The sequence below is a fragment of the Pterocles gutturalis genome, unplaced genomic scaffold (assembly GCF_000699245.1).
Source record: "Pterocles gutturalis isolate BGI_N339 unplaced genomic scaffold, ASM69924v1 scaffold43689, whole genome shotgun sequence".
Lineage (NCBI taxonomy): Eukaryota > Metazoa > Chordata > Aves > Pterocliformes > Pteroclidae > Pterocles > Pterocles gutturalis.
The window spans coordinates 4,052-65,596 of NW_010132248.1; the positions used below are offsets into that span (position 1 = coordinate 4,052).

The following is a 61,545-nucleotide window of genomic DNA, read 5'->3' on the forward strand; positions in this document are numbered from 1 at the left end:
TGTGTATTATTTAGCTGATCTACTTACAAGGCCTTTTTTCCCCCCCCTTTCTTTTCCTACCATTCCCCCCCCCCCAAAAAAAAGAAGAAGAAATCTTGCTTGAATGTTTTCTGAGGGTCTGTCATACCTGTTAAAAGCTCCTGACGGTGTGGTATCTTTTGCTGGTGAAAGGCTCAGGCTCAGGCTCTGGTTTGTGTCCTGGAGAGCAGTTTCATGCCAGTGAAAGTGGTCTGATGCACAGCAAGTCCGACAGCTTCCATGGGTTAGTGCCGTGTGATGGGTGAGCAGATGCTGGGATGCCTGGGATCCTCCAAAGGGAGGGTGGTACCCTGCTCACCAGGCTGTGCAAAGCTAAACAACTGACCAGGAGTGTTTGTTGCAAATATTTAATTCTGCGCGACTTGTGTTATGAAGTGTTTTCCAAGCTGTGTTTTAAATTTACAGCTAGTTTTTGTTTTGGAATATGCTGTTGGGTAGATGATCAAGTAGCAGGAGGAAAACTTCTGCATAAAACGTGTCTGTGTGCTAAGAAGGCTGTGATACGTACTTTATCGTGTAACGCTGGATGACTGAAATTCTTTAAATATGCAAATAAATGATGGATCTGCTACAAATGTTAGACAAAATTTTTTTGATTAGTATATTTTGGTGGTTTGATGCGGTTTGGTTGTTAGTCTGATACGCTGCTAGGCTTATACAGTAACGTGGGTGTTCACAAGCAGTTGAAAATCATAACTAAACTCTAAACTACCATTTGTACCACTTTAAAAATGTGAGTATTGGTTTAAAAGCATGAAGATATTGGGAAAATTATTATTATTTTTAATGCACAAATATTTAAATCTTTGCTATATATCAAGTATAGCAGAATAAAATGGCAGTATTTTCTTTCTGCTGCCACATAGAAAATCTTACATTTTTGTATCCAACAGTTCAAGATGTATAGGAGAAATGTGTATCCTGATAAGGGAGGAAAAAAATGTCCCTAGTGGAGTTACTTGTGGTTTTTAATTCTCTTTATTGTTCTGCTTTTACCTGCTTGCATTTCTTTAATATTCTTCTAGTGTTGATTTGCAGGCTTTGATACTGAAGTGACTGTAGAGGACCCATCGTCTGAAATAGTGCCATGTCCCATCCATTTGGCTTTTAATGGAAAAAACCAAAACAAAACACAAACAACTCTCATGGAGGTAAAATATGCAGCATAAGAGCGAGTTATGAAGATGCAGAAGAAAATGATAGTCTCAGCAATTATCTGGTGAGGAGGAGTCTCAGCAGAAGGAGAGGTAGGAGTAATACCTCTCCTGCTTTTATTAGTTCTTGTGAGGAAGGAGGAGTAACAAACTCTATTCCTGTTCCTGCTTTCTTGCAAATAGGCTCTTTTCCCAGCAGGTAACTGACTGAAACAGCGATAACAGGTGATTACTCCGCAGTGCAACGTAAACCTTGTTAAATGTTGTTTGATACGAAGGAGAAGAAATGCTAATTTCAAGCACAGAAAATATTTTTCTGTGTTTTTTTCAAGAATGCAGACTGCTGACTGCTGGTCTGACAAGGGAAAGGTAAAGGTTACCGGTCGTCATGTTGTTACGCTTTCATGGCGTTAACCTTGTTTGAGGGAGTTCTAGCAACTCTTCAGCCTAATTCAACAGCAGTTGTGTTCTTTTACAAAAATCAAATTGACTGTCATTTAGGCAACTGAAAGGCAGATATTTAAACCTGATAATGAAGTTGTAGTCTTCCTTATGTTAACAACATAATCATTTCCAGCGTAGCATGAAATGAGCAATCTTATGAAGTAAGCGAAGCATTTTGCCTGACAAATTTGAACTTGCAGCTCTGCAACAGAATGTGCTAAGAGTGAGGGAGGAACTAAAAGGTTGATCTTAGTACGAGGTGCTTGTTTATGAGCAACAATATTGCAATGGCTGTTGGCGTACATAGGAAGTAGGATTCACTCCTGCTTAATGGTATTTACTCTTCTACGGAAATTATTTTTGCAAAATATTTTGTCCACGTTACAAATGCAAATTTTCTGTGCTTTCCATGGTTAATGCTTCTTCACTTTTTGGGGTCAAAAAAAGAAAAGAAAAAGGTGAAAAAACTTGTGGAATTAACTAAAATTTTTTTTTATAGAAATAAAAGTGATGCAAGATAGTTTTGTGTACTCTCTGCAACTGGTAGTTTTATTTTGGCTTTTTTTGTTGTGTTAGTATTTTTTAAGATCTCATACTATAGTTTTCCCAAGACATTTTGTAAAAATTTAAATAGTTTTTCTTTATTTAGGTATTTTTCAGGTGTTTATGTGTGTTGAAGTTGGGAGGAAGCATGACATTTTTGATCAAAATATCTTTTTTTTTTTTAGCTCGTGTAAGGAGTTTTCTTAGCGTGGCAATTGAATGAGATTTTGCCAGTGACTAGCAGGTTACGTCCATGTATGCATCTGCAATTTTGATGGAGATCTGACTTGCTCTAATTGGATCTGTATGCCTGTACAGTGGTGAAATAACTGTGGAACAACTGCTGTCAAATATAAAGTTTCTGGCCTGAGCTCAAGGAAGGAGGCGGAGGAGGTTAAAAATTGCTTTATGTACCAGTACTTGGTGTGTTTTGTCTTGTGATGCTTAAAACTGAATATGTATGGTTCTTTGCTAAATCTGGTGTGTGGTGTTTTCATTTTCCTTCCTCTATAAATGTAATAAAACTTCAGAAGGTGAGACATAATTTATTAGAAAGCTTGCACTCCCGACAATCAGCTCAGTATCAGTCAGAGCCTCGTGACTCCCATTACATGGATTAGTCTGGCTTAAGTGCCGTCTTAGATCCTTTGTTTGGCGTCTTCTGTGTACTTGTTCTAGATTTTCGGAAGCCTCTATATGTAACAGCAAACAGGGATATGCATGAATTTAGGCTGATGAAGTCTAATAGCTCTTGTAGGTGTAATTTCATTCTCTTTTTAAGATTATTGAAATAAATTTGTTTTCTGTGCGTTTGCTTCTATGTGCTTGACTTCCACATTTCAAGCAGTTCACTTTGGAGGTATGAATGGGTTAAGAGTTGGAAAAAAGATCTAAAGTAAATTAAAAGGGAAAAAAAAAAGCCTCAAGTGTATGTGACAAGTTGAACGTGATTTATAGTTCCTACTTATCTCTCCCAGCCGTGTCCTTTGATGCCTTTGTAGTCTCCCATTGGCTGTCCCCTTTTCTGTTAGCCTTGACTTTCCAACTTTTTCTTGTTACTGGAGAAAACAGCGTTTCTAGTGTCTCACAGTCTTCTCGGGACCCTATAAATCAGCTAGGTCAAATTAAATTTGTCTCCTGTACCAGACTCCAGACAGTATGGACTTGTAGTTTATTTGCAATTGGCCTGAAAATATTTTGGCAGACCTTTTGGGATTTTTCTTTTGAATAAGATTTGTGTAGGTTTCCTAGGTCGGATAAAGAGGGGCTTTTCCCTCATCAGTGTCTTTATGTAAGGTGTTGTTTTTTTTTTTTTTTGTGGCTAGTACATTTGTGTGGGTTTCCATATGTGTGTATATAAAAGCATCATCCACTGAAAAATCAAGCTGTGTTTTTTTAACATTCATAGAAAATAAAACATTCATGATATAACGCTTTTTTTTCCAGTGAACGCTTGTATTGATGAGTAGTTTGCTTGTGTACTTAACAAAAACTTGTGCTCTAATGCCTGTACATATATAAGTTACGCTTGGTTAAGCAAGTTGAATGTGTGTTTGACTTAAAGTAAATACAATTGCTGATGTATGTTTTGTACAGATAATGTTTCAAAAGAATACTTACTTTTATGTATCAAGATGAACCACTGGAAAAACAAGACAGTGGCAAAGTACTGGTTTAGTGGAGTAACTTTCAAAACACTTGAAAGTAACCAGGATGCACTTGTTCTCAAATCCTTTTGTAACCATTTTCTACCCTATGATAATTTTTTTTGTCTGAATGCTTTTTTCTCTTTCCTCCTTGAAATAATTTTAGGGAATCTATACTAACCTAATTCTATCAAAGAAACCTGCTTTTCTAAGAGTTTGGAAGTGTTACACTACATTATAATGATCAGACTGGTCATATACATTTAATTCTGAGGAAATGGTGTTGCTGTCAGTGCTTGCACGAGTACTATGGAACTTGGGGCTGCTTCGGTCCTGTACCAGACTTCTTTGGCCATAATAAAGCATCTTTAGATCTATCATTTAGAGGTTTTAGTGCCACATCAGGCTACTCTGTAGCGCCTCTGCTTGTTTACAGCCTCTTCTGGGCTGGTAGAGCCTTAATCAGTCAGAACTGTGAGTCTAACTGCATGATAGCAATTCTCAAAGGAGAAGCTGCTTAACTCCTCTGTTTACTTTCAGTATCGAGCTTTCCAGGATTATAGAAGTTTTTGTGCTTCAGGTAAGCAGAAGTGATATTAAAAGCAAGTTGTCTTTTTTTTTTTTTTCCCCCCTTTAGGTCATTGATGGGGTTTGGCGAGTGTAGCACAGGAGACCTGGGTGCTGTTTGTGTGCCCAAAGTGCAGAAGTACCAGTATGTTGCAAGGGGCAGCATTACCTGCTGGCTCTGTATGTCTAGTTTAACCCCTTGCTAAACAATGTTCATAGACAGTTTTATTGAAGGTAGCATTTTTGCTCTGCACAGCAAGCTCTTACAGCAGTGGGTGCTTTAAAGGAATAGCTCTGTTGCGTTACAGCTGGATCTTGCAAACCACCCACCCCTCGCCCCTCTCCTCAGCATATCTGAATCAGGACATATTGAGAAGAAATAAACTCGTTTTTTTGGCTTAGGAGTTGTGCTCACAAATTCATCAGATAAATGCATTGCTAATTTCTGGCTTTGTTTTGGCACTGACTTTAACGCCTGTTGACTCCACTGAGGCCAAAATTTCCCTACTTGTTTCTCAGAGTTTGTCATGTGTTGTGTCTGACTGAGTGGGAATGGCTTTGGAAGAGGATTAGTTAGTTGACTCTTTCATAGCAGTAAAAAAATCCCAGCCCTTTCCAACCATTTAAGATCATCTTCAAGGAAGAATTAATTTTTGGTTGCTGCTATGGAATTTGGAACCACAAAGGATGAAGTTGATGAAGTCTAATTTACTGTGTTTTCGTGTCTGCTGCTTCATTAATTGTCATTTGATTGTACTCCAAGCCTTGAGTTTTGTGGTCTAAGTGCAAAGCTTAGGTGCTTGCTTTATTTATGGGGTTTCTTTGCAGGGGAGGTGACAGTTTGAGTGCTGGTGTGATAATGAGACGTCCGACCAAGAAAGAACAGGGGGCCCTTCCTTATGAAATCATAAATACCAATATCCTGAGTTTGATGAAGGTTGTCGAAAGTACTTTAAATCTCTGTGATGAGCCAGTGAAGTTAACACACTGTTACTTTTCTTTTGCCTTTCTTTTTTTCTCTGGGAGCTGACTATCATTCAGTCAAATACTGAGTAAATATTTTGCTATGAGGGTGGTTTTTCTGTGGCTACTGAGACCACCTTCAAGGCCAGGAACATTCAGTATATTTACACTACTTTAAGTACTCAAATTCCTTGTACTCTGAGCAGTTAAAGAAGCTCAAAAGCATATTGTTCTGTACACTGTATAAACCTCTGTGTTGTACACTGGTAAGCATTATGACTTTATGAATCCAGAAAAGGAGATGCCATTTTTTCTTGGCTACTGTCATCCAGCTGTGAGATAGCTTTCCTCCTGTAATTAAGACATCAATTATTCTTAATCTTTCCTTAAACTGATGTCAATCAGTTATGGGTGGTGTTTGTTTGGGTTTTTTGTTGTAGTTGTTGTTTTTTCTACTTACAGGATAGGAAGAGACCTTCAGCAAGCTTATTTGTTTTATAAAAGCTAGTGGTGGTTTGAGGCATGAGCTCCTGCTGACACTACCTAGCCATTGGTGGCCATCTTGCGGGTAAGTGGTTGAAGCTAAATGGCATGACGTAGATTGGGAAAAGTTTGCACAGACTGGTCTGCTGATGGAGCAGTGGGGGTGGCCATGGGTGCTTGTGTGCTCCAGGTACGCAGCAGCAGAGTCCTGCAGGGGAAAGGGGCCAGGGTTGGGTAGGTGGGGGTGTTGGGAGGGAGGAGGCATCTGTAGCTGTTGATGAACAGTGAGGAGGGCTGGAAAGGTGAGGTGCAGAGTGAGGGACAGCCTTTTCAGGTGCAACAGCCGCTGAGGCCTCTGTGATGCTGAATGGGATGCCTGAGGAGTGCCTGTGAGGAGAGGAGGAAGAAAGGTCCGAGCATTGATCTGATTTCCGGACGTATCTGTTTACAGGGCTGCAAATCAGCAGTTGAATCTGTGAGAGATGAGAGGTTTCTAGCATTGTTCCCTCTTTGGTGTGTAAGCTGGTTGTCCTGAACGTGCTGGGCGCTTTGAGTCCTACTGTGAAGACCTTTTCATTTGCTGCATGCAGAGTTAAAGCCTTACAGGGTTTGTTTCTTCTTGTTGTTACGGAGCCAGAGATCTAACTTGAAGGCATTGAAGGGCACAGTTTGGTATTACTTCAGTCTGAAGTCTAAATCTGGCCCTTCATCTTTTATATTGTCAGTGTGTGGAGGATACAGTAAGAAACAGTGATGCTGCTTTTAGCATTTGTGACTCTCGTGTGTGTGGTGGGGTCATGGGACTGGCTGCAGAGTGTATGAGAATGGCATGGCTGTGCCATCAGAAACATAACATCTGTTACCATACTTTATAAGTTCTCACACTTGGTGAACTGCTTTATTTTTAATTTTAAGATCTCCACTAAAGATATCCATAACTATGCACAAACATAGTTTCATTAAATAATGGAAATTAGCTATGGGAAAAGATGCTTCTGGGTCATCTAGATTATTGCTTCTGAAATGTTCACTTGGGCCTCCCTTCAGAATGTAGCATGAAATAGTACTGCCATCAGTCAGCTTTAGGAAATGCACACAAGCCTATCTATTTATGACAGGATGTACAAGTCGAATGAGGTGGGTTGACAGTTAAAATCTGACTGGCCAACATGTGGCTGTGGCTACCAGCCAAACATGTAATATTCCCTTTCCTCAAGAACTGGATTTACTTTTTTTTTTTTCTCCAGATCCTCATAAATAGCCTGGTTTTGCTGGTCTGTGGCTCACAGCCCCATTCTGCAGCTCCTGGTAGTAGGTAGCACCAAAATACATTTTTTACTTCTGCCTGTACCCCATTCCAGGCTTCATGGATTCAGGAAGTGTTCTCCTAATTCCGAGTACTTCAATCCCAGTTTAGCTCTTCTACTGCATGCTTCTGTGGTCTCTTTCTGCTGCTCTCTGCACTGCGATGTGACCTGCCCTGGGGAATACACACTCTTCTGAGAGAGGAGCGTGCTCTTCAGCACCAGGCTGAAGTAATACATCTCCCTAACATTTTGTCCTGAAAACGAGGGAGACGTACCTGAGCTGGTGTGCAGTGACTGTCCTTGTATGCAGCTACACCTTGTAGCATCTCTCGGTATATGCAGAGTATCTTAGTCTCTGTGATGGAGCGAGGAGAGGTAGGGTTGGAATAGGCTGCTTGGCTGTCGTCAGCACGTAGAGATATGCACGTGTAGGGTGAAGCAGCTGATGCACAAGGACTTGGGGCTCCAGAGCAGCATGTCTGTGTGGCTATGTGCAGTCCTCGGTGCGGACAGGCTGAACAAACCACTTTGTGCAGTCCTCCTCCTCTTTATACTTGGGTCCCATTTGTTGTTGCATTGCCCTCGGGCAGGTTTGAGAAATGCTGAGCTGGCAGTGTAGCTACTAGGACTCTTGTCCAATCTTTGTTTAAATGTCAAGAGCTGCAGCCTCCAATCCTTCCCCTGGGGACATGGACCGTCAGTTATGACTGTCAGGACATTTCCTTAATGCTAAGCCTAACCTTTTTTTTTTTTCCGTGAATTTATCTCATTACATCTGATCTCTTACAGGGCCATGCTGGTATATGAAGAATATAAACAACTTTGTGTGTGCCTTAGGTTGGATATTTAAGTTAAATCCTGCATGTATGTTGTTGATCTCGGTAGCTTTTCCCCTGTAAGAGCAGTTGTTTCAGCCCCCAACTTTTTTTGCAGGTATATGTTGATCATATTGTGTAACAAGTAATTTCAAGCACCGAGTAAGAAGTTTTGAGTATTTTGCAGAATGGCTGGTGCTACACACACCCTAAACTGCTGCGTTGGGTCACCATCTGAGTGCCTAGGGGCCCAGGACTTCAGAGCGTTTAATAAAATGGCTTAAAGTTACTTGTTAGTTGCCTTATGAAACCTATCCTTCTAGACATCCTGCTGCATTGTTTGTCTGAAAATTGGGTAAGGCACTGTGGGAAGTTGTTTTCCCAGCAAATTTTAATTGGTTGCTGGGAATTACTGAGTCACGGGTTATTATTAAGAATAGACTTGTTGCTGCGTAAAGGTGCAATGAAATATTTTTGTGACAGTGGAAGGAAGTGAAAGTACTAGAGACTTGCAGGCTTTGCTGGATGCTTTCCACGTCTCTAACCCGTCATAGGGTGAGATGGAGTATCTTTAGATTTTTACAATGAAATAGTGAATTTGTACTGAATTACTTCTTTGGCTAAGCCAGTGTGGAAGAGGTAAAAATCAAGAACGTGACGAATACTCACTGTAGAAGCTTGTGAAGGAAAAGCAGCATTGGATACCAGTTTATTGCAAGCAAAAATACAGCCCTGTTTGATATGAATACTTAGTAAGGATTTTAGAAGACTTTTCTTAAAGCTTAGTGACTTTTTCTTTTCTACTTCAAGTGCCCATGGGATAAGTATTGCCTAGAAGTATCTCTTTGGTTAAATACAATGGATACTGTTTTGGTATTTGGATACTTGTTCTTTTAATGATTTTTCCAGAACTGTAAGGGGAAGAGTACCATTACCTTCCTGCTTCATACTATAATTTATTTATAATCGTGAGAGCTATTGGCTCTATTTCCTATGCTGTCTTGGTAGTACTGGAATCTTCATCTACCTTTTGTAAGAGGTCTGTGTGTTGTTACTGGTAGTCCGCGGGGAGCTGGCTACATGAGTTAGATATCTGAAACAGTCTGTAACAAATTAGAAATAATAAAATTATTTTCTAATACCTTTCACACATAAGCAGTTGTTACATCTCTGGGATTATTGTGAAGGAGACTTGAAGTGTCACAAGGCCAGCTTTCTAATTCAGTCTTGAAAGTCATTTGTGATGTGGGAATTGCTCAGTAGATGATGCAAGTTATCAGACAACGCATGTTATCAGAAGCAAGCTGAGGAAATGTGAATTAGGTGAAATGCTTACAGGAATGTTTGCAGCAGCTTAGAAAAATGAGAGGACAGTTACTAACTAGTTTCAAACATGACAGGTGAATTTGGTGAGATTTAAGTGGTCTCTCCTAGGTCCAGTATTAATATTTGCCATTAATGTTGTGGGTGAAGGAATGAGGACTCTGCTCATTAAATACCCAGACGAAACTGGGTGGAGCTGTGTTGTCTGTTTGAGCAGGTATTGAATTTATAGTTATCCTGACAGATTGGAGGAGTAGTCTGGAAGGAGGGTTTGTCTGGGACTGGGCAGGGGGCTGAGGGGCAGCTCTGCACTGGGTGGGGGGGGTTTGGCTGCGTGCCAGTGGGATGGCAGCAATGGGCCCAGCAGCAATAACTGCTCATGGCCAGGGCATGAGGCAACATAGTCATGCTGTTGCAAAAGCAAACACGCTAGACTTTGGATGTAGAATTATTATCTGTGTCTCACATGACAGGAAAGAATGTTTTTCTGTAACAGTATTTTCTGTGCAGGGAAAGGTTCAGCTGGAAGACTTTGCCCAGATTTGGGCATCACAGCCTCCTCATAGTGGCTTCATGCACCAGCCTTAGAAAGGGTGGTGGAGAGCAGCAACTAGAAGGATCAGAAATGTAGAAAACGTGGCCCTTGAGCAGAGGGTGAAAGGATTGGGATTTAGTCTGGAGAAAAGACTAGGACATAGTAACAAAAGAGCTAAACATAGTGTTGAAGCATTAAGTTAACTGTGTAAAGAAGAAAAGGATAATCTCTTCAGGCTCCAGTGCAGAGAGAGACCTGGTAAAGGGCTTGAGCCACATACAGGGAGATGTGCGCTGTAAGCGTGGGGACAAGCTTTCTGGCAGTAAGGGTCGTGCAGAGTGGAAGGGCCTCACCTGGAGGTGCTGCGGAGCCTTTGTTGTTATGCACAGTCTGAGCTCTTGGTCGTGTCTCGGTTCCAGGACCCTGGCAGATCTTTTTTCTGCAACTGTTTTTTTTTTTTTTTTTAATGGCAGTGCAGTGTGTGGGATGGTTAAGGAGAGAAGCACGAAGCACTGCTTTCAACCAGCGCAGTTCTTGTTTTGGAGGCCTGGCTGTTGGGAAGTACTATGGTAAATTACAGGGGGAATGATAGGATAACAGTAATGATAACTGCCAAAATAGGTCTTTGTTCCAAATGGCTTTCTGTTGTTAAAAGTTGTATTTTAAGAAATAAATCTTCCTGATGTTTTTTCCCCTGGTGACGCTTAGTTCCACAGGCAGTGTTTGTGAAAAGCTACTGTGCATTTCTAAGTTTTGTTTTCTGTGCCTACATTTTCCTTTAGTTCCCATAACTTTTTTTTTGTTTTTCTTTTCTGTTTCTTTGTGCCACAGTTTCTGTCGCTGCCCTGTTGCTTTTTCAAATGTCCTCAGGGAGTAGAAATGCAGAGTCTGTTGACACAGTGTGTGGCAGAGGAGCATCTCCTGTGTGCTTGTTGCCCCCTGCTCCTGAACTTGCTGCCCAAGGGGGTGTTGGGGGGTTGGCACCCTTCCTGGATGAGGAGCACTCTTCTGTTTGTTTACCCACTAGTGAAGAGGTCCCTCCTCGTTAATCTGAGGTGAATTAGTTTAATGTTTGTGCATCAGTAGGTTAGGACTGGGTTTCAAAGTAAAAAAAAAGGGGGGGGAGGGAAGGTATTTTGTGGGGTCAGCTATATATCTCATGCTATTTTGTATATTTGTATATGGTTGTGAAATTAAAAGTAGATTTGGGACTGAAGATTATGACTTTATCGTGTAAGGGTTAGAGAAAGAAAAGATTTTCAGTTGAATCTTTTGGTATTTCAGAGTTCATCCTGGCATTTAACTGAGCAAACAAATGTGTTTTTAATGAAGAGTTCAAAAATATATTAGTTTTGTGGTTCAGCTGGGAGGCAAAAGCTGTGGTTTTGTTCACACTTAAAAGTTGTAGTGTTGCATTTTAATGATGCCATTTGAGCTGCCATGACCAGGGCTTTGCTTGTGTTTGTATGGAAAACTTACATTGAAGGGGTTCAATTGAGACACTAAAGAATTAGCCCATAGTGAAGCATCTCGTAAGAAAAACTTGTTCAAAGCCGTGTTTGAAAAATTGATCCAGGCATTTATTTTTTACTTTGTCTGTTCCCTTGCCCTCCCTCCTCCAGTGCATTTTGTGGGTGAGGCTCTTGGTGTTTCATAGCCAGAGGGTAGAGGCAGCCTTAATACTGGGGTTTTGTGGCAGAGCAGCAGTGGACTTTTAAAGTGAGTCCCTCCAGTCACCCCCATTCACTGTGTGTCGGCTCAGCACACTGTGTTTCTGCTGTGCACGCGCTTGGTCTCTCTGGATGGAGCCTGGAGGCTCCCATTGATGCTTGCGGCGAGTGTGCTTCGTCTCGTCATGGGCCCTGTGGATCAGTTCAGGCCACGTGTGTGGCAGCGGTGGTGGAGTGTATCTGCTTACCTCAAGTTGAAGACCTGACCCATGTAGCATGATTCATGTTTCTGCAACCTTGGCTCTGGTACTGCTTTGACCTACAGATCATGGTTGCTCAAAATTAATTGCTTAATGTGGGGTATAGCCAGAGACTGTCAAGGAGATGGGAAGAGGAAACTGGGATGATTGAGGAAAAAACAAACAAACAAAGCCAAAACACACAAAGACAAAAACCCCAAAGACAAAACCTTAAATCAGAGAAAATCAATGTAGCCAAAACTTCAAGATTTTGTAAGGTCAGTGTACAGGAGCTGTAGTGTATCGTGTATTACCCCTGCCTCCGAATGTAAGGAAATTTTTCCTTTGATGCCACAGCCTAAGTTGAGCAACAATAGTTCTTAAGTAACAGGATCTGTGCCACTCCTCAGTGGATGGGTGGTGGTGTCCTTTTCTTGTACTGCAGATGGGTGGAGAAGCAGAAATGTTATAGTGTGGTGCTGACACTTTGGCCAGAAACTGCCTTATTTCTGTTAGAAAGACATTGCCATCACTCCCCCTTCCTGTTCTTTTTCTTCTGTCAGGATACGCAGTTATCAGTTCTTTGGTTTTTACTTGAATTTCTGTTCTCTAGTACTTTGTTCCCTAGCTCATAGCAATCCTGTTTTTGTTAGCTTTTTACTCTAAGGCGTGGGGTGGACTGCCTGCCAGGCAGACTCTGGTCTAACTGCTGACATCTCTGAGGAGTGCTGCAACTAATCTGTTGGGTGGAACGACTCTAATGCTTTTCCCATGTCCATTACAATAGGACACAAAACATACATGTGCATGATCCTGCAGGAGGAGGATGCGGGCAGTTGGTGGAGGGAAAAATTCCTTCTGCTCCCATACTTAATATTGCTCAAGGCTCAGGACTAGATTAAAAAGGGCGAGTAAGCAGAATCCCTGCCAGGGAAGCTGAGCTATCCGGGATTGTCAAGGAGAGGTCTGAAGCAATGTCGGGAGGAATTAAGTCAGGAGCCACATGGAGCTTTCCCTCTATGCTTTTTTTTTTTTTTTTATTTGCCCTCCTGTGAATTTATAAGCATGCTCAGTTCACAGAAGACCCTCTAGGAGGAAGAAAGGATCAGCATATTTGGAGAAATCAGCCCCTTAAGTCAGCTGAATAAGCATGAAGCTACCTGAATGTTGGGGTGTTTTTGTGTTCCCAAAACAGCAACAGAGAATACACTAATTAAAGTTTCATTTTGTTGGTATTGGTAGAGTTGGTTCCTATTCATGTTAAGAGGATGGCAAAGTCAACTTTGAGATTATTCTTATGAATTTACTTTTAATTGTAGTACTTATATTGCAGTATGTGTACGTACAGCTGATGCATTTAATTTTCCCATACATTAAGTGAGAATTATGAAATTTAAGGCTTTATATTATGGATGTCTTGTTTTCTTGGGAAAATTGCAATAAAAATATAATATAACCTTCACTTGCCAAAAATATTGTAGCTCGAACATGAAATGCCTGATGTCACTCCTACTACCTAAATAGCACTCCTTTCATTTTTTTAGGAGCTTGTGATGTCATCAGCTGAAGCGAAAACATCTACCTCATGACCTGGCATGTAAGTGAAGGAGGAGCTGATATTAAAAAAAAAAAAAAAAAGTGTGTGTTGGTGTTTAGAGTGTGTAAATTGAACCTATATACCTTCAACATTCAGATATCACCTTTTAAATGAAAGCTTTGTGGATTTTATAGGAATATAAGGTCTTTTAAAGGAGAGGAAGTCATAAAAGAAGCTGTTAACAATGAGGTTCCAGCCTGCAGAACTTCTTGTAGTAGTTTCAGTTAAAATTTGTCTTGATGTACCTTGTAATGCTTGGAAGGCTTGTAGGCATAGACAGAAATTTTTTACCATACCATAGTATTTACATGTGCTGCTTCTACTCCTTCTATTTTGTGCCTCTTCTCTGGATACAAGTTTTGATAGTTGTGATGAATACATACTGTACCTGGTGATACCCTTCCTAAAATTAAAACCTCTGGGTGTGCACAAGGTTTAGGTTCTTCTACGTGCTCAGATACTTCACAGTAAACTTCCTGCAGTTTTGTGACACGTGTATTTTTTTCCCTTAAGTAAGCAAAAATATTTCAGTCCTCTGCAGAGGCGTTTTCAGAGATTTTTTTTGTCCGCTCACTCTCTGCTTTTCTTTTATGTGGCTTAAAGGATTAAAGTGCAGTCATTTCTTTGAGGGGTTGATGTTAGCAGTGAGCTGGGTATTCCTAATTAGTGCCAACACCTGTACCTCATTATGAAGCCTTGTTGAAGCTGTCTAGTGAACCGAGGTAGCCAGTCTCTGTTGCATGTCTCTAATGTGATTATAAAGCCCTCTCCTGATGCAAGTTTTATTACTTATTCAACTTTTGGACTGATGTGGAAAGTGAAGCTAAGCTGAGCCATTTGGCTGACTACCAAAGATCATAAGGAGTGGCAAAGAGAAGGGATGTAGTCATCTCAATTTCAAGACTTCTAGTTCAAAGCTTGCTTCTGCTTTGACTGTTTAAATATTAAAAAAAAAAAAACCAAAAAAACTCGGGGAGTGTTTTTTCTAGTTTTCAGTGTCAGATACTCTGAATTTAGAGACCAGATCAACGGACTCCAGCTGGGCTCTGAACATCTGAGTGCAGTTGCTATTGTGCATAACCCATTGATTTTCTGCAAATAGAGGTTTTGCCTTGACTACTCTTGCACTGTCCCTTTGTCTTCAAGGGGTCAGGGCTTAGCAATTCTTTTCTACACAAAACCAGCATTGGTCTCTCCTCCCACCTGATTCTATACTGTTAGCAGGGCTACAGTGCAGTGTATTTTGTCATTGCAGTTGGAAAATTAAACCTCAGACAGATTTGACTAGTGAAATCAATTGCTCAGGTTAGATGGATTGCTATTGTGTTTGGGCTTTACAGACAAATGTTTAAACATGATTACTTTTTTCTAAGTAGTTTAAGTAAGTTTTTAAGAGTTTAGTGTGCAGGATTCAAGCATGCAACAACACAATGCTGGCTGCAGGTTTTGGGTTATTTCCCTGTGAGTGAGGAGAGAGAATAACTTCAGATGTGTATCTTGGAAAGGTTTGAGATAATAAACCTGTACAAATTCACATGAGAACACTGCTAGTTATCCAGATTTGGAAAAATGGAAGGAAATGGAAGTGTAGTGTATTCTGAAACTTCAGACATGGAATTGAAAGTTGTTATTAAAGGATTGAATCTCTGCAGAGTAGAAGCCTTGGAGGAACAAAAAGAGGAATAATTAAATAGGCATAAACTTCCATGTGGTTTTCTGTATTAAATATCTGTCTACTTACTAACATGTCACTTACAAGAATGTCTTACTAGTCAGCTTCAGGAAAGCTAGAATTCAAGTTATTCTTGCTCTGTAAAAGGGCTGACCATCAAGCTATTATGTATTCTGATTTTGGATACTTTAACAGGTTTTGGGTCTTGAGAAATTCTCACAGCCTGTTTGGTTTTGTGGTGGTGTTTTGGTGGTTTTGGTTGGGTTTTACTTTGCTTGGTTGGGTTTTTTTTAAAATTTCCTTAGCTTGAAGTTGATCTACCCATTTTTAAGTCCTCGCAACACATTCTCTTTAGTGTTCTCTTAGCTTTATGCAAGCTTGACTGCATTACCTAGAAACTGGAATAAAGCATTTGTTTGTTGGTAGATATTCATGTTAGATTTAGACATGACTTAGAGCAGTTGGGAATATATATAAATAGGTGTGTCTCTGATACTTTACAGCAGATATTAATAATACCAAAAGACAGAGTAACAGGTTTCAAAGCAGTTGTTTTTGTAAAACAGTTCATTGTAAGAGCTATATGAAACTCAAGGAGGTTTCACCAGTGAATTTAACAATACTTAATGGTGATTTTAGAACTAAAGTGTTTAACATATAGAAAGCATACCTGTGCCTCTGGAGGCAGTAAGGTAAGGCAGAGACTGCTCTTTCCTTTGCACAGATTTGTGAGGGGTAGCAGTAGTTTTTATATATATGTGTTTGTGCATGTGCGTATGCACACATGTGTTTCAGATTGTTCCAGGATGCTTTTTGTTTCTCCTTTCATTCTTTTGGATTCTTCAAAGAAAATCCTGAATAGATAGTGCCCTAAGGTACATATAGGCTGTATTTGCACTGCATTTTTTTTTTTAAATTTCTCTTTAAAAGGAAAAAAAAAAAAAAGCAACAAATCTTAACACCCTGGGAATGATTTAATTTTTTACTTAATAATTTTGACCAAAATAGCTCTCTGCAGTGAACAGCAATTAACAAACTTTTCAGGGCAACAGTATGTTAACTGTCAGAATCGCTGGTTGTTGTGCTTATCATAATCAGAATCTTGTTTATAAACATAGTCATTTAAGTATTTATCGTGGCCCTATAGACCACCTATCTGATCTGTAGTCACAGAGGTCAGGTTGGGAACTGATATATTAAAAAAATAAAATCCATCGCACAGAGGTGAATTGTTACGAGTAAGTCTGGTTTCAGAGGAGCTCTCTTACTGAATTAGGCCAGTGACTGTCTCTGATAATGGTCAACACTGGACACCTAAGTGAAAGAAAGCATTGTAAAGCTCATACAGACTTGAAAAATTTTGACTTTGGGATTTCTAGCAGATTGACAGACACACTGTTTAAAAGCCATTGTCCTCCATTAGCCTAATTCTCTTCAATCTGTTTACTTTTCAACCTCTACAACATCCCCTAGCATTGAGTTTTGCTAAGTAATTTTGTACGAAGTGACTTATTTTTTTCTCTTAATGGCTTTTCTTTGAAGTTTGTTCTGTAACTTTGTGTGACCCTTGTCTTCTGGGCTATGGGAAGCAAGGAGTAGTCTCTTCATGCTGTTCACTTCTTTTTATCACTTGCAGCAGATGTCTCCTATTCTGCATTCTCCTTTCTCAGTTTGGTAGTCTCAGTCTGTTTAATCTCTTACCCTAAAGCCATGGCATGCTCCCCTTACAGCTGTAGTTGGAGGTTCATGTTCTGCAAATACTTTTTCTCTCCCTCCAGCACCACTGGAGAAAAGATACTCCCTTGCTCTTAGCCCAGATGAGTGATCTATTAGTGTTGCTCATACCTAAACCTTTGTCCATGTGGCAAATGAAACCAGATGGGCTTCTATCAGGGCTTCTCACTGCTGCTTCTGGGCCTTGCCAGGAAGATGCCTCTCTTGTATCAATGTGCAATTCTCCGCTGTAGTTTCTCCTCCAGACGATTCAGGAATGGCCAATGATGCAATTTTTTAAAGGCATTCAGTTAATGTGTGTGTTTTCATCTCCTTAAGGCCTATCAAAAGGGTCCTGCAGGTGCTGTGGTTTGGCTGTGCATGTATTAAATGGGAGCTGGTGTTGGCCTTGGGGTACGCAGCAGCGCTTAGCCTCCCAGGCAGAGATGTCCGAGGGAGTGGACAGATTGTGCCTGAGCTTCTCCGAGTTGCGGCTTCAGTGTGAACAACCAGTCACTTTTGCTGTTGCAGAGCTGGGGAGGTGAATGGTGGAAAAGGAGTCTCAGGTGGCTTTATGCTGCCATGGCCCAAGTGCAGGTTCAGTTGTGCCTTCTCTCAGTTGCAGAGTCCCTGATAACCGATACAGCTGCAGCCTGCTTCGTGCCCTGCAGCTGCGCAGGGTGAGAGCCTGCAGAGGAGACTTCTTTACACGTTTATAAAAACCTCACTGATCAGCTGGAGTTGCATGTACAAAACATATCAATGGATCAGGTTTTGCATTGTGTCGTGGAGTCTTAAGAGTGACTTTACTGTAAAGGTGGATCTACTAGGGCAGATCTTAATTCAGTGGTTTTGTTGGGTTTTCTTCCCTATTTGTCTTGTTTGTTCAAATTTTACAGTTGAATTTTTGGTTGTAACCTCCTTTTATCTCCCTGTTTCTCAGCAGAGGTCCTATTAGTGCCCTTGATAACATGAGATTCAGGTGCAGCAACCACAGCATGTTATGGGGTCTTACCTATAAGGAAAGATGTGGTGAAACACCTCCGTGCTTCCATGGCATTTCCATTCATCCCAGTACAGGAGTGGAGAGTGGATAAAGGGTCCTGCTTTGAAGTCGGATTCATTATCTCACATCCCTGCAGCTTTGAAAGGTCAGCTGTGATAGTTCCTTATCCTCATAGGATGGAAAGGATAGTATTTTGCTGTACTTTCTGACTCCACCTATTCAAGGACCAGTGCTGTTTGTGATCCACCCTGTGAGGCAGCACCTTTTCTCCTGTGCCAAAAAAAGCCACCTTCATCCACTCAGCTTTAGCAAAGCTTGAATAGGACATGCTTTCTACTAGGAACAGTAGAAGGGTGGTGGTCTAGTCTTAATCATGTTAATCTTGTTTATTTTGTCAATGTAGAAGAAGAGCAAGGAGGAATTTAGAGGACTGCTATTGGTCAGTCCTAGTCAGTGTGTCCCTTCATTAAAAAAGTATAAAAAAGTACTTTGGCCTCAGTCTGGCTGTTTGATGACAAATTGAACCTTAGGTGGTCTTTCAGACACAACTCCTGACTGCTTTCTCAAACAAGATATGTGGCATTTTAGAAACCTTGGGCAGGTACAATCGTCTTTTGGTCTCCCTTTTCACGGTGGAATCAGCCCCAGTGGGCAAGTCCACTGTTTATTTTGCAGTTGCTGCACCTTTGCTTTATGACAGAAAAAGTAGTAGTTCTTCTTTTTATCTTCACTGTGTGCATGAAAATGGACAAACATCAGTTGGTCCCAGTATCTCTTTCACGATATCTTCTCCCACCTCCACTTGGTGATTTAGAGAAGCCTGGAATGCTATTAAATCTGTCTGACTAAAAGACCTCTCAACATCTTTGGTGTGTTGTCTGTTACACATTGTAGCACATAACATTAATTAACTGGCCATTAAAATGAAAATCATTAGTTATTAAGTCAAATTTTGTTGTATTTTTTAAAAGTGTTTTTAAAAATAAATATTCTAATAAATCTTCTGGTAAATTTTTGCCTATGTTTTGATGTTTTGACATAGAAAACTGAAATAGTAGTGCATCTGCATATAAATGTGTCATCTGAAATGCTAGAAAGTGTAGTAGGATGTCAGTATTCAACCAATGATTTGGAATATTCCAAATATTTTGAGTTCTGGCTGTGACAGTACATTCCCTTTAGTTGTTCCTATCCAGTGATCCCCTCAGCGCCCTTTTTTGACTTGAGGAAAACTTTAGCATCCAGATTGTTTATTTTTGAATTGTAAATGAAAAATATTTATTGTCAGATGAGGAAGGAAATTATCAGCTTAATGTTTCCTAATAGGAAAATATTTGTGTTCTTGCTTTCTCTTATCCTTTGAGTAGAATATAAAGATGCAACTTGATGTTTTCGGCCTTTTGCAGTCCTTTAGGTTTTTTTAGTAATGCGAAACTTTGCAGCAAAGCAGTTAGCCTCTTCAAAGCATTATACTCAAGAAATAAATGATTCAGAAAAATATTTAACACAGGCTGCTGTTGTTTCTTTTGTTATTTGAGATTTAGGAAAAAAAACCAAACAAAAACAAAAACAGTGACATGTACTTTATTTATTAGCAAGTACCAAAAAATTAACTGATTATTTTAAGCAAGTGTCTTGCAGGATATGAGAACTGTTGCCTATGCTTTTAATAGAAGAGTTGTTTGTTTTAATCCCAAATAGTGCATATGTTTCTAGATCCTTCCTTCTTTAATAATATTTCCTGCCTGTGTTCCTACTTGTGATGCTAGTTCCTTGCCTGTGTCTTGTAATGAAAGTAGGCATTAGCACAGCTGGAGCGCAGAGAAACAGGTACAAGTGGGCAACTGCTGGCAGCATCAGGCAGATAGGGCAAAGTGGCAGCTTCACTTTAACTAGCGTAATACTGGTTATTGCCTAATTTTCAATTAAGTAGTGATGTTTCTATGTTTGTGTTTTTTATTGCCTTCCCTTGCTGAGGTGCAATTTTATCGCTGTACAACAGCATGACAACACTTAGTGACTTAGCACATCACAGGGATTTTTCTTATGTTCGACTGTGTGAGTGCATCAGCAGGCAGACCAGCAAGTGGCGAGGTTGCAGAGATATGCACTTGGGAGACCTGGATACAGCTGCCTGCTTTGCCGGAGGCTCCCTTCGTGGTGTATGGCTGCTCTGCACCACAGCTCTGAAATGTCAGGGCTTTCGGTGCTTGCTTCACACGAGCTTATCGTGAGGGTAGATACGGTAAAGACTGCAAAACACTTAGAGCCAAGGTAACGTGAATCATACCAGTTCTTAAAATAGAAAGCCCAGCTAAACGCTCTCTGAGGTTTTTCTGCTCAGTCATATCAGTGAAGCGTGTGTGTGCTGCTCCTGTTTCTTACCAGCGCTTGGCGCGCCCGTGACTGCAGTCTCCTTGCAGATATAATGCACGTGGCCATCTTCGGGTGTCGAACCCCCGGGGGGGAGCTCCTGGGCAGCCAACTCTTTGTTTACCCGGCTTAGCCCTGGGTCTGATGACCTGGTGCTGGTCCACTTTTAGTAGCAGTACATCCACATCCAGTCTTTTTGTGAAAGCGGATGTTGTCTGTAGCTTCGTCTTTGTTGAGTAAGTACACGTGGGCTTGTGGGATTTTCTTTTTTCTTTTGCCCCTTGGTTATTAGATGCCTCGGTGTTAATGTCAGGTATGAGTTTTTTTCTGAGGGAGCCCTGTAGAACAGGTAGCGCACAATCGGTACCTGCATCTCCCCTGCTGAGCACTGTTCAGAGCGGCCGAACTCCCTGAGCGTGCGTAACCAGGTTAGGCACTTTTCCATGATGCTTGGTGCATGTGCGTAGTTAGTTGTATGCAAACTAGCCCCTGCCTCCTGGGGGTTTCCTTTAGGGATCAATTAGATGCTTTGGAGTTTCCACCAGCCTGACTGGAGGTGGTTTGTTTGTGTGAGGCTGGCCTGAGGAAGAGAGAGCTGTGATGGCTTCCCTCTGTGACATGGCACTCCTCCACGCCCTGCGGGCCTGCCTGCCCTGCTGGCTACCTTGGCCTTCAGCATTGGTCTGCTGCAGCTGCCTGTGTTTAGTGCCACTCTGACTGTCCTGCTGGGAACTTGCTCCTTGTTCCATCACTCTGGGGGCTCCGTAGCTCCCTGAGGGACAGCCCCCCCAGCCATGAGGTGGGCCTGGCTGGGGCAGGCAGAAGGGGAGCGCCGGCAGGGTGGTGAGGGGGTGAGCACTGTGCGCTGGGCGGGTGCACCTGAGGTGTGGGAGCGTGGCAGTGCCAGGCAGCATGGGGCTGGCTGTGGTTTCAGGGGAGGAAGTGCTTTTTTTCTTCTTTTTTATTTTATTTGAAAAGCAGTCTTTCACTCAGTATGGTATTTTGAAGGAAATAAATTTTTTTGTATGTCCAAATCTCTACTGCTGTTTTAGGAAGACAATAGTTCTGTTAGTAAACAGCTGGTGAAAAACAATGTTGTGTTCAGGGGTGGAAAGTAATTATGAAGACTGAAATAGAGAGGAGCAGAGCCACATACGCATCGGTGTATTTGCTTGAATTAATGACAGTCTGATGTTTATTTTTTTTAAATTGATTCTGCCCAGGTCGGTACTGTCTTCAGCATACTAACGCTAAGGCTGTAGTGTTTAATGGGCAGAAATATTTCCATGTCAGCCTGGCCCACCCGGCTGGTCTGTGTACAGGCCAACACGTGCGGCTTGCTTCACACAGACAAAAATAAGGCTGCTAGGTCACTGCTGGGTGTCAAGGAAGCACAGGGAAGAGAGTGTGATTTAATTTCTTTCTAGCCTCTTGCAGAGTTTCTGTTGAGATAATGGTGATGCTGTGTGTGTTGCTGGTGACTTACTCGTCTGAGAAGGATTTATGATTTCTGACAAGCTGCTTGTTGTGAGGCAACGTAGCTGAAGACCTCTGGAAATCTCTGCCCCCACGCTCACGGTGGGTCGACACGTATATGCGGCGCTGGAAATGAAAAGCTGCACTTCTGTTTTCAAGGCAGGAAAGGCGGTTGTACTTGAGGTGTGCTGTAGTTTATTGTATCGTCAAAGCATGTTATAAATGTGAAGTAGCATCACTTACCCTCTTTTTATACTCATAAAGCAAAATGATGGGCGTTAAGTGCTTTGCACTAGGCCAAATGATGAATCATTGTCGTGGAAGGACACACAAAATGATGTCAGGGTTCCCTTTTGGCCCATAATCCACAAATGAATGCAGGGGGGATTATATCTGGGGTTTCTTCATCCTAGTTTTATGATCTATCAGCTGACTTCAGTCCACAATTTAACTGTTTTAGGGGATAAGTCATACTGGAAGATTATATTTTGGACTATTTTTTTTCTCTCTCATTTTTAAACGCACAGTATCTTTGTGGTAGCTGCCAAATTGCCTTGTATAAAAAGGGTAATCTATAAGGAAAACAGATCTTGAGACTGTCTAGTTGCTATTGCACTTCATACAGGCCCATGTTGTTAGCCAGGTCTTTGTAACATGCAGTTTCTTGTCTACCAAAATTATTTATTTACCTAATGACAAAGGAATTGGTTGTTGCTGGCGGTGCTGCTTCTGAAAATTGGTGCATTCCTCCTTTGTTGCATTACAGATTATGATGTTAACCAAGGCTTACTATGAAATAGTAGCAAGACAAGTTTTATTTTGTGGTAGGCCCAGTACAGTCTTAAGAGAATAATTTAAGATTTTTATTTTGAGTTTGAGGGGAGGATAGGATAGATGTGGTCACTCTGTTACGGGGTTCTTAAGTAGAGGAAGGATATGATTCTAATTTTTTGAAATTTTCTAGTTAGAATGAAATAAAGAAAGTGTTACTTTTTTTGCTGAACTTCCTTTTCTGTGAATTGTTTAACCTTTCAAACCTTTTCAGTGCAGTGAATATTGCTAAACCAAGTTCCGAGTGTGTGTTTTTTCCAGTTTATATAGCCTTTTGTGATATTGCATAGGTTATTAAAAAATAATAGTAAGAAAACCAAACACGATCTCTCTTCCTCTAGTTATTTGAAGGATTGTATTAACTCTACTCATATTTTGTAATTTCCCTGGCAGTCGACTATGAAATTTGACCTATTTAAATGGTTTTACTGTACTACATTTCCTGGAGACCTTTCAAGATAATTTGCTTCCTAATCTAAATTTAACAGTTACATAAACCACGTTTTGGAGACTTGGAAATTTCTACCTACTGCGTCTGCCTTTTTTTTTTTTTTTTTTTTTTTTTTTGTAGAAAAGCCATACTGTAAAAATGTAAGTACAGAATTTTAGAAGGAGATTTACACGTAACTTGTCATTTGGTTTTCGTATATAGATGCTGCTTTTCTTTCTAATAAGATAAAGTAAGTTATTTTTTGTACCACTTGAAAGTTTCCTTAGTGCTGTGGCCAGTTCCATTTTTGTCAGTCTATTTTAAAATGTGAAGAAATAAAATCTCAGAGGTCTAGGATATATTTGTGTTACAGTTCCTTGAATTTCTTCATTGCCTTTTCCTCCTGTATAGCTCTTAACAGGTACCGAGCATCGTGTGGATATGTTTAACCTTTCTCGGCAACACACTGAAGCCAGGAAGGAAGGGCTGCTATTCCTTGGAGATACCGTTTTGTTCGGAAATCTTGTCTGTATTGAAGGATTCATTTTGCACGCTTGTCACTGATGTCTTGCCTAATATGTTATGCAAGTTCAGACTCTGTGAAATACCTCATCCTTCTTTCTGCTAACTCTGTTACGGGTGGACTATGCTGAGGGATGTGTCAGAATAAGAGGATAAACGTAGTTTATTTGGTAAATGTAGTTGTTTGATGCAAACTGAAAAGGGAAAAATGTTTGTTGCTGTTGTTTCTGCAGGTATTTGAAATGGGGTTTTGCTTCTAATAAGGCTCTGAAATTTTGTTATCTCTCTGCTGTTTACATATGCCGCTCGACTGATTTGTTGGTTTTTTTGGGTTTTTTTGTTTCTTTTTTTTTTTTTTTTCCCAGTAAAGCATGGTAACTAGCTTTTCAGAAATGGGAAGTGCCTTAAGTCAGTGTAACGTTTATTTTCCTCAGGGAGAGGAGAGAATGGTGGTAGAGGCAAGTGACTGTTGCGTGTTCACTTAAGCAGTGTGGGTATTTGTGAATAAGCAAAAAGGAGCAAACAATTTCAATATCATTAATTACAAAAGATCTCTGCTAGATTTTTTGAAATATCAGTGTTACCCTTTTAGATTCTTATACATGCTGGCTGATACATTGATTAGTCTTGGCTTGGGATCCATATTTAATTTCATCCAGGTGAGTGCAGGGTGGCTTTTCCTGGCTTTCCTTGAAAGTGCAGTGATATGCTGGATCCAGCATCGGTTTTGGCTCCAGGGCAAAATTCCCAATATGGGCAGCAAGCCTTCAGGAAGCTGGGGAAGTGCTGGCAGAGTGGTGTTGCTGCTGGTGACCGAGGAGAGTGCATTTCCTGGGGTTATTTTTGGTTGAATGCCCAAAGGATTCAGGACATCTAGACCTGTGTTCAGGTGTTTAGGTGAGGGCAGGGACTGGGGCTGATTCATCTTTTTTAAGTTGCGCTTAGTGTCTTAAGTTGTTGTGAGCAGATGAGGGATATGCACACAGCCATGGCTTGACAAGTCAGACATGCAACAGGTGGGGAATATGGTTCAAGTTTAGGAACTGCTCTGGTAATTAATATTAAAAATTATGCCAGAAAATGTTCCATTGTGCCTGGAGAGTTGAATATCTTTTTGCTTGCAACATGGTGATTTCTTAATGTCACTTCCATATTTTAATTTTAATTTAAAAGATCCATGACGGTGAGCATCTTTGGAATTTGTGTGTGTTGTCATATAAGTGATTGATCAGCTGTTAGTCCTTCTGTGTATTAAAAAAAAAAAAGGCAAAAAAAGCTTTAGATCAAGGCATGTTATGTTCTTATTTTTAATGATTGTTTTTAAGGTAATCTGTGCCTGACCGCAAGGCTTGAGCACATTTTGAATCCACAGTCAGCACCCCTACTTACCTTGTTAAGGTAGTGAGAATCATTACTCGGTGACTGGGAAATAAGGGTTTTCTTGAGGCCTGTGACAGGGGGGTTGAGCCACTTGCCTCTCACTCTGTAACACTTCAGTGTTGAGTTGCTTTACCTTCCTTGTTTTTCTTAGCTTGTACATTGGAACTGCTAGAAATTTTAAACTTTCTAAAGTTCAAACAAAGTTAAATGTGCACATTTGCAAAACACCTGGATGCAGATAAAGGAGGTGGAAGGAGGCTGATGGTTTTAGCTGCTCGCTGTATGGCTTTTCCCATCAGGCTGCTGATGATGGCTTATCTGTTATCTAGGCTGTTTTCTAAACTTGAAAAAAGAATATGCTACAAAAACTTACTAAATTTTTTCATATCGTGTGTGAAAATAATACTATTTACTTGATTCTCTTGATGTTGCCATATGCCATTCATCATAACTGATACTCTAAGGTAGGAAAAGGGCACTGGCAATCTCATGAATTTATTTCTCACCTTTTCAACATGCACATGTTGGAAGAAAAGTAATTGTGCTCCTTTATTCTAGGTTTTATTCTCACCATAGTTTTCAGGGGTGAAGTTAGAAAAGGGGCAAAGCTAGGATATATGAGAGATTTTACCCATTTCTGTGGGATTTTTGGTTCTGCTTGTTTGATTTGTGGTTTTGATTAAGTGTGGATTGCCCTTTCTTTCTACATCTAGCCCTTTTAGGGATATGTGTGTATGTGAATTTTTATTTTATTTTAACTTTTTCACAGTGCTTTACAAGTGGTAAAGCATAAAAGTGATGTAAGAAGCAGGAATTGAGGCATAGTGTTGCTTGCAGCCTTGCTCTGGACGGTGTCACACAACTAATAGTATCCCTGTCTGAAGCTGAGGAACAGACTGGAGGGAGATGAACTGATTTAGGGGGAACGGAACTGAAGCTTCGAAAGGTTGACATCGGTTTCCGTGTTGTGGAGACTGGCTTTGTGTCTCCTGTCTTTCTGAACTGAGCAGCTGCTGATTCTACTGCATTCTGCAAAGGCAGGTGAAGGAGTGAGATGGGAGCTTTACTTCAAAATGGATATTACTTTGCAATCCCTCTGTAAGGACTAGGGAGCAGAAACATTGTTAGTGAGCCTTTCTGATGAGCCCTCGTGCTTGGCGGTGAGAGTGAGCTGGAAGTTGTGTGGCAGCCCCAGTGCACTAAAGGCTATGGCAAAGGAGTCTCCTATTAAAAACAAAAGTGAAGTCCCTACAGAGGTGGTCCTGTTGAATGATGCTGAGCCTGTTAGTCCTGCATCATGTAGGGACATACAGTGAACTTCTAGCGTGTTGGCCGCTTTAATAAGCTGTGTTCCTGGATGCAGCATGCTTGTGATTTGTTGTAGCTCTGTGGGCTCTTGTTCACTGTTCTTGTGGTTAATATTGCTGCAAAAAATCAGGCAGGAATCCCGTGTTATTACTATTGGGGCTTTTACCCTGGGTGACTGCTCTTCTGTTTCTGTCTGCTGTGATGGAGATGTTAATCTCTTGCCTGAGCTGCTACAAATCCACTTCTCAAATACAACTTTTTTTTTTTTTTACTTTTGTTTTGTTTTTTCTCCTATTGAGTTGTTGGCAGAGGTGTGCTCTAGATTCTGAAGTTTTTGTTACACTAGCTGTTTCTGTGTAAGGTGTCTTTGAAGCAGCCGTCTCCTCTCTGCTTCCTAGTTGCCCAGGCAGAAGTCCAGGCTTCCTGGGTGTTCCCTCCTGCAGTTGTCTCTCTCAAGCTCATGTTTGACCCTACTTTGATCATGTTGTGCTCTGGAGGTAGCTGTCTTTAGTACAGAGGGGAAAGGTTTTATTGCTGCATGTTTATATAGGCTATAAGAGATGAGTATCGCCTGCCATAAGCTTTCAGCACCTTTTAACAACTGCTCAAAAATTCATCTGAACGTAAAAACAAAGCAAGCAGCAAGCACTTGTATTTCTTGCTAAGAAATCGAAACAAGGAATATGGCTTGGCACACCTAGATGCATCTTTTCAGTATCTCCCAAGGTCTTGTAACATGCCTGGCGGTCTGTAAGCCAGGGCTGTTTGGAGCTGAAGGCTGCCAGCAGAGATGTTACTGTGGGCATAACCTGCTCCTTTTTAGGGAGGGCTGTGTGCTCCAGGTGGCTGGGTTTGACTGCTGGAGTACAAGCTCTCAAATAAGCAATGCCATTCTATTTGCTCTTGATTAAATCCATGCCTTTAAACTCCACAAGTTGGCAAGAGGGAAGTAGTCTTCTAGTCCTCACTACTTGGCAGTTAACTTGAAGTCTGGTGCCCCCAAAACATGCACAAAGACAAGCCCTTCTAGCCCAAGTGCCTTCTACCTGTCAAACAGCTTTTGCTTAAAAGATTCATGGAGGTTTCTTCATCTGACTAGTGCCTGCACAAGCTGCCTTAATTGCTAGCTGGAAATTACATCCTGCGGTGTTTTGGATATTTTGTTTTTGATGTCACTCTTCTGTTGGATGCTGTTCTTTGCCTCCACCAGGTTGCTTGAGCTGTGAAAAGGTGAATTAATGTGAAATTAACTGTTAAGTAATGGGAATTTATGGCTTGATTAAGTGATACAAATGGCACCTTTTGCTGTCCTGTCCTGTTGATCACTGTGTCCCTCTGTCCTCCCCCCAGGTTAAATACCTGACTCGGAAGTTCTGTATCGACCTGCTTGAAAACTCCACGCATCACTTCCTTTTTCGGCTCCCAGGAGTGTGGGCAATGTCTTTTCATAACAGATAGGTCAAAAGGATTGTTTTAATCTTTGAGTGATCATGGCATTTACATTCAGTAAACTCACTTCAATATAAAGGCTGATGAAAATTTCCAATTAAATTAAACACTTGTGCTGCAAACAATTCAATTGCAATCTCTTCAAAGCCTTTGGACAGGCTTCTCTTATCTGGAAATCTTGTTTATCCCATGATCTGTGGATAATCTCAAGACCCGTTATACAGTAACTAATGTGGAGGGTTTATCAAGTGAGATATTTAGCTGTCTTGCTTTTTTTAACGGTGTGTAGTTTTGTTTAAGAAATGAAACTGCTTACATTTCAGGTGTGGCCAGGCTGGTACTTCTAATACTGCAGGCATTTCAGGTTCAGCTGTCTGTAACCTACCTGTGCCTATCTTCTGCTTTAAAAAAAAAAAAAAAAAAAAAAAAAAGTTGCTGTTGTTTTTGCAGAATAATTTTTTTCTTCCTTTCTCTAATGATTTCCTTATTCAATCCATTAAGAAGACAGGGTGATTTTCATTTAGTATGACTAATTGTAAACCAATATTGGTTCTTATTTAACAAATGTAACATTGAATATTGCAGAGTGGCGGGACTTATAAGAATGCATATGGATTTCTGCTAGCACTTTAGAGTATGTAACTGATCACTATTCTGATATTTTATTAAGTAGTGGTGCAGAATTTTCTTCTTCCCTGTTCTCTGTATGTGTTACATGTTCAAAAATAAATTTCAAAAAGCTTAATACCTTTTTTAATAGAACTGGCGCAGCACCATAGAATTATTTCTCACCGATACCCTCCATCATTTCTCAAACTTCTGAAAACCCCATTTCCTGTGAACTAAGTGGTGATTTAAATTAAATGGCATCAGTCACCATTTTCTGTGATTGCTATTTAAAATCTGCCTTTTGTTTTGAATGCATGCCTTTGGGGTTTTTTGCCCCTTTTTTTTTCTTTTTTAAGGTGAGTTACATTTCTAAATCCTTGCCTTGCTGTGCATCCACCTTATTTCCTGGCCTCCACCCGACTCTCAGCTAGCGACTGCCACCATGGCAACTCTTCCTCTGGCTGAACAGATGGGACGTTGAGTCTCCTCGGAGAGCAGAGCACCACTCGTGGCCTGCTGCGAATCAGCTGGCGGGTTGCACTCCTTTCTGCAACATTTAAAGCAAGCTCTCCCCAGCGGAGGCATGTGGGTTTTGAGGGTGCTCAGTTTCACAGATAATGCTGTGGTCTAATAGTTGCTTGCAGAAATAAAACGTAGTGGCTGAACTGGGATTATTTTTGTGACTGAAAGCTCTTCAGAGGAACTTTGCCTTTAGTGCAGAGAGGGCTTGGCGTCAGCCAGCAGCCGGTGATTTTCTGGTAGAATGGTTGCCATCAACTTTTTTTTTCTCTTTAGGATGCGTCAGGATGAAACGCCACAGGCATCTAAGCACCAGTGACAGTTCAGACAATGAGAGTAAGTAATACCTACTAGTTTTTCTTTGGTCTATCACCCCCTTGTGGTTTCCATCTGTGGTTTGTGGGCAAACCGTTTCACCTCTTATAATTAAAAAAAAAATATTTCATGATTTCTTTTTGCATTCTGTGGCCTTTGGTGTTCTGAATCCTGTTATGGGAGGAAAATGAGGTGAAGGATTTTGTAAACCTGGAGATAGTTTTGAGTCTACTTAGAATTTGAAGATAAACTTTTATGTCTTTCCCTTTCAGAGTTGGGAAAAAGAAATCTGTAATTCAAGAGGAATTTTACTGTCCAGTGTCCTATTTTGTAATATTTTTTTTAAAGGAGTTCTGTTGCTTCTTGTTGTGCAGAGCCTCAACTTTAAAATTACTGGGGGTGGCAAGCTGTTTGAGCATTGATATGTTGCAGTTATATATAAGATAGAGTTATAACCACTATATTGATTGTTATGTTATCTGATACTGGTTCTTGGTCTGTTCCACTTTGGTCTGTTATACAGTTTGGTAAAGTTATATTTTAAATGTTCCTTGGCACACATTTACCTTAGGTTGCATCTTCCCATTTTATATGCAAAAAAACGCCTTGTATGGCAGAGTCTTATTTGTTTCTTATAAACCTGTACCTGTCCAATAACTCTATACATAATTATGATTCCTTGTCATATTCCTTGGGAGTCGTCAATGTATCGTGTACTGAAATAACATTTTGCCCAGAAATGTCTAGATATTACACTATGATTTTTTGCATCTCTCATCAGCATGATTTTTTGTTTGGTGTTTTTTTTTTAGCAGTTGCAAACTCTTTTCTGGGTTTTTCTTCTCCTTCCACTTTGTTAGAAAGGAAAGGAAGGAAAGTGGTCTCCCTGCTTGTTTCTGTTTACTCATGCTTGTATTGGGCAGAGCAGAATGTACCCATAAACTCAATGTGCTGGGGTTTTACAACGAACGAATGGAACAGGAGGAGCTGTAATCAAGCCTACAGACTGCCTAAGAGCTTTTTGCCCACATCTTGTCAAAAAATTATGATAATTCAAGAGACTGGAGTGCCTTGTGTTTTACTGAAAGATTAAATGAATTGAAATGAGCTATAATGGTTCTTTTTTATTTCTTTTTTTTTTTTTTAACAGGTCCTTCCACTTCCTTTTCTTCTTGTTCTAAATATAGGAGCAAGTCAAAAACACCAGCAAATGAACAAAAGAAACCTGCTGAGGTAAGAACTAGGGTTAAAGATTGGTTGCTAGCAGTTTTTTGTCATGTAGTTTTCATGTTTCTAAGCCTTTAAATTGTGAGTTCTGAACTAGTGCCAGAGTCCTTTTGTCACCTGTCAAATTCTCCATGAAACTGTTTTCCCTGCTGCATGAGTATTACAGGAGCTCTGGTGGTTGATGTCCCAAAATGACTTACGGCATTTGTAGACGTTAACATATAGTTCTCTCTGAAGAAATCCAGTCTCATTTTGAAATTGAAAAAGCTGGGATGGTCTTATGATTTGAGAGCATGCCACAGAAAGAAGTGGTTCGTGTGTATGTGTATGGGAAGGATATTTTCTTTCTGCTTTAGGATAAGTGGGACATGTAAATGGGCAGGATATGTACAAACATCACGTACTCATCTTCTGCCACTTTCTCATTCTTGGCTTTTTACCTTCAATAAAGATTTTTTACTCTGCTATCCCCACCTATTACACCTATCACCACTGTCACTGAATCTGTATTCACCAATTGAATAAACTGGCATTTACGTGCAGGCTGGTACTCAAATCCATCCTATCAGCTGCTCCACTGGTAGCCCTTTTGGGGGAGGATTTGTTGGCTGCTTTCTCCAGATTTGGTGCTTGCTTTCTTAAGGGCTGAAGTCAGATAGTAACTGCAAATGGGAGAAATGTTTCTTGTAGCTAATTCCCCTTATTTACTCTCATATTCCCTCCAAATGAGTCCTTCAGCATGCTAGTATGACTGTTGATGCCTGAGATTACTGAAAAAAAGACTGGCAAAACCCACTTTGCTTCTCTAGAATTTAAAGCTGACAGTTATATCCCAGAAATAATTTTGTGTACTATACCAGCAGCTTTTTACCTGCTTAGATACTACTGTGAGAGGTTGCATAAACTATATGGATTGTGCTTGTACAGCAAAAGCTCTTCAGCAAACCTACTTCATGCTTCTTTTCTAAATGCGGCCAACTAGATGAATTTGGTTTGCTAAGAACAAAGTGAACATTCCAAAATGTGTCCTTTCTTTGGAAGCTTAATTTTCATCCCAAGTTAGCTGAAGAAAATTCACTGATTCATTTCTAAAAGAGAATCGTGCATGAATGTTTCAATAAAAGCAAAATTGGCCAGAACTAGCTTCATAGTGTTTTATTTACAGCCACCAAGAAGGTTAAGAAAAGCATACTATATATACTTTTTACCTTGAAAATGTTGGTTTGAGGATTATGGTTCTGTAAGAGTTATAATCTTAAAACAGCTCATGGCTACTGAGGTCTTGCAATTGTTGCTAATGCTTGCCCAGGCAATAGTTTTGTTACTAGCCAAGCTGGGCAAATGGGAACTGAAACACATACAACCGCCAGACTTGTTGCTGTTTCAAATACACCTCAGTGCTAGTCCCTTACCAATCCCATCTTTCTGCTGAGCCATCCAGCTTTCTTCTTGTATCTTCTCCTCTTAGGGATTGTCCTGTTACTGTTTTCTTTGCCTTTGCTTCATGCTGTCTTTATGTGCTACGTATGTACATTAAAAGCAATAATTATGAAGATGTGGTCTATGTATATAGCATACAAGTGTTCAGTTTACGTAACTCCTAGGAATTAAAATGAGCAGTGTTTTCAGTTCCTCCTCTTGAGATCTACCTGCTTCAAGACCTGCTTTCTGCCTGTTTCTAAGCAAAATCTTGAGCCTGTTAATGCTTGAAAAATATGAAACTTTGAAGAACAAAATCTGGAATACACACTTGGAATTTAAAAAGTGCATTTCATAATATCCTTACAGTAATACTGGCATCTTTTTGGCATCTTTCATTTAAGGTCCCCTTCCTGGGGAAAAAAAGAAAAAAAATTTTCTCAAACCTTAGACTATGTCCTCTTCTGGAGGAGTGTCCCAAGTACAATATTTAAAAGAATGCCGGGGGAAAAAAAAAAAAGTCCTCTGGGAAAGGGAATGGAAGGGAAGGTGAGAGTAATAATCTCTATTGCTTGTGCATAAAGACTCTTGTCTCTCCTTCCAGTTTTTCCTTTCCTTCCGCTAGAAGCAAGCGTTTCTTCCAACCCCTTGAAAAGCATATGCTGGAGAGTATTACATGAAATGCTGCTGTCAGCAGAGCATTGAAATTGATTATTTATGCACCAAGTGGTGACAAGGGTGTAAAGCAAAGACTGAAGAGACCCCACCACACACCCTTCCAAAAATCATGTTGTAATTCCACAAGTTTTTTGTAGTAATAGTTGCCTAATATCTATTAGATAGAAATTCAAAATTTCAGGCTGACAGCATCCCTTTATCAAGGGTTCTCTTTTAACAAGTTGGCATTGCTCTCCTTTCATTCACCTCTGCTTGCCAGGCAGGAGGCTGTTTCTTGAGTTAGTGATGCAGAAAATCTAAAAGGTCAAAGCTATAAATAGCTGTTTGGGAATATATTTGCTTGTGGTCTTCATACATTAGTTTTTCTTTCATGCCGGTAAGCTTGGCTTTTTCAATAAAATTGCATGTGAATACATAGGCTTTTTTGCACTTCCTCTCTAGCCCAACCCAAGTACCTGGGTTCTCTCTCCAAATAAAAGCGCAGTTTTGCTACTGTGACGAACAAGGAGGTTAGTGTATATGTCAGTTGCTTCACAGGGCTTGTCTGTATGTAGCATGATGCTCTGTGGTCGCCTGTAAAAAATGATGAGTGACTGCAGTGGAGGACTGATCTGCCTTGAATTGCTTCCCGGGTGCTTCAGAATTGGGGTGGGTGCAGGGATGGGCTCAGTGGAGCGAGGTCATCTGGTGTTACTGCGGGGCAAAGGGGTGCAGTGTTGGAGTTCAAATGTCAAAGCCCGTTCCCAGAGCCTGACTTATCCCAGGGGTTTACATCAATGCAGAAGGGATGTTACTGGGTTGGACCTGGGGTCCACTTATCCCATTCTCCTCCTTGGAAAAGGTGAGAACAAGGCAAGCCTGTAATGACCCTTCTTCACACCACAGTGTTTCTCTACGTAATTTCAAAAGCAAGAGTGTGGCTCTTTCTTGGTGCTCTCCTTTGGGATTATGGTCTATCACAAATTACTAAAATGGTAACTTAAAAATTCTGCTTTCTGATTAGTTTTAGCTCCTTTCACTAAATAAATTGTGTTAAGATTACAGGTGCACCAGTAGTATGTCATAACATGTTTTTCAGAACTTTATGATGATGATGGCCACATGCCATTTGTGGTGTTGCCCCTTATGGATTTAAACATAGACAGGAGGGGCTCGCGGGCCTAAGCAGTAGGCTGTGTACGAGTAGCAGGGTAGGAGGCATTTGGATGTCTGGCTCGGCATAGAGCCTCTACTTTGCAGTTTCATGTCCCTGCAGAAGCTGCAGCAGAAAATGATGTCGGAATAGTTGGAATATGTTTTGCGGGGAAAACCTGTTAGCTGGACCGCCCTGAATGACTGGCCATTTCTTTTCCCTTAGGGTAGTGGGGTCACGAAAGAGCCTAAGAGATCTTCATGACAATCAGGCTTATATATGTGTATATTTTTTTTCAGTTCTCTCTCCGTCTTGAAACTGTAAAGGAGTTCAGTTAGCATTGTGCTTTTTTTTAACCCTTCTCATATAAGATGACAGTATTTTATGTCTCTTTGCAAATAGGGTTTTGAATCTCACAGCAACAGTAGTTTTTAAACCCTTGTTGCTGATAGCGACAGCTGTGTTATGTGAAATGTAGCTTGTCTTCTACAAGTAAATGGTCTGCTTTCATTACTTGGGTATGTGAAACTTTTTTAGTGGTGTTTAACTGCCACATAAATTGTAGGTCATGATCCTGAGGAGCACACTGTAAGACTAGTCTTTTGGCAGGAAATTGATTCATTTTGCAGTTTGAAAGTGGTTGGTTTTATTCTGTGAATGAAGGGGCAACATGGTTAAATCATGTTGCTTTGCATGTACCATGCGTAATAGAATAGGAGACTTAGATTTATGCACATGCTTACCTTAGAAAATTCTGAATTAGCCTGGACATCTGTACAGGCTTCTCAAGACCTCTGGTGAACGTGCTTTCTATGTTTCAGTGGGCTGCTTTTTAGCCTGCTTGGGTTAGTAGATTTAAAAAAAAAAATTAGCAATTTCAAATACTTTTATTTAAGTCAGAGGTACAACTTCGTTGGTTATTTTTATCATCTTTTTGCTTTAAGAAAAAAAGAATTCTGAATTCTTTAGCAAGAGGTGACCTGAATGCATAGAAGAGCTTGATTGTGAAAAAGCCTGAGCTGTTTTACCTTTGGAAGTGAATAAGCAGGTGTAATGGTAAAGTATGAATGGTCGGGAGACAGCAGAGCTAGAACTTCAGTACTGCCAGACCTTGTGATGGAAGAATTGGAGAGGAAAGTCAGGGGAAGGGGGGGCATGAGGCTAGAAGTTATGAAATCTGTAGCAATTACAAGGATATCCTTTCCATGCTTCATGTAATTAGACTGTGAAGCTCGTCTGCTACAGGAAGTTGTTGAGACTGAGAATTAAACAAGATTTAAAAAGGAATTGGACAGATGATAGCGAGTACAGATCTTTCTAAATATCTGTATAAATTAATACCATTTTAAAAATTGATTGTTAGGCTTAATCCCCAAATCTGAAGCTTATGTCTGATTAGCAACCAGAAGGAAACTTGATGTGTTCTTTCACATTCTTCTGGCTCATGAGATACTGTCAGAGACGTAATGTGAGGTAGGTTTGATTTAGTATCTGATTTTGTGGCATTTCACATACATGCTTGTAAAGGAGGCTATGAAGACTCATGGCTACTTAAAGAAAAGTACAATATTTCATTTGCTTGAATCCTGGATAATCCATAAAAATAGTTTTAAGGAGTAGGGTTTCAAACATCAGGATTTACTGCAGTGCATGTCCAAATTGTGTGGATGTTTGAGAACTTCAAAATTAATGCTACAATTATTCTTGTCTGTCCCAGCTTTTTTAACACCTGAAGTTTTTCAGTCCAGTCAGTATGCATGCCTGGAACTGTAGTTCATGTCCATTTTAAAATTATGTTACCCATTATTTACTTTGCTACCAAAAAAATTCTGATCAAACAAAAAAAAAACACCCTGTTTTGAGTCTCTAGACTCCTCTGTAGTAACGTGCCTTAATCCAGAAACTTCATGGCCAGATTGCAACGTATTAATGAGATAAATTCTGCCTTTCCAAGATGAGCTCACTAAATGTAGTCCGTAGAGCCTCATCCTCTGTAAATGGGCAGTCTTTTGCACATACTGTGAAACATCTATGCAAAGATTAAACTATGCTCAGATACTGTGTGTCTGTATTACACTTGTAATAGGTCGTATTACAATTAGGCTTTTGTTTTATTATTTACGAGGTGATTTTAGGTGTAAACTGCTGCTTTATACGTGTGTTTAAATTTTTCTGAGGGTGTTCTACTTGAGAGTAGTCTAGTCATGGCCTCAGCATGTGTGACAAGTGGCTCACCCTTGTCAGGGGTTTATAAGCAGGTGGTCAAAGTACTGGGAAGCTTGAGTGTCACAAGAAGTAGTAATGGTTTTCTTTCCGTTTTAAGAGATGACACATCCATTTGTTTTCCCTCACATATCTGTTTGGGCAAGACAATGTGGATAAGCAATGGCATCAGTCAGCTTCAGTAGTAGCCTGCAGAGGGGTATTGGAAAATGTGTTTGACTTTTTTTCTTTCTCTTAATCTTTTTTTAAATGTGGTTTGAGGTTTGCAAGGTTCATACGCATAAGGTGCCTGACAGTCTGTGCAAATCTGATGTTTGAATTGTTCAGCAAAGATGGGGTTTGTAGAAGGCTGTTGTATTGTCAAAGCCCACTGTCTTCGATGCTAATATTTTACTGTAACTCTCTATAGCATTACTTATATCCTCCCAGATATCTTTAGTTGATAAGGATACTTCACGTAAAATAGTGTTCTTTATTTCGCAGGCTTGATTTATTCACAGAATAAGCACAGGAGGATCCTGTGAGGAAGATTTTCATAGAGTGCTTCCAGAAGGAGTTTGCGTTCAAGTCATAGACAGCTTTTGGTGAAGTGTTTATAAATGGATTTTAAGAAGTTAATTTTCCTTGAACATAGTCTTCTAACATAACTTCCAAATAGGACTCAGAAGTCTGAAAAACAAATAAAACGTATGAACCATATCTTTTCTTCCATAGCTCCGTGGTATCATTATTGGATGGTGTGTTAGTGCCATGGGGAAGAAGAGAATCCGTATTTCTATATAATTTTTTGGTAGAATTTAGCTTTTAAAGGCTTTAGGGATGAAAGTGTGTCTCTGCAGAGGTGACTAGGAAGTTCTTATTGCTTCGGTAAATCCAGGCAGACTTTTGCTACAGAGCAAAAAGCTAATCTTGACCAAAGAACAAGGTCTCCTCTTGTAGGTTTAAGCTCCAGCTCTAAAGCATGGAATAATTATTAGTTTCTCAACAAAATGCTTGACATTATTATAATGGTGACGATGACATAAGCAAACACATTTTTTTTCATTGATGTAATTCACTCAAATTGCTGCACTGTTTTCAGCTGAAATTAAGAATTCCTAGCAGCAAAATTGCCAAGTCCAGACCAAGCAGTCCTGCATGGTAAACAGGGCTAAAGCTCATCTCTTCTTTCATGCTTTCAATTGCTAAGAATATTTTTTTTAAAAAATCCCCGTCACACAGTAACTTCTGCAAATGCTTACAGCAGTGGGGAGTTTCCCACTTCTGTGTGTATGGACCTGGCTCTCCTAGCTGTGGTCAGCTGGAGCTCAGCTCTGTGAGGCCCTTCTGTATCGTACTAAAGACGTGCAGCACTGAGTCTGCTCTTGAGGAGTGATGTGTCTGGATGGGAATGCCTTTTTAGCCTAGACCTGGCATGCTCTTTTTTCAGGTCTTCTCAATATGTATGGTACTGCAGATGATGTTAAAATAAAGTTGAAGGGTTGTATTTAATATATGGTCAGAAATAGGAAAAGCTTTTGGGTGACTGAAAGATGACCCCTGCACTTCATGGGCTAACTGTGGAAGTGAAGGGTGGTCCTTGCCACGAGGAGAGTATGTGCTGTGAAGTGGATTAGCTGTTGCTTTATGGATACAGGTAGTAAAGGAGCTGCAGCGTTTTTCAAAGAAGTGTCTGAAAAGAAACAACCATGAGGAGAAGCTGGCCGCCTAAATCATGAAGGCGTGTGTCTGCTCTTCATTGCGTTGGCTTAGTTCATAGCCTTGAGGCTGACTGTTGAAGTAAAATTTACTTGATTTGTCAGAAAACTCTCTTTGGCTCCCCTGGGTATTTTGGTTTACTTCAACAACAAAGGAAGTATGGAGTGAGTGTTCTCCTATGTTGTCCTCTGAGAGTATTTTACTGTTGGAAGACCCTGCTTGGCCACACGTGAAGCAATGAAGAATGATGGGAGCTAGAGATTGTAATGGTTCCAAGCATCTGCAGGAAATACTCAATCGCACTGTTATCACAAGTATGAATAAGCAATTGTTAGGAAGTCTTCGTTGAGTTTTGGGGTTCCTTAAGGTTTCAACAGTTACATTTATATTGATTAAATCTTTGACCTTCAGTGGTGCCTCTATTATAAATTTTAGAAATCTGAAGCAGAGAACTTAATATTGTGGTGATGGAGTGATCAGTACTGTACAACAGTCAAAAAAACAACAAAAAAGTCCATGCTCCAGGGGATTTGTGCTCTAAAAATAGGGATGATACAGTTCACATAGATAATGGATGATGAGGAGATGAATTTGCTGCTAAGCAGTGTAGTTAGAATACTGATGCCTTTAATAGCATTTTTCATCTAGTGTTTAAAAAATAGTGGGATTGATATGAAGCACTCTACTTCTGTATTCTTTCAGTGGCTTAAAAGGAGTTTTTAAAGCACTTACCTCACATACAGTTTGAGGAATATCTTTTCTGATAATTAAACCATTCATTGCACTTCTTGTTTATTGGATTGTATTTTACTTCTGGAGTTCTTTGGAATTGTGCCGTATTTCTCATAATCCTGTTTCTGTACCTGTAACACTGAATATGCCTTTTAAGTGGCATAAACCATTTTACATTTTATTTTTGGTGCGTACATGTACTGCTTGGAAGAAATGGATGTTTGCAGTGTTAATGGTTTCACTCTTGTCATTCAGATTTTAATACAGGCCTGTTAGGTACCTGAGGAGTTTTATACAGAAGACAACAGTGAACGGTCTGGTCTGAACCAAAGCAGATAACGCATCAGTAACAAATAAGAGAGCCTTGAGTCTGTGGTTTTGGGTTTCCTCGGTCAGCTTGCTCTCCTTGGAGCCCACGTGAGGTGCGGTTGTAGGACATAATGAAGTAACACCGATGTTCCAGATCACCAACAGCCTATTTTAATACCTGTTTTTTAGCATTTTAAATAATGTTTACTTGATGGTTTCCAAGAACAGCTGAGAATTTTTGCAGTAGGCATAACTGGTCTGGTGCTGTCAAATTGAAAAGGGTACATGAAGATATTTGGCTCCGAGATATTTTATTACTCTTCTGGCTATAAAACTGAATTAGTAAGAAGAGAGTTCAACCTGCCTCAGCTTATTGCAGGGATATTTTCAGTTTCATTTTATTGCCTTTTGAGGATTTGATTTCTCGTTATGATAATACAGTTAATTACTTGTGATGTCTCCCTAACACCAAGCCACAGTCGCTGCTTTGCCTTTATGAACGTTAAACCTGGTGCAGTCTAGCAGTGGAGGAAAAAACCACAAAGGCTGCATATTCTCTTTGTTTAAATTGTATGCATCTGTATTTGACAGACAGTGACATGAAGTAAGCTTTGAGGTGACTGATAATCATGTTTGAATGCTCATAAAAAAACTTAGAGACAAGAGTTGAATGTTCTGGAGGTTTGTCACCAATGGGTTTGCTTTGTTTCGTGATGGCACGTCTCATTGTATAGGTTTGCTAAAGGATGCTGAGGCTGGCTTGTGTCGCTGTGCCTTGCTGGGGTTCAGGCACAGAGCAACACAGGTCTCATGCTTCAGCAAAGGGAGATGTTCATCTTTGATCCTGGAGATCCTAACCAGTAAAACATAAAGTGGTTTTAATAAATGAACAAGTGCCTATGCGTTGGTTTTACCATGGCAACTGTTCATAGCCCATGATAAATGTGACAGTTTAAAGTAGCTAAACTGAGTGAAAGAAAAGGATATGCTACCTTGTATCTAAGTTGGGGTAAAGCCTACAGATTGGCAAGTAAAATAAGCTGTTTGAAGGTGATATAGTGAGGAGTCTTAAATCAGATGCAGGCCTCCTTTCCCCTCTCTCTGGTTGCCTGTAACAACCTTCTTCCTTCTGATTAGCCTTTGGGCAGCAGCGTGGTTTTGAGTTAGAGTGAACTTCTTGCACCTGATATACTGAGAGTTAATAATCTAGGTAATTTCAAATTGACTTGTTTGTGCGTTGGTACTCTTTTAAAAAAGGTTATTAAGGTATCTGCATTGTTTCAGTGTAGACTAAGAAAAATACGTACTGCTTCCTTTAGCGCAACACTCTTTCTCAAGCCACTTTTCCCTGGTGTTTCTTGCAGGTGTTCCGCAAGGATCTCATTAGTGCCATGAAACTACCAGATTCTCACCATGTCAACCCTGATGAATATTATGTCTTTGCGGACACATGGAAACAAGAATGGGAGAAAGGGGTTCAAGTTCCAGCCAGTCCAGAAACTATTCCACAGCCTTCTCTTAGGTAATGGTGATCAGATGCAGATCATGTGCGTGAAACATCCACTTAGACAAGACGGTCTCTCAAAAATAGGTTGTCTAAATGCAGTCAGCTTTTCTGTGTTGTTACATTTAAATCTCCAATGCAACAGCCTTCAAGCATGTTCTTAAACCAAACAAGTACCAGTTTGGAAAATATTTCGGTGACTCTTCAGTCCAGATCTGATTCTGTCTGTACACTGTTATAGCATCTATATAGTGAGTTTAAAAAGGGGATCTTTTTTCCTAAGTCCCATGGTGCTGTGGATTAAAAATGTTTTCTCATTTGAGTATGGTGAATTTAATAAATTAAAAATAAACCCAGATCTTATATGTGTTACTTGAAAGACTTCCCTGTAAACCATGTTGATCTAGAGCAGTAGGCACGCAGTAGTTACTGATACCTGATAAAGTTACTCACTTGTTCATATAATTTAATTTTGGTTATTGTTGCCAAAGCTTTAACACTTTCTGCCTTCTCTTACCACAAATAGATGCTTAACATTATAGAAGTTCAGTGATCTCAGTTTCAGGAGACAGATAAATAAACTTTTCTTCTCTTAGACTCGGAAAACATTAACACTGTAATCCTGCAACCTGTCCTGGTGGAAACAGAGTTTGTTTCAACACAGAAATGTTATTGCCAGTGTGGTCTTCGAGACGAAGATAAATGAATTGTCCACTGAAAGCACTGATGCCAGCATAATTTAATTTCCACTGGGGCTATTGTCAGTACCAAGTTATTAAAAATAAATATATTACATCTCATACCAGCGGTATTACATTAGAGGAAAAAATTGCTATAGGTTTGGCTGGACCACAGAAAAGAAAAACTCACAAGGGAATGAGAGGAAAAAATGAGCAAGATGAAGGGGGAGGAAGAATGGCAGAAGAATGCTGTTTGTGCTAACACTGACAATCCACATTGTCCAGTAAGAATTATGTGGGATACTGCTTGACTGCTGCCTGCTCCTTCTTTACTCCTCTTGCCTTATTTCCCACAGCTTTTCTTTTCTCCTTGCCCTGTGGAGGGTTAGCTCCGGAAAGCATACAGAGCTGCTCACACATGGCACCGCCCCATTTAGTATCTCCCTGGTTCCTTTCACATGCAGGGCCTCTTGCATTGATTGACTTTATCTAGCTAAGGGCAGTCTTTCCATTCCCATAGGCTATTTTACTAATCAAATGCTGAATTTTATCTCTTAAAATAATTGAAAGATTGAAAACACCAATATTTTTCTCCCTTCCTTCCTGGATGATTTTTAGCTGGTTTTTCCCCCTACATTTTTGCTTGGCATCAGAATGGTTCTTACATAATGAAAACAATACATTTGTAACATGGATGAAGTGTAATTTACAAAATAAGAGTAGACTGTTTATCCAAAATGAAGAGCAAGCATTTCTTCCCACCCCTCCCCCCTCCAGCCCTGCAGTAGAATAAATTAAGTTTTTGTGAAAAAGCTGGTATTTTCAAGAAATCAGTTGGCAAGATTTCCTTCTATCATTTAAGAAGAATTTAGAACAAAGATTGTAGGGGTTTCTGTGCTTAAGACTTTCTGTGTGTTTTGAAAACACTTGCGTTGTTGCACTAGTAGCATTTGTTAAATTGAAAATCATATGCACAGGCTTACATTTTAAAAAGGATTCTGTATATGTAGCAAACCATAGTACATTTTGTGTGAAGAAATGACATTTACAGAATCTTGTCTCCCTAGCCTGGCTGCACTTACTGGTTAGTTTAAAATCTGTGAAACTCTTAAGGTTTCTTTGCACTTATAGCCAGTATTTTGTGTCTTTTAAGGATGTGTCTTAAAAAGGTGTAACTCTGTTTCTTTTTTTACTTTCACTCTAGGGTTGTAGCAGAAAAGGTGAAAGAAGTACTGTATACACGACCCAGGAAATACATCCACTGTTCCAGCCAAGAGCCCACAGAACCAGGTTACATTAACATTTTGGAACTGGCAGAATCTGTGTGTCGCTATGACTTGGATGACATGGACATCTTTTGGCTTCAGGAGCTAAATGAAGAGCTTACAGAAATGGGTAATTTCACAGCATGTTCTAATTTTAAAAGCAGCAGTTAAATTCTGCTGTGCGAGATCTCTTAAAGATCGCAGAATGAGAACTGAATGGCAATACTAAGAAAAATAGGAGGTAAAAATGCTTAATATAATGACTTGCTCGATCTGTTAATGTTTTATATCTTAACTGTTGTGCGTAAAAACGTCTTCACATCCAGAATCACATATGCATCTTCTGCAGACTGAGGCAGGAGAGAAAAAGCCCAGACCAGGTGGAATTAATTTTAGGACTTGAAAAGTTAAAAATTTTGTGTAGGAAAAGCAGATGTTTCTATGTCTTAAACTTGAACATCGTATTGCTACAAATTCAGAGTTCTGAGGAGTTTGCACACTGGGTTCTTAACAGAGTAATTAAGTTTCACACATGTTAGTCCATTTAAAATCAGCTAAGTAAACTTTCTTTTTTCCGTACAAGTTGTGCATATAGAGGGCTATGAAGGGGGTGTGAGCTATGGAAAATAATCTTGGAATTATCACTGGAATAACTGAGTTGTGGGGTAGTAGCTTGTGTGGCTGGCATTCTTCCATGGATGATTGCAGGTCCTTTAGGAAGGAGAGGTAGGCAAAAGAGGGAGATGTTTGGCGTCTTCTGGATTTGCTGTTCACAAACAAGGAAAAACCTGTAGGGATGTGATAATCAGTGACAGCACTGGCTATAGTAACTTTGAAATAGTGGTAACTGAGATCCTGAGAGGAGTGAGGCAAAGAAGCAGCCTTCTGGTCCTGGACTTCAGGAGAGCAGGTTTCTACTTATTTAGGTAACTGGTAGGTGAGATCTGGGAGGCAGCTCTGAAGAGTGGAACTGCTGAAGAGAGCCAGCAGGACTTGAAGTAGATGATCTCCTCCAAGCACATGAAAGATCCATCCAAATATTCAGGAAAACAAGTAGATGTGTGAGGAGGCTGGCTTCATGAAGGAGGGAACTCATGACTGTCGTCCAGTGCCAAAGGATGTACCAAAGAGGTAGAAGCAAGGACAAGCTTCCCAGGCATACAGGGATGCTGTTAGCAAAACCAAAGGTTTTCTGGGGGGCAGATCCCCATCCATGGACATTTTCAAGATCTGATTAGACATATCTCTTGAGCAAAAACCTTGCTGGATTGACTGTTGACTCTGCTTGGAGACAGGGATTAGGTAGGAGCCCTCTGAAGGTTCCTGCCCACCCAAATGATTCTGTAATTCTTTGAATTCAGGGATCTCAGGCATCAGAGAGAACAGTTTAGTAGCAGAAGGCACTTTGTGTGAGCAGTCATTTATCTGTTCTGTCTCCCTGTTTATCGTTTGCAACAAGGAATCAAAATTAACAGCCATATTCTTGTGCATAGTCCAGCAGTTAAAATGTTAGCCTCTGATATTAATGTTGCACGAATATCCCAACCTTTGAAGATCTGAGTAAATAGTGGACTATGGGCAGCAGCATAATTTTTGACTGACGATTTTGAGAGGATGCGGTTTGGAGATTTCTTGTAGCTGTGAATATTGTAGGGTTTCTTATGCAGTGTATGTCCTGAAGCTGCAAGCTGAGGACCAGTCTCATAGCAAATCCTTTTAAAGTGATTCTGCTTACACTAAGTTTTATTAGCGGTAAGTGTATATAGCATGTATATGTTCAAGTGAACAGATAGTATGGATTGCCAAGAGTATATTTATCTACTCTCGTATTTTAAAAATCCCAACAAAACAATAAAAGCACTTTCAATATCCATTGTGCTGGTCACTCAAGTAGTGTACTGGATGGTACCGGGTGACGGCAGCTTCAGTATCTTGGAAGATCTAAAGTGTTCTTGGTAAGTTTTATTTCCTAGGGAGTTAGTCTTCAGAAGAATATTGTGTGTAATTTAGAAAGAGCATTGTAAAATGATGGAGGTGGAGGGGGTGGTTGTATGAGAGCAGCTAGAAGTTAAAGATACTGCTTTCTGTCTTCTATGCTGTAGTGTTTTCTTCAAGGTGCAGTCTTGTGTTTTATGTACAACTTAAACTTTTACTCCAGTAGTGGCTCTACTTGTATTTGTAAGATAATGCTATAATTAGCCAGTGAATGAAAAAGACTTTTTTTTTTTTTTATTTTTAGTGTGCACGATGGAGGAGAATGTGCTGTGTCTACTGCTTTAGTTGCTAGGAGTTGTCCTTCTCTGTGTATCTCTGACTCAGTCAGGGGCACCTGACTGTCCTCTAATTTCCCTTCCCTGTTCTCTGTTGCAGGATGCGGGCCCCTGGATGAAAACACAATGGAAAAGACAATTGAAGTGCTGGAACGACACTGTCATGAGAACATGAATCACGCTATTGAGACTGAAGAAGGATTGGGTATTGAATATGATGAAGACGTCATTTGTGATGTGTGTCGGTCCCCTGACAGTGAAGATGGGAATGATATGGTGTTTTGTGACAAGTGTAATATCTGTGTCCATCAGGTTAGTGCAAGTGTGGAATTTGAACTAGTATTAAATGTTAATTGGAGGGGTTCGTGATTTTCTAGGTATGAAGGGTGGTGCAATACTAGGTTGAATTTTTGTATCCTGACAGTTACAGTAGATTAAGTGGCCTAGCATGGTAAATATCTGGACATCTACAGTCTAGTAGGAACATGAAGCATGTTCTTGGGATTTGCAAGTACTTCCTCTGTGACGATAAACAATTTTTCCCTTATTACTAAATTTGCTTTTGAAGACAAACCAGGCAGGAAATGCTGGCTTGCCTATATGTGAAGAATCTAAAGATCGTTTGTTTCAGAACTGGGGTTTTTTGTCCTTGGCTGACTAAGTTAATTGTCCAAACACAGGCTGTCCAAATTTAGCCATCTGAAACTACATATAGGCACTTTAACAGACTGATCTCTTTTAGAAGATGTATGCACCTGCAGTAACTGTGCTCTCAGTCTGAATGTTGCTCATATTTGTAGTGTTTCAGATGTAGCCAAGACTTTACACTGACTGAGCTCAGCGTAGTCAAGCAGAGGTATCCTTATAATCAAAAAAGGGATATGAATCCTGTGGTTTCTGTGTGTTCTGTTCTGGAAGGCATTTTTGCTATAAATTGAAAAGAGACTAAGAAGGTGTTTTTAAAAGTGTATTTTTGTATTGACTGCAAGTAATACTCAGAAAATGTATCTGGCTGAAAAAGGACCTGTCATCTCCCTGCTCGCAGTGGGCTGGCTTCCAGCCCAGCTGCTTTCCTGATCTGATTCACTGCGTGAAGCAGCCACGTGAGCCTGAGTGCCAGTAACGCGGCCAGTGACAGGAATATGGACTGCAGCTGGGCTGCCTGCTTCAGCCCCTGCTTGTGCCTGTTCAAAAATAATGATGAATTTGCAGTTGGAAGCTTGTGGTTGCTTGCTGACAGTTGAGCTTCAGCTGATGGCCTGCTGCCTCCTTGCTCCTGACACTTCCCCATGTCAGGTCTGTCTGAAACAAACTGGGGAGCGTGTCTGGGCTAGAGCTAATTCTAACACCACCACCAACAAAAATAATTTGGTTTTTAATCTGGATTGGCCCTGATTCACCAAGTAGCCTCAGGTCTGTTTGTTATCACACAGTTTGGAGGTGAGGGGGAAGAGGAGTGCGAGAGGTTTCCTTCTTCACGGTGCTGCCGTTGTGCTGGCTCAAACACATTGTGATATTACTGATTTAGTAGTGTAGGCCTCCTCCACTCATTAGTTGGATTAAATTAGAAAATAGTTTCAATCCATTTCAACCCCCTAAATACGATCTTAGATGTAATGCCACTTCTGCTTCAGTATTAGAAAGAGAAAAAAAAAATCACTTGTAAAATTTAGATTACAGCTCCCCCTGTTGGGTTTTTACAACAGTCATCACATCAAAACAGCATTTAGGTTAGTCTTGCAGAATTTGATTCAGGAAAGTCCCCCTTTCTACGGGCCTGACATAAATGTGCAGTGTTTTATGATATCACTTCGTATTAAATACTGAGATCTTATAATCAGAAGGCTGGGAAGGCAAGTGTGGGAATTCTATACTGGCTTTTATTCTGCAAGACTAGTTACAGCTAATGATCCTGTTCTGTTGAGGCTTTCAGTGTTACTGTTCCTAGAGACGGTGTTAGAAATGGAGGGATTTCCTCTGAAAGCCACCCTTTTGACAAAGCTTTTATTTGGAGCAGTTGAGTGGAATTAGACGTTAGTTAGGCATTAAGAACTGATAGGAATTTGAATCGGAAAGCAGACAACTTTTTTCTTTTTCTTTTTCGCTTTTAGGTTTCAAACCTAGCAAAACTTAAGAGAAATTTCTGATTTTCTGAGGGGTTCAGTGCAATACTCGGGAAATAGTTATGCCCAGCACCTCATAATTTCAGTATATGCTGTAATTTTTGTTGCAATATTATATAAATATTTGAAGTAACAAACAGTTCACAGAACTGTAACCACAAAGCTAATTTTTTTGTTGCAGGAAATGGTCTTCAGTCAAAACACGTCATAGCCCTTCGTATCTAAATACAATTATGTTAAAGTTATTAGTGGTAGGAAATTGTGATTTTAAAAAAGGATTAGATGCAAAAGCTAGTTTAAAGAAATGCCTGTGGTTTTTGCTTGAGAAATTTAAAAGTCACTAAAAGCATAGACAAAGGTTTTTAACACCAGTGGTGTTGTGCGGTCATGATGGGATGTTTTACACTATAAACAAATAATACCAGCACACATTTTAAAAACAAAATGGCATAAAAAGCATTGTTTTAGAGGCTGTTTTATCTCTGATCACTTGACTCATTTTAAGGTAAAGAAATTAGAGAAGGATTAAGTAAAGGCCAAACTGTGCCTTAAGAACTTGAAAGCTTTGCTCTGTATGAATATTTATGCTTGTGTCTGAAATCATATCAGCACAATGATCTCAATACCTGTTTTTCTCCAAGGCGTGCTATGGAATCTTAAAAGTACCTGAAGGGAGCTGGCTGTGTCGCACCTGCGTCCTGGGAATACATCCTCAGTGCCTCCTGTGTCCCAAAAGAGGAGGTGCCATGAAAGCTACCAGGACAGGGACCAAGTGGGCACATGTGAGCTGTGCTCTCTGGATTCCAGAGGTAAAACTTAATTTCTGCCTCTTTCGTTTGTATCATAGAGTCATCTTTGTCCTCCTCCTTCTCATTCTCTCCTCTGCCTTTTTATGTTCTCATGATTTAAGGTATCTGTCTGGCTTAATACCGAACTTTATTCTGATGAATCTGCGCAGTCTGTGAGGACTGGGAGAGTGTCCAGCTTATGTTCCATTAATTAATCACCTTGTCCTCTCCATTTACTCAGCAATCACTTCTTGATGTCATTATGGTATCTGAGTGACCTGCTAAAAGGGTTACTGATGTAAGCTCATGTTCACTATACAGCTGCAGCTTCATTGTCCCTCTTATTTTCTCATTAATTTGTGTGCTCAGTTAGGTGTATCATTTGCACGAATACGTCCACTCTCTTATTTTTTATTTGTGTAGGATGGATTCTAAGATTTGTAGTTAAAGTTTTTTTTGAACAAAATTTTTTCTGAAAAGTTGAGGAGATGGAGGGGTTTTTTTATCTTCTATGTTATATTTTATAAGTAAAGACTGTTTTGATATATCTGTGCGTACATATATAGAGAGTTTCATAATGAAGCTTTACACTTCTTCCTTTATTTTGAATCTAGTTTAGCATCACATTATAATTCTGTAAGTTGGAACGTTCAGCTGTGTATAGGTGGGGTCTGCATTTAATTTTGTACATGGAATATTCCTGTTTTCTTTCTGCTAAGATCCACAGATCCATGAAGGTGGGTGGTTTAAGGTGATGCGGTAGCCAGACCTGTTGGCACCGTGACATCAGGGGAATGGATGCCTTATTTTCTGAACCTTCTGCTCCCAAGTGCAGCCCGGCCTCATGTTTGCAAAACTTTGAGGAAGATATTAAGATTCCGGGTTTTTTTTTTGTTTGTTTGTTTGTTTTTTAGCATAGCAACCAGATGCAATGTGTAATTTCTAGCTCTGTCTCAGGCGTATATCTGCTTCTCAAGGAGGTTACCTTTGCAGTTGCATTTTTTCTTTCAGACCTGCTTGTAGTTCTTGGCGTCTCTTCCACCTTTAAGGAGAGAGGAGTTGAGAAAAAAACCAAAAGATTTATTTTACAATTTAAAAAAAAAAAACAAAACAAAACCGAAAAAAACCCTCAAACTTCTGGCTTCTCGTCTTGTGTTTATGAAGTGTCTTGGCTGGAAGCTCTCCTAGCTCTAAGCAGACTGGTTCTCCTAAGAGGTCCTTTCTGCATGTGGTTGTCTTGATGCTCTCGCCAGCAGAAAAGGAGCCAGCAGGTTTGGGAAGCAGGTGATGGCAGGGCGGGGAGAACACGCTGCTTTCCCACTTGCTCACCTCCCTCCAGCTGAGGGAGAGAAGTTGCCTGGGGAGCATCTAGGTGGGAGAGCTCGAATCCAGCTGCTCCCACAGCCCAGGTGGTGACTCCAGGCCTCGGGCACGTCCTCCTCCCTCCACACCAATGCCAAGTGTGTCACGCGTAGTGAGGAGGTGACATCTGCCAGCAGGGGCAGGGAATGCCTCTTGGATCTTTTCTCTCTCTTGATCTCCTGTGTTGTCACTTGTAAAACAGTTCAGTCACCAGAGAAGGCAGAGAAGCCTTTGGGAATCTTTGCTAAAATGGCGGGTCAGTTCCTGTCTGGAGAGTTGCCATAGCCTTAAGTGCTGTGGGGGACAAAAAAGGCCCAGAGTTTGAAGACCTAGGGATAGATACTTTAGGGGAGAATGTGTGTTCTCATATACCTGTTTTTCTTATCCCCAGGACAGCAGCACACTGGAACTCCCCCCAAAAAGAAACAGATGAATAATAAAGTCAGTGCCATTTCCCATTGTGGCCCTAACAAAATGTAGCAAGGCAGAATGGAGAGAGGAATGGGCCATAAACATGTCTGTGCCTTGTGGTAAAAGGCTCAAAGAGGGACTTCATGAGTCACTAAGTATAGGTTAGCATTGTTTCAGGCAAATATACAAGGTATTTTCCTTCATTAACTCACTTAGCACTGTCTTAAAATGTTTTTTCTTCCCTTCCTTCCTTTTGAGCTAATGCTGTCCAAAGGCTTTTTTGACCCTCAGTTGACTGATTGGGTTGTTTGAAGGTTTCTACTTGTACTCATTGGTGTATTTCCTTTTATTCTTCTGCCTTTATTCTCTTTTAATGTAAACACACAGTCTCTCTCATGTTTTCTTGAAAGGTGTTCTTTTTTTTTTTTAAAAAAAAAAAAAAGGAGACTGTGAGACCAGAAAACTGATACCAAGTCTTCTGAAATGTGAGGTCCTTCTCTGCCTTACATAACCCATTACAATTGCGTCCTTCCTCAATCAGTGTGGTGTTAGCTGAAACAGAAGGTTATTTTTCCTTGCTAGAACTGGAAGGGTATCAAATTTTGGTTATCCTTAGCTGCTGTTGTGAGTGGCTGTGCTCCAGCTGCTGGGCTACACCCTTCCCAGGCACTGATGCAAATCACTGCACGCTTATGCAGCTGCTGGTGGCAGGTTAGCAGGGGAGCAGAGGACAGCAGGGTGACAACCGAGATGGCAGCTCATGTGCATAACCGTTGCAGAGAAGAGGCTTCAAAAACCCATTTTCTTCACCCTCTTCCACTCTTAGAACTTCTTCAGAGTACAGCAGTGAAAATGTAACATGATACAAGATTAAGAAATAACAGAGAAAACAGCTGCATGGTATGGCAGATGGATCATTTCTGTCCTGGGATACCTTGGGGAATGAAAAGGTTGGTCTCTCTGCTCTCTGCATCCCTTGTGAGCCGCAAAGTTCTAACGGACTTTGCCTTGACTCCACTCTTTCGATAGCAAAAACATGCAGGCAGCATGAGGCCAGTATAAATAAACCACACCTGACTCTGTAAGCGCCTCTTTTTGCTTTTACAAAGTGGGGTACTGTAAACAGGCAGTGTTACACACTGAATGGACAGTATTTCCAACATAAATGTTTCCTGACCTTATATGTCTCCTCTGGGGAAGAAGCAGGGTGAGCATTAAAAGGTGCAGAGAGTAACAGGGAGAACATCTGTGTCAATTCCCAGCTCCTGCTGGGAAGCATGGTGGAAAGCTAGTATTACTCAGTCTACAGAAAAATTCACTGAAGATTCTGCTTTATATTTGAAAGGAATATGGGCAGCCTGACAAGCTGATATAATCAAGTCTTGCCTCTCAGTGTAGTGGTAACTGGGATGAGAATTGCAGTCAATCTTTGTACAATATTGTTTCAGAAATACCTGTGCAGCTTTGTAGCCAGGTCTGTTTTGAGCAAGGTCAAGTTGGGTTGATGAAAGTGTCTTTCGTTTTGGAAGCAAAAAACCTGCATTTGATGATGTTTAAGAGTGTTGGACATGGTTTTGTGGAACCCTTCAAGCACTTCAGGGACAGCTTTGTCCCCTTCCCACCAATTTATAGGGAGGCTACAACAGTTTAAATTGGAAGTGAATGTGGAAATTATGAACCAAGTAATCTCTTGCAAAGCTGTCTTTTCCACCTACTTAAAAGATCCTTAGAGCAATGCAATGATGAGGAGTGGCAACAGTACTCAGTTTGAGCATAGCAATTGTGACTCTTGGACTTGGTTAGCTTAGCACTGCTATTCTTTGGATAAGTCTACCTCACAGAGGAGGTCTACTGAAGCAAAGCCTTTCCTCCTCTGGGATTAAGCAGGTTTTAAAATGAATATGTGCATCAAGTGATTGTTGATGTACCCCAAAGGGGAAGCTAGGAAATTCAGCTTAGGCTACTGGTTCTTGTAAAGTTAATGATTTAATTATCATATGTTAAACTCATTCATATAACCTGGATTTTCCTAGAAGAGTCTTATTATGGAGGTAATCTATGACAATTACTGTAGCATAATGCTCTTAAAAGTTTTCTAGGAAAAAAAAAATGCTTTTCAAATCTCAGTCTTGACTGTTTTTATAAGGAATCAGCTTTATTCTGGCCTCACAGTGCCACAGAGCATGACCTAGGAACCTCCTTTCTTTGAATTCTTAGATCTAACCCCATTGAGAAGATGCCCCTATCCCACCACTGGAAATACAAGTCTGCTATGTTCAGGTGAATTGTTCATAGAAAGTGTGGAGATCTTCTTAGCTAGAATCAACATTGTATTTCTGTTTCAGGCAGGTAGCCCTTCAAAGCACACAACTGCTAAATTCAAAAAGTGCTGTGTAAGCATCAAAATCCAAGCTTTTGGAGACAGTTATCTCACTGAAATCTTCTGCCCTGTGCCATTCTCATTCTGGCCCAGTTCTGCATGTTGGTCATTCAGAGCTCGCCAGCTTTTTGTTTCTGCCCTTGGATAAAGCCTGTCCCTCCTGTCAGGAGTGGCTCATAGATTCCTATGGAGATAATATATATCTGTTTTGGTGCCCAGATTATGGAGGACAGTCCTTGTTTCCCAATATGGACAACAGGCAGCTGAGAAATTTCTGTCACAATGGATACGCAGACATTATTATAACAAAGAATAGGAGAAGGTATCCTGTGCTTATCTGAATTTTTTTCTTTCTTTTAGTATTAATATCCATAATCTGGTCTACCAGAAACAAATGGATCATCCAGACTAAGTATGTGAAAACTGGCACAAGAGAATATACCGTGCTTTGCAGTAAGAGAAGTTTGTTATATTTTTTATTGAATTATACTTGATACAATCTGTAGTTAGGAAAGTGTATTGAATCACCTCTTGCATTGAGAATGCTCAGTAGAGAGGCAGAGCTGGGAAGCGAGGCTTTCCCTGGCTGCTGACTGATAGATCTGGTTCTGCCCCAAATTGTGAGCTGGCAGGAGTAGCTATTGTACCAGGAGAAACTTTTCAGGTAAGTGTAAGTGTTCCTGTTTTGTTCTGAGTAGCTTTTATTTTGGTGCTTTTTAAGTTAGACCTGTTAAAGTAGGACAGAAAAAAAAACAGAATGGAAAGGAAGTAAGGATCGCTTACTACTGCAGTCTCTCAACTGGTTCCATAACAAGGCATGCTGTAGGTGCCTCAATTGAAGAGTTGCAGCTTTGGCAACCAGGTTAAACTAGCAGTATTCCACAATATTATTTTCATGTGGGATCTTTCAGGGTCCCTTGCTAAGAAGTATGGACACATGGAATTCTTGCAGCGAGATAAATGTGTGGTCATATTTCTTCTTCTGGTATTAATGGAGAGCTTGTTTTTATTGTCTTGATAACTGCTTTCCATGCTGCTTTTTTGTTTACAGGTTAGTATTGCTTGCCCAGAAAGGATGGAGCCAATCACAAAGGTGTCTCATATTCCACCAAGTCGATGGGCTTTAGTGTGCAGTTTATGCAAACTGAAAACTGGTGCTTGCATTCAGGTATGTACTTGTCCTGTGGTGACTCATGAGTCTATGTGAGAAGGCTAATTTCAGTTTTGCATTTTATTCTTCCTGTGTTTAGAGATGCTTTACAATGCAGATGATTGTTGGATAGATGCCTACTCTTTCATAGCTGTTTGCTATCAAATTAGTTCACTAGCACAGACATTCAGGAGTTAGTCTGAGTTGCTTTCTTTTCAATAAGACTGAGATGTGTAAGGACTGCTACTGTGTGGGTCAGAGATGGATAGAAAGGTCCTTCTGTTGAACACTGTCTTCAAGTGAGAACATACTAAATTGGGTGATACCAGCTTCGAAGAGATGGACAGATGTTTTAAGAGTGCTTAGGAAGTATGTTTTTGTAGACATGGACTTTCATGTAATTGAGATAATTCTGTTCTTTTTTTGCCCGATTTGTTGCTACTGTTAGTGATTGAGGTTTTTTGTTTTATTTTGTCTGTAGTGCTCTGTGAAAAGCTGCATCACTGCTTTTCATGTCACCTGTGCCTTTGAGCATAGCTTAGAGATGAAGACTATTCTGGATGACGGGGATGAGGTTAAGTTCAAGTCGTATTGTCTAAAGCACAGCAAGAACAAACAGAATTTGCTGCCTGATGTTGATGAGCACCCCAAGAGCGTGTCAGACCAGAAGCAAACAGAGAGTGAGAAAACCAGTTTGCGAGCCCAGAAACTGCGAGAGCTGGAAGAAGAGTTTTACTCGCTAGTTAAAGTGGAGGATGTTGCAGCAGAACTGGGCCTTCCTAAACTTGCTGTAGACTTCATCTACAATTACTGGAAATTAAAGCGAAAAAGTAACTTTAACAAACCATTGTTTCCTCCCAAGGAGGATGAAGAAAATGGCTTGGTGCAGCCAAAAGAAGATAGCATTCATACTCGCATGAGGATGTTCATGCATTTGAGGCAGGACCTAGAGAGGGTAAGAATTAACTGGTAAAGTTTTGAAAAACTGTTTGCAGGTGAGCAAGGTCTTTGTTCATGGACAAAAGTGGGAATGGGGGAAGCACAGTTTGATTTTAAAAATAAAAATAAAAAGTAAGGATTTCAACTCTGATCTTTTGATATGCTGCATTGCCTGGTGCAGAGACTTTCAGGAACTGTCCCTTCTCAGTCCAGTGCAACATCCAGTGTGAAAGGACTGCTTCCTGACTTGCTCAGGGGTTATTCCTTTATGTATTTTAAGATGCATGTTTCTATGCACAGCGGACATATTTGCTAATTGACTTTTTGATTTCAACTTCCATTGAGTAAATGTTAAAAATATTAGAGAAATTTATTTGAACCAGCTGTAGTAGTTGCTAGTGATACAGATTCAATAACAAAAAAAAGTTACTTTTATTAAATGAAAGTAAGTGCAAACAGTGGAGGAATGGAGCAGGCTTAACAATTTCTTATCTCCTGCCTTGGGATGGAAGGACTCTGGATTAGTACTTAAAAGGGCATTTTGTAATGGTTGCGGTTGAAAGGTAGATATAGCCAATTCTGGTTTTGGAAAAATAAGTTTGCCTAGGCAAAGCAGTAAATATTATTTGGTGAGTGTGCATTAAGCTTTTGGAGAATCCTGAAAATGTGTTAAAGCAGAGCTTTTCACCCTCATCGTTTGAAGGCAAATAGGTGACATCCTAGATGGTTGACTTTTTGACTCCACGTGCACAGAAGAATAATGGGGCCCTGTACTCATACCACTTCCTGTGACATCTGATTCAAGAGTCTTACCTCTCTTCCTCACCAGCCTGCTGGTGTCAGCTAGTCCCAGGTAGCCGCCAGGCTGAATCACTTCTCACTCTTGACCTGGATGCTCTCACTGCATGTAGCTGCCTTAGGTGCTACGGTTTGTTAGCAATCTGAAAATAACCCACTAGCTCTACCACTGCTTGTGGTTTTACTGAGGAGGAAAAGGAAGTTATCTTTTTATCAGAAGCTAGCTGGGCTCTTCTCAGATTAGCGGCTAGCTGGTAGTTTGAAATGATGGAGTCCTTCAGCGAAATTCAGAGCAGGAATTTATTAGGAAGGCATTCAGAGTGCCTTTTTCTGCCAGATGATGGGGGAGGAAGCCAGGCTTGTTGCCACTTGGAAGCTGCCCATTAGTTTGTCCTGTTGGCTAGTGATCACCCGCAGTTTTCAAGTGCTCAGAAATAAGTAGTGAATGTAAAAAAGCTAACAAAGTAAAGCAGATGTGCTAAATGTGATATTGGGGACACCAGAGAGGAGAGGGGAGGGAAAAGCAGAAGAGAGAAAATACTGCTTTAAGAAAAGGGAAAACAATACTGGGGAGAGAAGAACATGAAAATGCTAGGAGATGAGTATTGGAGCCAGGATTTGCAATCATCGGTGTAACTGTTGTCTTGAATCCAGTCATGATCAATCTCAGACCTCCTTTTCCAGGACCACATTGGATATGGAACCTTATTAAAAAAAAATAAAATTAAAAATCCCTAATGCGCTTTGAATGGAAAGTTGGGATTTTGGGGTGATTTTCAAGAGACCATTTCAATGACTCTTTTTGAGGAGTGGTTGGTTTACATCAAATTCTGTTGAAATTGATGTACTTACTCTGAGTAGAGGTAATTCATAGTTTGAAATGTCTGTTTCAAAGTTTCTGAACTTCTTTGTGCAACGGCATTTTCTGCTCAGTTATATCTTGGGATGACTATAAATTTGGGAATCTTGGAATTTCCTTTCTGAGGAGAGAGGTTCTAGTTCTGAACAGATGGAGTTGAGTGCTGGGGAAAGTATGTTTGAAAGTATCTTTCAACCAGACCCTATGCTGTTTCTGTGTTCTGAAAGCTCTTTTAAGTATCGAGAACTTTCAGTTCCTTTTCCTGTTCTAATTACATTAAGTGGAAATATTGCTGTAAACTCAGACAAATAATGAAAGTACAATGATGTGGAACGTAGAATCATAGAATGGTTTGGGTCAGAAGGGACCTTGAAAGTCAGCTCATCGAAACCCCAGCTGTGGGCAGGGACACCTTCCACTAGCCCAGGTTGCTCAAAGCCTCATCCAGCCTGGCCTTGAACACCTCCAGGGATGGGGCATCCACAGCTTCTCTGGGCAACCTGTTCCAGTGCCTCACCACCCTCACAGGAAAAAATGTCTTCTTTGTCTGATCTAAATCTGTCCTCTTTCAATTTAAAACTGTTGCCTTTTGTCCTGTCACTAGAAGCCCTGATCTCTTTCCGTCTTTCTTATAAGCCCACTTCATATAATGAAAGACCACAATAAGGACTCCTCGGAGCCTTGTCTTCTCCAGGCTGAGCAACCACGACTCTGTCAGCCTGTCCTCATACAGGAGGTGCTCCAGGCCTCTGATCATCTTTGTGGCCCTCCTCTGAACCTGCTCCAACAGGTCCATGTCCTTCTTATGTTGGGGGCCCCAGAGCTGAACACAGTACTCCAGGCGTTGGGGTCTCATGAGAGTGGAGCAGAGGGGGAGAATCACCTCCCTCAATCTACTGATCACTCCACTTTTGATGCAGCCCAGGACACGGTTGACTTTCTGGGCAGCAAGCGCACACTGCCAGCTCATGTCCAGTTCTTCATCTACCAGAATCCCCAAGTCCTTCTCCACAGGGCTGCTCTCAATCCCTTCATCCCCCAGTCTGTACTGGTATTGGGGATTGCCCTGACCTGTGTGCCAGACCTTGAACGTGGCCTTTTTGAACTTGGTGAGTCAGTGCAATGGAGTCTGAATAGAAACTGCTAAATGGGTCAGTCAAAATGTGTACATTGCACAAGAAGCCAGAGTGTTCTTTTAGAGATGATCTGTATGTTAAATTTGGTCCAGACAGGCCAGGTCTGGGCAGCTTTGTAAAAAATATTACTTTAAATGTTGCAGTAATTTTAGGGGAAACAAGCATAGTCTAGCTGTTAAAAATAATTCTATGAAACACTTTGCAGACAAATTCTGGGAGAATACAGTATTGTCTACAGTAACATCACTGGCGTCATATACAGTGGAAGCAGGCCTACAGCCAAGCAAGTCTTAGAAATTACCTGCTTTTCTTTTGACTGCAATTTTGCGTTTGCTCACCGTTCTTATAGATTACAATACATTCTGCTGTCTTGCAGAATATATTCAAGGCATTCACTGAATTGGCAATTAAAAAAATTCCAGGATATCTTTTTAATTCATAGTTACATATGTTCCGTTATATTCACAAGAACTTTGCCAAGGGATTTTGCACATCATGTTATTTGAATTCTGCTGCTGATGCACTTTTTTTAATGTGTCAGGATTTATTTTTTTATTATCTATGAAGTCTCCTGTTGTTCCTCTGTAGGTAAGAAATCTCTGCTATATGGTAAGCAGGAGAGAGAAGCTGAAGTTGTCTCACAGTAAAGTACATGAACAGGTCTTCAATTTGCAAGTCCAGCTCATTAATCAGGAAATTGCTGCAGGTAATCATATAAATGTAAAACATTTACAAATTCTGTCTGTATTTAAACTAAAAAATGTGTTCTCTTTACTTAGTGTTTTTAACGTTGTAAATCAACCTTTAAAAACTTTATTCAAGTACACAGTCAACGAAAGTAGCAACACACAAAACTCTTTTAATCTCTTAAAATATTTATTTGGATTTTTTTTTTTTTCATGGCCCTTTCTGGTATATGCCTATTACTTATCGATTGCTATGGCATCCACGTAGCAGAAATGAGCTGGTGGTGATCTCTAGGTTTTTGGTCCTTGGCTGCTGGTTTACAGTACTGTTTCCCCACAGCAAGCTCTGCACTTGCTGCTTGGCTCTGCAGCTGGGAAGGTGTTTTGCTTGCTGTCAGTAGATGGTTCCTTCAGGCAAAAGAGGAGAGTGACTGATAGGAATCGCTGTTGTTCTCATGTTGCTTTGCATGCTTGATGAACGGCATGAAGAGGCATTTCTTAGCCTGCCATCTGCAGTTACTCTTCTTCCTTCAAAAAGAGTTTTTTAGTAGTGAACAGTAACTGCTTAGGAATGCTGATGTACCAAAACCCACTCTGCCCTTCATTTTTATAGCTACCATTGTGAAATAAAGAACACAACATTTGAAAAGAGGAAGAGTACGTATTACAGTACCCTTAATTTTTATTTTTTTTTAAATAGGGAAGGCAGCTATTTCTTCCATGTGAAATTAAGATCTCTCTGTTCTTTCAAGATACATATTATGTTTTTCATGATCAATCTAGAGGGAAGTCTCTGTGGTTTTTTTTGTCTACCCCAGAAACGTACATAAGCTTCATTAGTACTGACAAGGTGGGGTTTTTTTGAACTGTTTTAGATCAGACTGTACTTTGTGGAAGCAACAGTACTTTAAAGCACTTTAGTTCTGTGTAAATGCATTTTACTAGAGATGTCTACTAAATTTGTGTCTTTACAAATAAAAATGCTTTTTTAATGCTTATTAGAATAGCTTGATAGCTACTCTGCAATGATGCTGTATGTGTATAATATCATAAAGACTAATATATTGGGGCGAAAAGACTTCTAAAATGTAGAGATTTTTATAATACAAAGCAGAGAGTTGAACTAAATCCAAATTGAGACTCAGTTTGAAGCATTGTTTTTTCTCCATACGAAACTGAATATGAACCTTTTTTATAGCTGCTTTGGAACTACTTCAGTCATATCTCAAAACTTAGCCACTTCACTGGCTTAAAGCCCTGTAGAAAGGGCACATTGTTGTTTTTAATGGAATGCTAACATGCTTACCTAAATTCTAAAACGGTGGATAATTTGGAACAGTTTTCATTAGCCCAACTTCTATTTAGTGTCCTAAAATAATTTCACGCTAATTGTTTGCAAATGCTTCTTACTGTTGAATGACCTTCTAATGGACTATAAAACTTGTTAAAGATAACAAAACGATTATGCTCTTCTAAAAAAGCCTTTTTTTCTTCTGCTCTTCACCTCCACCCCCTCTTCCCCGGTAGGCCATACCCTGTCAAGTGCACTAGAGAACACACTCTTCTACCCACCTCCCAGGATCACTCTGAAGTTAAAAATGCCCAAATCAGCACTAGGAGATTGCAAAAATAACTCTCTGAAGCCTGGCAACAGACCGCTTTCTCCTGACAACAACAGCACTGTTTACAGCAAACGGAGCGTGCCAATGTCAAAGGAATCATTTGAAATTAAAGCAAAATCTTACTCCAGGTATCAGCACGACAGCAGAAGTAATGGTTTGCTGGCAGGGATTGGCAAGCCTCGGAGCGAGGTAAAAGATTCTGGCCCCATGCAGCTGCCGGAGTTTCACCGGGGCCAGCCGTCCGGGAAGCCCTTAGCACTCCAAGCTGCTTTGCATGGACAGTCTTCCATTGGGAATGGGCGGCTGCAGCAGGAGAATTCGAGGCTGGCGGCCAAGTCCAACGGTCTGATGGGCAGGGCTGGAGATGTCAGCCAGAGGGACAGCTCCAGCCAGACACCCTATGAACAAGAGTCCGTGCTCACGGCTCACTTGGCCAGCCAGAGCAGTTTCAGAAAATCCACCATAGAACACTTTAGCCGGTCCTTTAAAGAGGCTACCAACAGTCTGGTGAGGACCACGGAAGATCTCCGGTGCTGTGAAAAGCCAGCAAGAAGACTTGCAACAAAAGATCGCTTGTGGAGCAAGCAGACGCTTGAAGGTGCTCCGTACCAGGACAACGACGGGTACTGTCCTGACTTAGAGCTGAGTGACTCTGAAGCAGAAAGTGATGAAAACAAAGAGCAAGTGAGGTTAAGACGAAGTAGCTCGGAGAGAGAAAGCCCAAGTAAGGACTTTGGAAGAGATTGTCACAATAGAAACAAAAAGAATATGGTTTCTCACAGTTCGGTACAAAGGTGATTAGAAGCCCCCACGGGGTAACCCAGCCTTTATATATTCCAGTGTACCAGTGCAAAGCTCAGCATCAAAAGGTTCCAGAAAATAATCCAGGACCTACGTTAGGAAGAGTTGCAGTCAGGGATGGGGGGAGGGGAGAGAAATTGGAGTAGTTTTTGTTCAACTGTGAATTGGCTTGCAGTCTTCGCAAGGTTAACTAAGTTATTGCAAAGTCATGTGGAAATCAATGTCTTTTATTAGAGGGTAACATCTGGGAGAGCACGAAGCGGTTATCTTTGCATAAATTCAGGAAACTGCTTCCCCCTTGCCAGCTTATGTGCGAGGCAACGTGTTCACGTTATGTCAATCTTGTGGTGGTCAGGTATCCTTGCATTGCTCTAACATGTTGCAAGAGACTGCAAACAGAGACACTGAAGCTGCATTCTTATGGCACCTGCAGTATGGCTTTGATCCAGCAACGCGCTTGTGGATGCATTAGGAAGTTGAGCATGTGAAAAGTCCTGATGGTTTCCCCCAGAAACGTTTGTGCTCAGATCTCCAAGTGCATGCTGGTGTGCTCTGCTGGATCAGGCCCAAAGTGACTACTAAGTACTGATCCTCTTCTGCAGGAGGCTCTGAACTGCAGTGGTGTTTGCAGGCTTCTTGCAGAGGGTGGAAGCAGGTGTTGCTGGCACTGCCAAACTCGCTGACCTCTAGACGTGCCCCCGTTCCCTGCTCTTGCTGAAGATTGTGTTTCTCTTCACAATAATTTGCTTATTTTGTAAATATACAACTTCTAGTACTTCAGTTTTTTAATCTCTGTACATAGTTGCTTGTTGTGGGATGCACTTGTAAATATTTTACCCAGCTAACAAGTACAGATGGCTAATTTTGTGGATAGTGTTTACAAAAGTAGATGTACTACTTCAAAGAAAAATGCTATTTGACACTTAAATTTAGGCAATCACCAGTGATGCCAGGTTCCTCTTGAAACTGGGATTTCACGTCCAGAGGTGTTTGTACCTGGTATTTTTAAAATAAGCTGAATTACAAATAATTTTGTCTGAACTTTTTATGCAGGCACAAATTTTCAACCCTACTTGCCTGAATACAGGTGTAGGAGCCTTCCTTCAGGCATCTAGGTCTGTAAAATTTCAGCCAGTCATCATTGGGAGTGTTTTGGTTTTTTTTAAATTGCTGAAAACCTATTATTTTCTTAAGCTGCTTTTCAACCTCTGTATCAGTTGCTGTTCCCCAAACTAACACTTTTAAAATATGTTCTTTAAAATTAGCAGATGTTGAGTAGTGGTTATATTTCAGACAGTACTGAGGAAGTGAGAAGGGAGGGGAATCCTTTTCTGTTTGTTTCAATTACAGGGGATTTTTGTTTGAATACAAGCGAACTTCTTGTTTTCCAGATGGTCTTGTGTTGATCAACAAAGTAACTGCACTGTTTTTCTCTGAAATGCTGTACATTTCATAAATACACAACATCCTCTGTCCCCACATTACTGGCTGAAGTGGGCTGTAGGTTGTGTCGGGCACATCGTATGGCTCTTTTATGTTGAGGGTTCATTTTGTCTAGAAAAAAAAGGTGTTCCCCACCCAGTGTGAAGATGACTATGTAGAATCCAAACAACCACCTGTTTTTCTTCATAATCTTAATTTATTGCTTTTAGCTTGGGAAATGGCAACGACATTTTTAGATCTGTTTTAAACTTTCCAATCTCCCTAGTTGCAATAGGACTAGCAGGTCAGGGACTGGAGGGCCCTGAAATAAAAAAAAAAAAGTCTACTTGGCAATTCTGCTCTGTTTGCTTCATGCATTTTTTTTTTAACTTCTTGATTTTATGTATATTTGTGTAATTGATCTTTTTAGAGCTGTATCTTCGAAAATATTTCTTTTGATGTAAATATACAGTAGCATTTTAGGTTTCCACATATTTTATTTTAACGGGAAATGCTTTGTGTTCTAAGCCATGGGTCATTCAGAATAAGTAAACAAATGTATGTTCATTTGTACTCCGGTTCTGATTCTCTCAGTTCTCCTTCAATATTTATTAGTAATCCTCTCTCGCTGGTCATGAAATTTTATTAAGCTTGTGTTGGGAACGCTTATCTGGGAGGTAAGCAAAGTGTTCATGTTATTTTGTGGCCGGAAGCGTATGGTAGAAGGGAGGGAAAATGGTGCTTCAGCAAAACCCAGCGTTTCTGCTCTTCTGGGGTTATTAATTCAGTTGTTTCCAGTCTGGGCAATGGTTTTGCTAATTTTTACATGATTTTAATAGATATATGAAGGAGCCCTTGGTTATGTAGTTCTCAAGTATTGTCCCAAAAGTGCATTTGCTAGTTTTTATTGTGTGTTCGGTGGCTAACTGTTTGAAGTATTACCTCTTAACCTTATTTGTCAAATTTTTTTTTGTTTTTGCATTTTGTTTTATATATATAAATA

The 61,545-nt window shown here is 40.4% G+C and overlaps 1 protein-coding gene across 1 annotated transcript; it reads left to right on the top strand.

The window, feature by feature from the left end:
• Positions 1-30,086: 30,086 nt before the first annotated feature.
• JADE3 (jade family PHD finger 3) lies at positions 30,087-59,117 on the top strand (the record flags this gene model as incomplete). Its single annotated transcript, XM_010080840.1, has 9 exons — positions 30,087-30,161; positions 39,711-39,868; positions 41,735-41,925; positions 44,166-44,377; positions 46,830-46,997; positions 52,181-52,297; positions 52,761-53,234; positions 56,600-56,717; positions 58,225-59,117. Coding segments are annotated over 9 exons (2,406 nt in total), but the record flags the coding sequence as incomplete, so codon positions are not given.
• Positions 59,118-61,545: the final 2,428 nt, after the last annotated feature.